General features: G+C 64.9%; 1 protein-coding gene across 1 annotated transcript; it reads left to right on the top strand.

Annotated features, from left to right (window-relative positions):
• Positions 1-1141: 1141 nt before the first annotated feature.
• Positions 1142-55769, top strand: MGAT5B (alpha-1,6-mannosylglycoprotein 6-beta-N-acetylglucosaminyltransferase B). The gene is made up of 18 exons (XM_045836977.1): positions 1142-1285; positions 4627-4739; positions 10536-10683; positions 22376-22491; positions 23036-23109; positions 23956-24126; positions 24820-24984; positions 25680-25849; positions 34434-34565; positions 35845-35978; positions 40546-40676; positions 41145-41150; positions 47708-47863; positions 48878-49024; positions 49188-49304; positions 53270-53344; positions 54198-54454; positions 54873-55769. The coding sequence occupies exons 1-18, from the start codon at positions 1218-1220 to the stop codon at positions 55069-55071; spliced, it is 2379 nt and encodes a 792-aa protein (XP_045692933.1). The 5' UTR covers positions 1142-1217; the 3' UTR covers positions 55072-55769.
• Positions 55770-67951: the final 12182 nt, after the last annotated feature.

The following is a 67951-nucleotide window of genomic DNA, read 5'->3' on the forward strand; positions in this document are numbered from 1 at the left end:
CATCATTGCCTGGGATGGAGGGACCCTCAGGGTCGCCGACGTCATTTCACACTGGCTGGAGGCCGTGGGCTCTTCCCAGCCTGGGGCTTCCGAGTCTCCAGGAATGAGCAAGTGGAGGGGTGGGTGGGAGGAGGGCAGGGGCACACGGAGGGGGCTTTAGGGAGCTCCCGGTCCCTCTCGTTTCTTAGTGAAGAAACCGAGGCGCGAGAGTCCCCAGGACGTGCCCCCTCCTCCCCCGGTTATGGGAGGGTCAGAGACTAGAACTCGGGCCCACACCGTTCGAACTCAGATCAGTAAGCAAAGGGGGGCCGCGGCAGTTTCGGACCAGAGAGAGCCAGAGGACGGAGGAGGGTTGCACAGCGTAATCAGGGGGTGTGTGCCGGGGCCGGTGCAGAAGTCCACAGGGGCGACACCGGCAGAGGTGGGCGGGAAGGCCCTGGCACCGTCCAGAAGGCACCCAATAGCGGGCCGGGTGACCTCGCCCCCTGTTTCCCAGCCGCCCGACCACGGCCGGGAGAGCGCGCTGCTGGGCCTCCGCCACGAGGTGGCGCCGACGCGCCAGGGAAGCGCGACCGAGGCTCCACCGCCTCCTCCGAGGAAACAATGCGGCGCCTCCCCGCGTAGCGCAGCGCAGCGCGGCGCGGGCCGGACGCCGGACACCCGGGCGAACGGGAGGCAGGGCGGGCGCCGGGCGCCCTCGCTGGGAGCCATGGGCGCTGCACGGCGCCGGTGCGGGGAGCGGCGCGGCCCGGGGACGCGGGGGGCCGGGGCGCGAGCCCGGGGCCGCCTCTAGCCGGCACCGAGGGCGCGGGCCCGGGGATGAGGGCGCCCGCGGCGGGGAGCCCGTCTGCGCGCCGCGGCGCCGTCCCGCCCAGCGAGCGAGCCCGAGCAGGCAGACGCGCGGCCGGCGGTCTGGGGGCGCGCCGCCTCCCGGCCCCCAAAATGTGAGGCGAGGAGGGCGGAGACGCAGAGACGGTCAGCCGGGCGCCCTCGCCGCCCTCCGGCAGCCGCGCCGCTTTCCGTCCCCGCCCGGCGAGGCCGCGCCGACCCCGCGAGCCGCGGCCCGAGCAGCGAAGCCGCCGAGGCCCCGCGCTCCCCCGTCTCGCTCCGACTCGGCTTCCGCCCGGGGCCGGTTCGCGGTCCGGACGCGGCGGGACAGGGCCCCGGACGGCGCGTCCGGCCTCGCCCGTGGCTCCTCGCCCAGACAAGTTTGAACAATGATCACAGTGAGCCCCGATGGGAAGATAATGGTCAGAAGATGCCTGGTCACCCTGAGACCCTTTCGGTAAAGTTCTCTCCCGGTTGGCGCGGGGAGGTCGTTTTCCCCGAGGGGGCGCGGGGCAGGGGCGCACGAGCTCCGTCCTGGCGAGGGTGCGTGCCAGGGGGCGGAGCGGACGGGGCGCTTCGTGCTCCCACCGGTGGGGCTGGGGAGAGGCATGGCGCTTGGGGTCGGGTTCGTGGCGGGTGGGGGGCGGTGAGTAATCCTGGGACTTGTCCCGAGTTGGTCTAGTTTGGGGAGGACTCCGAGTGCGAAGGCGGGAACGAGGGCAGGTGGCACCCAGGTCGTGGTCCTGCGCTCGGAAGTCGGCCGGCCGGGGCGCGCCTTCCCTGCTCCCCGGGGTCCCACCCCTCCTCGCCCAGGACCCCACGCTGGCGTCACACTTGGGGCGCCGCACCTCGGGGGCCGGCCCGCCCACCCCGACCTGCTGTGCCGCCCCTTCCCTGCCCCCTTCTTCGAGCGCTCCATTTCTCGCCGCGGGGTGCAGGCTGTCTCCAACAGGGGGATCCCCGAAATTGGGGCAAGGAGCCTCTCTGATGGGGATTCGACCCCCCGCCCTCATCTCGGTGGTGGAGAGGCGGGGGCAGGGGCGGCGCTGCGCTGCGGGGGCGGGGGGGAGCGCGGAGGCAGGATGGAGGTGGAGACCGGTCCCTTCACCCAACCTCGGGCGGCCAAGGCCAGGCAGGGCTGGGGCTGTGCGGCGGGTCAGGCTCAGCGAGCCCCACCCCGGAGGCCTGGGGAGTGGGGGACCGCGAGTGGGGGACGGAGGGCTCAGAGGGAGCGGCCACAGGTGAGGAAGGAGCCCTTGGGGCTCCCGAGGCTCGTGCTGTAGGGGGCGCTGAGTTGGAGCCCCTCCTCCCGAGGCCTCCCAGGGCCCCCCTGATGTCCCGCCCTTCTCCTGACCAGGGGACCTGGGTTCTCGTGGCGCCCGCCTCCCCAGCACGTCCAGCCCCTCCATCGGCCAGGAGCTGGGGAGACAGCCCCCGGGCTGCAGGAGCCGCGCCCCGCCACCCCACCGCTGGCCGGAGGGCGCGGGAGGACCGCAGGGCCGGGCTACCCCGCGGTGGGCCTTGGCCCCGCCCATGGGAAGGACTCGGAGCCCCCGACAGACACGAGGTTCCTGTGCGAGGCAGGCGAGCCTGGAAGGGGCCTTGCTCCTCCGGGAAGTCCTCCGCTCTTTAGCTGACCCACACGGTGGAGACGGTCCTCACCCGTCTCATCTACCCCATGTCGGTCTCGCCGTCAGGCTGCAGAAGCCCAGCCATGCACCGGAGCATTAGCAGGACATTTCCTGGGGCAATCAGCGCGCCAGCGGGGCTCCAGCACCACGGACAGCGCCTGCGCGCCGCGTGCGTCCCTCTGGGGTCCTGCCCTGATTGGCGGGCTCTGGGGTCTCCCTAGGCCAGAGACCCACAGCCTGCAGTGGGGTCTTTGTGTCCCCTTCAGATGTGGGGGGCAGGCGACAGGCCCCCGACCATATCACCCCCGCTTGCCACGCTCCAGGGCAGGCTGGACTGGCAGGACTGGGGCGGGGCAGGGACAGGTGCTGCGGAGACGAGCTGGGAACCCAGGCTCTGGGCTATACAGGCGGAGGCGCCTTGTCACGGCAGGTCTCGGGACGCCGGGGGTTTGCAGCTGCGAGTGCGACCCCAGCGCTGGGGCAGGGAGCGGGGCAAGGGAGGCACGAGTCACTGGAGGGGCCGCCCTCGTCCTCAGGCTGGGAGGACACACAGCCGATGCCCGCAGGACCTTCCTGGGTGTGTGACCACCTCCTCTCACGCCGTCCCTCTGGCTGCTGTCCTGAGACCAGCCTGGCTTCACCTTGGGGACCCTCGGGCCTGGGCCCCACCCTGGGCTGGGTGGGATTCGATGAGGGGTCCCGGGAGAGGAGGGAGCGTTGTCCCCCGGCCCCCAGCCCTCCCCGTCACTTCCTGGAGGGAGCTCCCTGTCCCCTCCCTGCTCTTGCATTCTGCCCCTTCTCCGATTTCATCTCTAACAAGCTTCCTTTAAATACAAATACGGGCAGGGAGTTTTGTTGTACTTTTATTTTCTTCCGCAATTATGTGTTTTCTTTAATGGACCAGAGTTTAATTAAATACTGCTCTGCCAGTTTCAAATAATGAAGATTAAAATGCAGAAGGCAAGTCCTGCAGGGAGAGAGACAGCCTGGGGCTGGAGGCCGGGGTGGCGGTGAGGGGGCCGCAGGTCTCTGGTGTGACGGGGGGCTCCCTGCGAGGTGGGGGTTCCTCTCCCTGACGGGGGTGGGCGAGGCGCCCCCTGCCAGCGCTGCCAGCTCATCAAGGTCTCCCATCGATTTGAAGTCACAAAACAGCTGCCACCTCCGGCCACCCCAAGACTATGCCGGGGAGCTCAGTTGTCCTGTTTGGCGCCCGGGGTCTAGTACAGAAGCAGTGGAGTCTGGGGCTGGGGACTTGAGGGGGGATCCCTACTGCTCCCCACACCCCCCTCCCCCACCGGGGCTGCATGAGTGCCTGGCACCTGGTAGATAATCAGCAGCTACAGACTGAAGCCAGCTCTCCCGACCACGGTGACCCACGGCACCCACCGTGTGACACCCCGCAGGCAGGCGCCGAGGCACTCTGACCGGTGATGGCTCCGGCTGGCAGCCTCCCGCGTGCCTGCCTGGTGAAGACATGGGTCAGGGAGAGTCTGGGCACAGGGGGCGACCACACGGCCCTGTCCTTCTAGATCTTACCATCTGGTAGTGACGGGGTGCACCCCGCCCCCCTGCCCATGCCGAGGAGGTGCCCCAGCACCCCATGACTGGAGGCTACGGCCAAGGGCTGTGCACACAGGTGCCGGCAGACCCGATGACTGACAGGACCGGGGGAGGGGGGCGGTGTCTCGCCCTCTGGTTGGCACTGGGCCGGCACCGGGCCGGTCCTGCTGCTTCCTTCCACGCCGGCGCACCTGGAGAGCTCCTGAAAGCGGCGCTCGCCCTGCCCCCAGAGTGTCCGATTCAGGAGCCCAGGGGTGGGGGCGGGGGCTCCAGAACCGGCACCTCCAGCATTTCCGAGGGGACGCCCGGGCTGCTGCTCGGGGCCCACCCTTGGGGCCCACCCTCGGGGGCCTCTGGTGGCGAGGCTCAGAGGCTCGACCTCACGCCCAGGTGTGTGTCCTTGTCCGTCACGGTCCCGGGCCCGCTGCGCCGCATCCCTGTGGGGGTGGGGGCGGGGCTGTCTTTCTCCTGCTCTGGTGAGAGACGTGCCCTGACCTGTGGTTCTCCCACTCACCGCCCCCCCCCCCCGTCGGTCCCGCAGTCACTGTGCGGGCCCTCCCGGGGCGGGGGTGCGCCTGACCGCCCGCCCCCTTGCCCATCTCCGCAGGCTCTTCGTCCTGGGCATCGGCTTCTTCTCGCTCTGCTTCCTGATGACGTCCCTGGGAGGCCAGCTCTCGGCCCGGCGGCCCGGGGACTCGCCCTTCACCATCCGCACGGAAGGTAGCTATCTCCCCGGGGGCGGCAGCGGCGCCCGGAGCGGGGCAGGCGCGTGTAGGGGAGGGCGGGGGGCCCTCGAGCCTCGTACGGTCACGGCGTCCTGGCCACCTCATCCTGGCCACCTCGTCTCCGGACGTGTGAGTGGACAAGGGCCTTGGCCTGGGCTGCACGACCTCTCGCGGTCTCGGCCGTGGTCATCAGGGCCCCTCCCGCCTGGCCTCCCGGGCGTCAGAGAAGGCTGCCCATGGGGCTGCTCTGATGGGAGGGGCCTGACCGTGACACCGGTCTCTCCAGGATCTGCGTACTCTTTGCCTTTGGTCCGGGCTGTGGTCCCAGCAGGCTGTCCGTGGCCTTATTTCTGGGCCTGTTGGACACCGTCTGGATCCTCACGGCCCTGCCCACGTGGCGCTTGCAAGGCCGTGGAACGGAGTCTCCGAGCAGGGCGGTGGGGACCAGGGGGCCCCGGTTGGTGCCCTGGCTCACTGTCGGGGGGCTGTGCGCCGCTGGCCACGTCACTGCCCTCGCCCACCAGGGAGGAAAGCCACGCCCGTCCTCAGGGGCTGGATCGCCTGAGCTCACCTGGCGGGGCTGAGATGGGGCCACCATCCCGGCGATGACCCTGCGCCCTGCATCCTGGGAGGCCTCTGGCCCGGTGTCACTGGGCCTGGTCTGGTCGACCTCGGGGCAGGGGGGCACGGAAGTGGGGAAACTGAGGCAAGTGGGGTCTGGAACTGTCCAGGGCTGGCTCGGTGGGCTTCCCCTGCCCCTCTGGGAGGTGTCAGCTGACTGGCTCCTCCGTTTCAGGTGACCACCGTGCCCTGCCGTAGAAAGGTGGTCCTCCGCGGGGTGCTTGGGGGGCATCACTGTGCGCCCCCCCGTGTCTCCTCATTAGAATCCTCCGTCTCACACGCACCCCTGTCCACTCGCGAAGGCGAGCTCCCGCAGGAAGTGCACATCTGTTAGCCCGTCAGGCCGGAGTGCGAGCCAACCGAGGCCGCCCCGCCTCGCGGAGGCCGCGCGGTCCCTGAGCCTCCGCGTTCCCCTCCCCTCCCCCAACGGGGATAGCGGCGCCCGCGTCCCCAGCGCTGCCGCGAGGACGCATTCAGAGAGCCTGTGCGCGGGGCCGCCAGCAGCCCCTGGCGACTAGACCGGGCTCCGTAAATCCTTCCTGGAGCGGCTGGGTGTGGGGTGGGGGCCATTGCGGAAAAGGGTGAAGAAGGACTGAGGACCAGCCCGGACTTCCGAGAGGGGACACGTGAGGGTTGGGGCGGAAACGGCAGCTGAGCCCAGTGTGAGGGCGCCTGGAGGGGAATCTGGGGTGGGGGGCACCCTAGGGGTCCTGAGGGGTGGGGTGTAGGGAGTGATGCTCTAGCTCCCTGGGGGCCATCCCTGCGGAGGGGACATGTCTGTCTCTGGGGGCTGCTATACATCAGGGGCTTGAGGAAGCTGGACCTCCGGAAAGGTCAGGGGTGGCGGCCAGGGGCTGGGGGAGGAGGGGTGCACGGCTGGGTGTGTGGTTCTTATGCTCACTTCCCTGAGGGGCTGGGGCCCGCACTAGGCCCAGGGTACGAGGGGCTTGCGGCGCCCCCCACCGAGCCCTGCACTCTGCAGTTTTGCCTGGTAGGTGGGATGGGGTGGGAACCCGAGTCCAGCCTAAGCCTTGCGGATCAGGGGTGGACGGAACCCCAGGGGGAGGAGGACTTGGCCGCGGCCGTGCAACTAGACGCGAGGCATTTGTGTCGTGCCCGTGTGTGCTCGAACTCGCCGCTGGAGGGTAACAGGCGCGCGCCAAACGCCGCGGTGCAGCCGGCAGCCCGGATGGAGAAGCGGGGCGCGCCCCGCCCCCAGAAGGCCCTCGTGACGTCAGGACGCTGCTCTGGTGGCGCCGGGAGCTTTGCCTGTTTGGGGACTCCGAGACCGGAGCCGTGCGTGCGGCGGCGTTCTCTGTGCGTGTGCCCTGCCCTCCGGGTATTCTCCGTCGCCGAGGCTCTCGGTCTCGGGTGGGGTTGGCATCGTTGTCACTGCTGTGCGGCGTTCTGTGGCGAGAACAGGCCACGGCGCGGGGTCGCCGCTCCTGTAGGGGGCGCCCGGGGCGTCCCAGTGGGGCCCCTGGGAGTGGCGCTGGTGTGCACGTTCTGGCGCGGAGTCAGGCGGGCGCGGGTGGACGGACATGTCCTCCGGGTGCCGCGGGAGTGGGGTCTCCGGGGCTCCTGTTGGAAGCGAGGTGCCAGCAACATGGAACCGGCAAGGGCGTGGGGGGGGGGGCCCTCTGAGAACCCCGGAGAACTGACCCTGATTCGCTGCCTACCGCAGTTCTCACCGACTCCCAGTTTCTTTCACGACCTTGGATTAAGCTGATTTGCTTGGAGAGACACAAAGCAGGGACTTACTTGGAAAGAGCCCCAAGTTTATCTTGTGGGTTTGAAGTCTTGGTCTTGCAAGAGACACCCCGTCCCCTGCCTGGGGGGTGGGGGGCAGCTCTGGCCTGAACCTCGGAGCCCAGCAGGGAGAACTGGGGTTGGGAGCAGGGCGGGGGGCGGGGGGGCGGGGCGGGTGTGCAGGGGCCCGGGCGGGGATTCGCAGGGCATGGAGGCCGGGGTTTATTTAACGAGTCTGCGCTCAGCCGCAGGGCAACCTCCGGAGACAGAAACCCACATTTAGGAGATAAATCCTTGCATCGGTCAACAAAACCTTGTGAGCACAGATGGGGAAGCTCGCTCTCCTGCCTGTCGAGGCTGAGGGCGGTGGGGTCCCGCGGGGAGGCGCCCACGGCCGCCAGGACGGGGCCGGGAAGAACAGCGGCATCTGGAAGGAGAGGAGACCCCACCGTGGCCTCTGTGGACCCAGGCCTCCCCGGGCAGGCTCCGGGTTCACCCGTGGGCGGTTTGTATTTCGTGGCAGATGCACTCTGTATTCTGCACGCTCGTCTCAAGACTCGCGGGGAGGAGGAGGAGGCGGCTGCGGGGAGGCGAAGAACTCGGAGGAGGTCTAACCCAGTTCTGTCTCGCAGCAGCAGCAGCGGCGGCCGGCCGGGGCCCCGGGGGTGGATTCGTGCGCGCTCCCTCTCCACCCCCGCCCCTCCCCACCGCTTCTGCCTCCACCACCCTTCCCTGTCCCAGGGGGAGGACTCGCCTCCCCCTGGGACAGGGGATGTGAGACAGGGGGTGTGACGTGTCTGAGGCCCCCTTTCCGCTGCTGCTGTGGCTCCTGGGGCACCTGAGGCTCTCTGTCTTGTCTTTTTTTTTTTTTTTAAGATTTTATTTACTTATTTTTTACAGAGGGAAGAGAGGGAGAAAGAGAGAAACATCAATGTGCAGTTGCTGGGGGCCATGGCCTGCAAGCCAGGCATGTATGTGCCCTGACTGGGAATCAAACCTGCGATGCTTTGGTTCGCAGCCTGAGCTCAATCCACTGAGCTACGCCAGCTGGGGCCTCTCTGTCTTGTCGTGAAGAAGTAGAGGTCCCAGGCTGTGTCTGGGGGAGGGGACACAGGTCCGCAGGCTGCAGGTCCTTGGTTCGGCCGCACGCACTGCCCTGAGTGTCTGCTGGGGCGGACCTCCGGGCCTGGCCTGGCTTGCGCTGAGGCTGCCCCTGGGCCTGAGCCTCGGCAGCAAAGGGCTCTGGGGCACCTGCCCTTGAGGCTGGCAACGGAGGGGCACGCCCGGGCCCGGGGCCTGCCCCTGTGTCCCCCACGGCCTCGGCTGGGTTCCGAGGTGGCCCTGTGCCGACACAAAGGTGCTCACACCTCCAGCTGCACAGACAGCCCCACGTCAGGTGCAGGAGGTTGGTCTGTCTGTCTGCTCAGGTGCGGGCCTTGCACCCTCCAGGACTCAGGGGGAAAGGGCAGGGTGGGGACAAGGGGGGGGGGTGGGAGAGACAGAGAGGCAGGGCACTTGTCTGGGGAGGGCGGGGCCTCCGTGGGCAGGACACACCCCCGTCTGTCAGCGCAAGGAGCCATTAGTGTCCCTGGCGCCCCAGTGTGCTTTGTTTACACGAAACGTGGAGGGAACTCGGGTGAGATCCGAGATGCCTGGGGCCTCACGTTAAGCGCCTTCGGTTTTGCTGACGCCAGGAGCCCAGGAGCGGAGAAGTGACTCTGGGCGAGTCAAGTCAGGAGCGCGCTCTGCCGACAGTCCCTCCGGCGGTGGCACCCAGGGGTGTGTCGCGTGGGGAGGGCGGCGGGACTGGCTGTGTAAAGCCACCTTTCCTCCCGGGGACCCACCCCGGCCTTGTCCTGGGCAGAACATGCAGGGGCTGCCTGCTGAGGTGTCAGAAGCTTCCTGAGCCTTGCGCTCCCTGCCGATGAGGGGAGCGGCCCCTGGGTCCCCGCTGCTGGGGAGGCGGCTGGGGTCTCGGTCCAGGCGGATGGAGGCGGCCTTGCAGATGCATCTGCGGGCGAGGGGCCCTGCCGCCTCAGCCCGCCCGCCCGTCAGCCCCCGCCTTCCGGAGCCGCTCCTTCCGTTGGCGTGTTGAGGACCTGGGTTCCTCCCCCTGGTGCGGGGCGGTCCAGGACCCGGGCACCTCCGAGGGACTCTCAGGGGCTTACGGTCCCCGGCCACCTCTTGCTCTGGTCTGCTTCTGTTGAGTTATCCTGCTCCGCGTCTCCCTTCCTGCCCCCACTGCCCCCAACACTGACCGAGAGGGAAGGGCACGCTCTTCCCCGTAGCGCCCTGGGTGACTTCCCCTGTCCCCAGCTGGGCTTTCCTTTGCTGCCCAAATGAAGGGCCTTTGTTCTGGGCTCTGCTTCTGAGGAGCCCACCCTCAGGCGCCCCCCGCCCCTCCCTGGAAGCCCCGGAAACACTGGGGGGTAGGGGCGGGGTCCATGGACTCGGCTCATTTGTTTTGAGAGGTTCAGCGCCCAGTCCTGGGGGCCTTCGGGGAGCCCAGCCGGGGGCGGTGCCGGAAACCGAGCCCCCAGGCCCGTTTGGAGGGGCTGCAGAGACCCTTCCCGAGACGCCAGTACAGAGGCATGTGCAGCGCGGACGGCGGGGAAGGACTGCAAAGGGAACCTCGGAGCGTCTCCGGCTGGTTAATGGGATCTGGGGCGGAGCACCTCGTTTGCATTTAACTTCATTCTTCACAAGGTCTCCCCTGCCCGTCAGCCCTGGTGCTGGTCTTTGGGAGCCAGAAGACCAGACCGGGAGCCGGGGCAAACTCAGGGCGGTCTGCCACGGGGTGGGGGGGGCCTGCGGCGGGCTGGAGCCTGGTGGGAGAACAGGGCCCCAGGCCCCTCGGTCACGGGCCTGCAGCCTCCTCTGTGCGTGCGAGCCACGTGGGGGTACAAGCAGTGCAGGGTCCGGGGCGCCGCACCCTAGAGGTCCGAACACACAGGTCGAGAGCAGGGCCCGAGAATCTGATTTTAACAGTCCGCCCAGGGGATTTGGGGAGGGGTGCGTGGTTGACGGTTTTAGAGCCCGGTCCAGGAGTTCTGTCTGGAGCTTGGTGGGAGGGGGCTTTGAGGCCCCTGCCCCACGCCTGGGCCCTCTCTGTCACCTCGCAGATCTGAGAGTCCGTCTCAAGCTTGATATTCTAGGCCGCCAAACCGGGGCCCAGAAAGGTTAAAGGGCTGACCCGGGGCGCCCCGCCAGAGGGCGAGGGCCAGCTCCCTGCTCTCTGGATTCCTGTCCCGCAGGTGAGGGCTGGCCAGACTCCCTCTCCTGACCCCTCCCCCTCTCCCCAGGAAGACAGGAGTGGGCTGGGGCCTGAGCCGCCTCGGCCTGGAGACCAGGTGGCCTCCGGCGGCCTCCCTCCGCCGGGCTGCCGGGGCCTCACCTGATCGTGGCCCCGCTCTGCCCGCAGTGACGGGAGGGCTGGAGTCCCGGGGCGTCCTCCGCAAGATGAGCGACCTGCTGGAGCTGATGCTGAAGCGCATGGACGCGCTGGCGCGGCTGGAGAACCGCAGCGAGCTGCACAGGGCCGCCGGCCACGGGCACTCTGCCCCAGACAGGTGAGGGGGCGTGGAGGGGGGAGGGGTGGCATCTGGGGCCCAGTGGGGGGGTGTGGTCATCCAGTCCCTGCTGGTGGAGAAAACGGCAAGAATGCAGAGAGCCGCCCGGTAACTGGAGCTAACCTGCTGTTCTGCCCCCAGGGTCAGAGCTATTAGCATCCTGTCCCTCTTCCTTTTCTTAAAAAAGATTTTATGTATTTATTTTTAGAGAGGGAAGGGAGGGAGGAAGTGAGAGAGAGAGAGAAACATCAATGTGCGGTTGCTGGGGGCCGTGGCCTGCAACCCAGGCATGTGCCCTGACTGGGAATCGAACCTGCGAGCACTTTGGTTCACAGCCCGCGCTCAATCCACTGAGCTACGCCAGCCAGGCCTTGCTCTTCCTTTTTAATGACACATCACGGGTGAAAGCTGAAGGGTCCTTACCTGCCTCCCCCTGGAGACAAGCGCCTTCCCGACACATTTCACCCATTCTGGGCGCTTTCTCACCTGCGTCTTGCGCGCCTATGTGTTGTGAGCGCACAGTGCGTGGTTTCCACACGTCCTCCATGGGTGGTGTTGTGGCAGCCGGGAGCTCTGCCTGTTGCGAGGGGCACGTGTGGACGTCCACGCGGACTGTAGTGGCCACCTGTGCACCCGTGGACTGCGCCAAAAGGGTTTTCGGGTTTATTCGTTCTGAGTACCCCCCGCTGAGGCCAGAGTGAGCGGAGATTCCCCAGGTTGGCGTTGCTGTCCCGTGCGCCTCAGCGGCGCGCCCAGGAGCCCGGTGGTGCACACCTGGCTGGTGTGATCGGTACGTCCGTGGTCTCCGGGCCCCAGAGGACGGAGTAGGGTGTCCCGGCCTCCCCACCCCCCTCGCCCATGCAGCTGTGGGGGAGGGCGCTTGGGCCCCGCCGCCCCTGGGAGACCTTTGGGGTCTCGGGGTGGTCCTTTATGAGGGGGGTTTGCGCAGTGTGTTCTGGCTGCTGAGGAGTTAGTTGGACACCCACACGTTGACACCGTTTGGGAAGAGCTGTCCCTCCGCCAGTGTGATCTGCTGACAGCGTTCTCCTGCTAAATAATATATTTGAAATCCACACTTGGAGACAATTTGCCGAAAGCTCTGTCTCCGCCAGGCCGATGGGGGCGACATGAAAGCCAGGCCCCAGACGCTTCCGGAGGAAGAGGCCGCCACTCCCCCCCGAGGGGAAGGCGGCCGGCTGGAGGGGCGGGCGAGGGGGCTTCCTGGGGAGGCTCGTCCTGGGCGGGGGCGACGCGCGTGGATCTCCCCCGCCCGCCGGAATCTTGGGCGGTCTTGGGGGGCCTTCACGGGCGTCAGTCACGGGCACCATCCAGATGGTCTCGGCGAGACCGTGTTCTCCCATGGCTGCGCCCCGCAGGCAGCCCCCCAGTGTGGGATCGGCAGTCAGGGCGTGCCTTCCAGGGGCAGGGGGTGGGGGTGGAGAGAGGCCGGGGCCAGCTCTCAGGCTGGACATGGCCTTGTCCTCGATGACCTCCTCCAACGAGGGGGAGACCGAGGCTCAGAGGAGTGCGGGCGGCCGCTCCCAGGTGCAGCGGGCTGTGAAGGGGCTGGGCCTGGCTGGGCCCCGGCCAGCTGGCCCCGGAGGCCACCTGTCCAACCACGTGCTCAGCAAGTGTGCGGCTCAGCTGGGCTCGTTCCTCCCCCTCTGGCAAGACTTTCTTTATCAGTTTGTGCACAACCCGTGAAGGAAGCCCTTTGTTCCACTTTGCTCTGTTTTTTTTTTGTTTGTTTGGAAAATGTAGCCACTAAAATGACAGCCAGCCGCCCGGGGTCCGACGTGCAACAAGGGTGGAAGGCCCAGCACAGTGCTGGCTCCTGCTGGGGGCTCAGTGCCCGCGGGGAACGGGGCCCCTGGTGGGCTCCACGGGGCCCTGTGCTGGGTCCCCGCTCGACGCTGCCCCACCCGCCAGGCCCGGGCATCTGGCCGAGCGAACTAAAGAGGCCCCCATACACACTGGACCTACTAAGCGCAGGGCGCTGCTGCTACCGGTGCTGGGGACCAGTGAGGTGAAGTCAGACCCTGACCCCCGCTCTGAAGGATTGGGGGGGGTGCCTAGGAAAGGGCTGTTCAAACAGGGGGTCTGGGAAGGCCCTTCTGAGTTGGGGATATTGGAGCTTGATGCGGAAGGAAGGGGGGAAGGAGGCAGCCCCGGGAGCAGGATGTTGAGGGAGAGCAGCGAGCGCAGGCGCCCTGGGGTGGGCCCCCGGTTGGCACGCTGGAGGCAAAGGACCAGCGTCGGGGCCTGCACGGCAGACGGGGGGTGGGGCGGGCGGGAGAGGCCGGCAGGCAGGTGGCTCAGGTGGTGGCAGCCCTGCTTGGCCGAGTTGGGACACTATTTTCAGAGCTGCGGGAGGCTGCAGGACGGCTCGAAGCCAGGCACTGAGGGGATCTGCCTGCTTTGTTTTAAAAGACCCCGGCTGCTACCTGAGGAACGGCTCGAGGACTCGGGGAGGCAGGCGGAGGGGCCAGTGGCGGCGACGGGAGACAGCAGCGGAGGCCTTGGGTTCCCCTGGAATTTCCTCCTCTGGGGGCACGAGGCCACTTTCTTCTCCGTGTCCACGGGTCGATTTGCTCTGATGCCGGCGCTGTCCCCTGAGACCCAGCCTCTCGCCCCCTCTCCCGTCCCTCCCGCTCCCCTGTCTGCGTCCAGCTGTGTGGTCACCTCTCCGGGCTGCTGACCCAGCCCTGCCCACCGATCTGTTCCCCGGGGCGAGGGCAGAGGACCCAGCTGGCTCCCTGCTTTGGGCAGAGAGCGAGGGTCAGGCATCCCTGGGCTCCAGGCACTGTTGCCGGCACATTGCATGCGTCACTGATTTCTCCCCGTTCCGGTCTGTCCCTGTCCCACCCTCCCTGCCCTTCCTCTCCTCCAGGGGCAGCACACGCCACCTCCCAGCCCGACCAGCGGGGCCCGCCGAGCCCCCCCACAGGCAGAGCTGTGCTGCCGCTCCGGCCTCAGAGACAGAAGCGGAGGGTGTGTCCAGGCCCGTGGGTGCTGCCTGCTCGCCCCTCCCCACGGGGTTGCCCTGTGCCGCCTCTGGGGCTCTGGGCACCCTGGGCGCCGGCTGCCATGGGTGCTGCATCGTGAACACGAACACGGTCACCCCCATGACCTGGTCATCGAGCCCTGGGGACCCGCCTCAGGGGAAGAACCTTAGCTCCAGACACGGCTCTCTGACGCCGTGGTCGCTGTGGCCTCTGTAGTGGTGGGAGCAAGTTCGAGCGGCAGTTTCCGGGCCGGCCGGCGAGGAAGCGCTGAGACTCGGCGCCTCCGCGCACGGGGCTCAGGCCGCCGTCGGGAAGTGGGTGGGCGGGGGGACACGGGGATTTTCACGGTCGGGGGAGAATGCGGGAAAAAAGCAGGTATTTGATTATACATAGAGTTGGACTGCACAGCATGTAAAACTCAGTAAAAATAAAATACTGCAGCAAAGACGGCGGGACAGAGAGACACCGAAATTCTCGTCTGTGGGTAATGAGAGGAGGGGCTTCCCCTCCCCATAAAAAAATTCGTTTTAAAAAGCATTTTTGTTTAAAAGCGCAGAAAGGCTTCCAGACACCCCAGCCTTGGGGGCCGCGGGGCCTGGGAGTGCAGTGTCCCTGGGGTGCGGGTGTGCGTCGGCGCTGGCAGCAGGGCAGGGGACCCTCTGTCTGCTCAGACGACTTCGGGCTCAGTTTTAAAGGACACACCGCATTTCCCCCAGCCCCGGGGCCGGCCCAGCCCCGGGGGTGCCCCTCAATGCGACAGCCTCGTGCTGAGCTGCTGAGCCGTCGTCGGGGCGCTCGTCCGCCTCCAGGGCCGGAGAGAGGCCAGGCTGCCGCCGCTGCAAGGGTGGGCGGCTGGGCGAGGTCGGCCCATCCTCCAGGGTGGACGCCCGTCACATGTGACAGTGACCAAGATCGGGTCAAACGTCCCCGACAAAGACACGGGTCCGCCGCCTGTTGGGAAGACGGGCCCCAAACCAAACGACACAGAAACCGACGGCGAAAGCAGAGGAAGGCGAGTCTGGGACACACGGGTGCGGGGAGGGCGGGCGGCGGCGGTGTGGCCGTCGGGCCAGAGGAATTGGAGGCCGAGGGACGTTGAACGGGACAGAGGACGTGGGAACAGCGTCAACCTCGCCGAGACCAAGAATTCCACTTTCAAGAAAGCAGTCGGACTGCTCCAGTTGGCACGCACGTGTTAATCGACAACTTTGGTCGCTGCAAGGGCAGCCAAGGAGACCCGCCTGTGCGCACGCCGCTGGGAAGACGGCGGCCGGGAAGGGTCAGTGCAGAGTGGACGCCCACGACACGATGCAGCGTAACCCCTGAAAACCGCATTAGAAACAGTTCATGAGCTGCCCCGGCTGGTGTGGCTCAGCTGGTCGGAGCGTCGTCCCGTAACCGAAAGGTTGAGGGTTCGATTCCCGCTCGGGGCACGTGCCTGCGTTGTGGCTTCCGTCCTCCATCCCCGACCCTGGTGCAGGCGTGCGCAGGAGGCAACCGGTCCATGCTTTTCTCTCGCTTTGTTGTTTCTCTCTCTCCTTCCTCTCCCTCTGAAAGCAGTGAAAGAAACATCCTCGGGTGAGGATAAAAAAATTTGTTAAAAGAGGCAAGATACAAGGCATATTCAGTGAGATCTCAGTAAATAAAATGCCCATAGGATGCATTAAAAACATCCTCCAGGAGAAGGCCGGGCCCTGAGGTGGGGGTGGGTGGGGGTGGGCATTCTGTCCCCCGGCCCGGTTTCAGCACATTCACGGGCACCCACCCCTTCCCCACGCAGTGAAATCCCACCCAGGGCGCCGCCAGCCCCGCTCCTGTCAGCGGAGGGAAGGCGCCTGTTGTCTGCCGTCTGTCCATCATCAATATTCACACAGGCACGTTTGCTGGCGCTCTGGCCTGGGGAGGGGCTGGCAGGTCCGCTGCCACCTGCTCAGAGTCCCCCCCGCCCCCAGCGTCAGCAGCGCTGGACGGCGGGGGAGGGGGGCTGAGAACGGAGAGTGCAGGGCAGGCCGGCCATGAGGGTGGGGGCTCCCCGTGTCCCCTGTGCTGTGTGCGAGGGAAGACAGACAGACACACGGACCGGCGAGAACATGCATCCCACCTGCGGTGCTCCGTGTCTGGCTGTGCCCGCTCGTGTCTCCCGGTCCGTGTGTCTGTCTGCAGGCACCCGTGTGCGGGAGACTCTGTGTTTTTAAAGCAGAGCGCCCAGCGTCCTAATAAAATAGCAGCTCCCAGCAAGCGCGCTGGCCAGCTGTGCGGAAATCGATGCCCCGTTAATTGAATGCAGCCCTCATAAATCATGGGAGGAACTCGACATCCAGCCTCCTTCCCCGGGCATCCTGGACCGCTCTGCCCTGGCCAGGGCCATGGGGGCCAGGATTGCTGATTGCCCCGAGGGGCCGGCAGGGCAGGCCGGAGCCTCGGGGGCGTCTTGGAGCCGGTCCTGGGAGGGGAAGCGGCCACCGGCCACGGGCAGGAGCCAGAGTTCCCTGCTCAGCCCCGGCCCCTGGCCCTGAGTGGGGAGCAGAGCGTCCTGTGGCTGGAGGGGGCCTGTGGTGTTGGCGGCCCCTAGGGGCTGGCTAATCCAGGTCAGCCTTGGGGCCAGCCGGCTGCGGGGGGGCACTTGCAGTCTGTGGGGTGCTCAGGCAAGGGGTCTTTGAGTACCAGGGATACTGAGACCACGCCCAGGCTGGCCCTGGGTGGGAGTGGGTGCCCCAGAGCCTGGCCTGGCTTTCTTTTACTTAGTTAAGCAGTGATGGTTGTGGTGGAATTTCTGGTGCTTAGTAGGTGTGCAGAAAATACCCATGCCCGGGGCTCACACGCCGGGTACGTCTGACTACTCTGCGGAGGTGGAGGGACCGGGCAGGGGCTGGCTGGGGGGCGGGGCCAGCAGGCGTGTGAGGCCCTGTCTAGCTCAGGGGTCCCGGGCTTTGGGCGTGCTCGCCCCCGAACCGGGCCGGTTCTGCAGGCCCCAGCGCCCCCAAGGAGGGCAGTGTGAAGGGTGCAGCACACCGAGGGGTGGCTCTGCCAGCAGGGCAGGAAAGAGCCCCCCACGGGGGCACCTGTCAGCCCCCTTTTCATGGGGCAGGGGCTGCAGTGGCCTCCTCAGGAGGCCCCGGGGGAGCCCAGCCCATCCCTCCCCTCTGCCCCGCCCCCTGCCCCCTGCCCAGGGCTGTCGGCAGATCCTCGTGTCCCAGTCTGTCCCACGTGGGCCACTGTGGACGCCCCCCGCCCTCTGACCGCCTCTGGGGCTTCCTTCCCGCAGCCCCGCCAGGAGCCCCCAGTTCACACTCTTCTGCGCCGACCACCTTCTGCTTTCCTAACGCACCCCCCAAAGATAAAAAAGGGAAGAAATGACAATAAGCGACGAGCCGGGAGATCGAAGGGCCCTCCGTCGTCTGCGCCGGGCGAAGGGCAGACGGCGCCCTCCCGTGTCCCCCCCCCCCACCGGGGCAGACAGAGCTCCAGGTTTGCGCCCCGCTGACAGGCTCTGCGCGGCGAGGGCGGGTGTTGCCAGGGAAACTCCTTCTGCCGGAACTTTTTCCGCCCGAACCATCTGCCGCTGGCTGCGCTCCCAGTGGGACCCGTGCGGAGGGTCCCACCCCATGACGTCACTTCACGGGGGGCGGGGCCTGCGGCCTTTTGCTCGGTCTCGGCTTCGGTCCCGCTGTCCTGTCGCTGGGCGCCCCTGCAGGCACAGACGCCTTCCAGGGGCACTGCCACACCCCGCCCGCTACGGGCACCGCCCGCCGGGGACGGGCAGCCGGTTGACCTGGGACGACCCCGCTGCGCCCCAGGGCAGCCTGCCCTGACTGCTGGAGCCCAGGGGCGCCAGGCTGCTCCCCGGGCAGAGGTCACGGGGCCTGGACCCTTGTAGGGGCTGTGACCTCTGCACGTGTGTCCAGGTGTTTGTCTGGGAGGCCGAGCCCCTGTCCCCCCGCCACACCTGTGGCTCGGCCTCCCCCCCCCCCCCGGAGCGGCTTCTCCCACCCACGCCTCCGCAGCAGGTGGCCCTCTCAGCAGGAACCCCCGCCCTGCTGGAACCCGGTTTCCCACGTCATAGCTGTGTGACCCTGAGCGGGTAACTCGACCTTGCTGTGCCTTGGTTTCTGCGCCTGCGCAGTGGGGCCGTGAAAAGGGGTCTTGAATTGGGGGATGAACTGGGACGGGCACGTGAGGAGCTTGGCGAGGGAGCGGCCCTGTGGCCGTGTTGGTGTCGGCGTGCGGTGTCCCCCCCTCCCCCACCCTCCCCAGACAAGCCCCGCCTCCCTGGGCCACCGCAGGACTTCAGGGAGCTTCCCCTGGGGAAAACGTCAGACGTGGTCTGAGTCTCCTAGGGCTGCTGTGACAAAGCGCCCCGCCCTGGGCCTGGCCCCGCAGTTCCCGAGGCCGGGAGGCCGAGGTCGGGGGTCCGAGGGGCGTCCCCGGGGCCACGCTGTCTTCGAAGGCGTCGGGGAAGGCTCTGCTTCAGGCTCCTCCCCTGGCTCAGGGCAGCGTAAGGCCAGTCTCCACCCCCCCGCCCCGCCCCCGCCCTGCTCCCCGTGTGCGTCCAGGTCCTTGTCACGAGGAACCCGGGCGCATGGGAACCGGGGCTTGCCCTGCTCCAGTGTGACCTCGTGTTCACGTCCCTGATTCTCTCAGAAATGGTCCTATTTTCAAATAAGCTTGCTTAAAAATGAAAAAAAAAATAGTTACTGATTTTAGAGAGAGGAAAGGAGAGAGGGACAAAGACATCGATGTGAGAGAGAAACATGGATCGGTTGCCTCTCACATGCGCCCGGACTGGGGCTCAAACCCACAACCCAGGCCTGTGCCCTGACCGGGGATCGAACCCTCAACCTTTCAGTGTACAGGATGATGCTCCAACCCACTGAGTCGCCCAGCTGGGGCCAAACAAGGCTACCTTTTGAAGTGTCGGGGGTTAGGACATATAAATTAGGAGGGCACAGTTGAGCCAATAGCAAAATTACAGTTTATGACTATGTTGCTAGAAAGACAAATATATTATTAACGTTACATTTAAAGCATGTCTTTGACCTTCACCTTTCCCCCTGACTTTTAAAGCGATGGAAACACTTCCACGGACCCTGAAAGCATTGTGGGTCCTGGTACCGCACCTCCTGGGCCTGCTGGAGAAGTCAGCTCAGCTGCCCCCCTGACCCCACGGTGACCCCACCACGGCCCTGGTCTCCCGTGGGCCCCAGTGGCGGGAGGTGGCTGCCGGCTGCTGCCCCAGTCCACGCCCCGTTCTTCTCCTCCCAGGTCACGGATGTGCCGTGGTTTGAGGTCTCACGGCGTCTCCTTTTATCATCTTTTTTTTTTTTTTTTTTTTTTTTACAAAAAAAAAGCTCCTCATGCCCTGGCTGGCATAGCTCAGTGGCTTGAGCTTGGGCTTCGAACCAAAGCATCACAGGTTCGATTCCCAGTCAGGGCACATGCCTGGGTTGCAGGCCTGACCCCCAGCAACCACACATTGATGTTTCTCTCTCTCTCTCTCTCTCTTTCTCCCTCCCTTCCCTCTCTAAAAAATAAATAAATAAAATCTTAAAAAAATAACAATAAAATTATTTTTAAAAAGCTCCTCAGAGAGAGAGGCCTAGTCGTGTGTTATTTGCAGATAGAAAGCACATACCCGTGCTAGGTCCGGTGTGATAACCGGACGCCGAGATTCACTTCCGGACGCGTTGAACCGGCTCAGCCGGACAGATGCCGCCTGCACTATTCAAAGCCGGAGCTCTCTGTTTGGTGCAAAAACGCTCGTCGTGTGAAAATTGCTGAATCCCCCCAAGTAAAGTTCCTGGCTCTGTGATTAGACTGACGACCCTTCCTCTCGGGGATGAGGCAGCAGCTGTCAGGCAGTGGCAGCGCCTCCGGCATTTATGGCAGTGCCTACTACGCGCCGAGCATTGTGCCTTCAGCCTGGGGCCTAATCCTTACGGCCGCTCTGTGAGGCGCTTGAGATGCTTCAGATTTTGGTGGGAGCCGACCCCCGAGTTCAGAGAGGTCAGGGAACTCGCCCGAGGTCCTGGCTATCCAGGGGAATCGGGATTCCAGTCCGGGGCCTCTGACTCCGAGGCCCCCGTTCTTCCCAAGACGTCGCCGAGTGACGTGGGGCCACTGACCAAGGCTGGAGAAGGGCAGGCCCCCCGCACCCTGCCGGTTCTTCATCTCCGGCGAGGGGAGGACAGGTCGGAGGGAAGTTCGGGGGCGGGTAGGGGAGGAGGTGGGGGGACCTGGGCTCCATTTCCGTGACTGATTAAAAACCATCCCCTTTCACTTCTGCGGATGGTGACTGGGAGGGTGTCCTGGGGCCCAGCAAGGACACGCTCCGAGGTTCCGGGTGGCTGTGGATTTCGGGGGCCTCTATTCAACCCAGCACAGAGATGGAGCCTTGGGCGCGAGGCCCGTGCCGGGCAGTGTCCAGCTCCCCTTATGAAAGGTCGTTCCCGTCCTTGAGGACTCGGGGTCCCCTGGAAGTTTAAGCCAGTTGCTCACACTCACACCCCGAGGTGCAGGGGCTCCAAGAAGGGGCCGACTCCTGCAGGGTGGGTGGACCGGAGCCTCGGGGTGGGGGAAAGGCACCTTCAGGAAGCAGGGTGCAACCTTCCAGTGTCTCTGGGTCCCTGGCAGAAGCTCGGGCTGGTCCCTGGCTCCGGTTGGAAGTCAGGAAGGGCACCTGGCCCTTCCCCGCCCCAACCCTGACCCAGCAGCTGTCTGGCCCTCTGCCCTGGGGCCGCCTCCTTCGGTCACCTAAGTAATCCTTCCTGCCAGAGCAGTGCCCATCCCTCTCCCTCGGAGGGTGGGGACACAGCCCCACCGCCCTCGGGTGTCAGGGTCGGCCCGCACCTTCGCCGGCCTGACCCAGGTGGTGTCGGAGGGCGCGGATCAGCCCCAAGTGGGCAATCGTTGGTTCTCGGGGGGCAGGACTCTCGTGCATATGACAGTGGCCCGAGGTTCTCTGTGGGCCTGGCGTGTGAACAGATAAGCAGAATAACCATGGGGTTGATGTTCCAAGGGTCGGGGGGCCAGTGAGTGGGGGGAAAACACGTCTAAAAAGGCTCCCTAGGGTGGTGACAATGCAGACAGGCTGGGAATGCCCGGTCAACTGAAATTCCTTTCCAGCCGCAGCCGCCACCAGCCAGTGCGGGCGAGCACATTTAGGGCTCGCTTCACGGGGCGCTGCGGGACAGGGCTGTTCTCGGCTCTGTTTCAAAAGAGGGGAACGCCGCGGCCCAGAGAGGGTGGGCGACTTGCCCAGGGTCACACAGCCCGCGAGAGGCAGGCCTCCAGCTCTCCTCCTGGGGCGTGGCTGTGCGGCCGAAGTCGCCCCGACTGCGCTCTCCCTGTCTGAAGACACACCCGCGCTTCTTCCTGCCTGGGGGCCGTCTGAGCAGAAGCAGCATTTGTCTTTCAAGTCTCCTCGTCTGGAATCTCGTGGGAGACCGTTGTGGGTTCAGTTGTCTTCCAGAGAGAGATGTGGAAGCCCTAACCACCCCCCCTCCAACCCCCCCGTGCCTGTGAGCAGTGTCTTGTTTGGGAACAGGGTATTTGCAGGTGCGACCCAGTTACGAGGAGGCAGTGCCGGGTGTGGGCGGACACCACTGTCGGGTGTCCGTGTAGGAAGACGGGGTTCGGGCACAGGGAGGCCCAGGGAAGACGGAGGCGGAGGGGAGTGACCTGGCCACAGCCAGGGAGCCCCAAGGACTGCGGCCCCACCAGGAGCGGGAGCGAGGCCTGGAACAGACCCTTCCCGGAGCCTGCAGGAGGGACCGGCCCTGCCCGACCTTGACCTCAGACTCCTGGCCTTCCTTGGTGGGCAAGGTCACCCACCCAGAACAGGAGGGGAGGCGGTTTTCCAGCACCAAGAGCTGGAGTCGGAAAGATCCTCCGCGTAATTCCAGGTCTGTGTGGCCAGGAAGACCCAGTTCTTGTAAAGGGATAAACGGAGATTAAACCGGGCCTCGAAGCCAGAGGACGACGTGAGAATCAAGGAAACGGAATTAATGTGCTCGGAACACCACAGCAGGCGGCCTCCCAGGGAAAGGCCCCGGGGCCTTCCGGGCGCCGAGCCCCCGGGCGGGCAGAGAGCCAGCCGCCTCTCCGGGGGTGTTTGCGCGGAGATGAACGCCGCAGGCGATGCCTCCTAAACCTCCGAGTCCAGGGCCAGTCCGTCCACACAAGGAAATCAATCCTCCCCAAACGCAGGCCGCACGAGTGCAGGGGCCGGGGGAGGCCCTTGGTGTTCGTGGCAGAAAATACAGTTCAGATCCTGGGGGGAATCCCTTCTCGGAACCCAATGGCCATTGACTGGAGGATTAACAGCCGGCGGGTCCCCAGGCTGCTTTGGGCGGCATTTATGTCGGCGTGATGTCGTCCTTCCAGGGCAGCTGGCCATGCCGGACGAGGGCCTCTGTCACTCGGAGGCCCCTGGAATTTCCCAGCTGCCTCAGCCTCGGGCTCTGCCCCTGGGCGCAGGCGCTCCGTCCGTGCACCGTGGGTGGTGGCCCCTGCAGCCGGCGGGGGTGGCCAGAGGGCTCCGCTTCCAGCCGGGCTGTATCCGTTGCTGTTGCTGCTCAGTGCTGGGGCGGGGGGATCCCTGCAGTCCCCACGTTCTCCTCGCTGGCCGGGACCCTCCTGGGAAGGTCCCCGGGGAGGCCCGGCCTCTCAGCCCCGGTTTCTCCCAGCAGGTTGCCTCCCGGGGCCGGCCTCATGGAGCGGATCCAGGCCATCGCCCAGAACGTGTCGGACATCGCCGTGAAGGTGGACCAGATCCTGCGCCACAGCCTGCTCCTGCACAGCAAGGGTGGGGGCCCGGGCCCCCTGCACGCCCGGGGGCTGGGGCGCTGGGTGGGACGTCGGGGAAGGGGCCCCGGCTGCTCCCGACGTAGCTCCCCAGGCTCTCAGCGGGGGCCGACTCTGGGTTTGCTCACCCTGACTCGGCATGAGGGGCTGAGGACCGCGGAGGCCCCTGAGGACTCAGGCGGCCCCCTCCACTCCCCATGATGTGGGAGCGGCAGTCTGGGCTGCAGCCCGGCCTCGGACCCCTGAAAAGGCGGGGATACGTTTGGGTGGGGGCGTGAGGTCTTCCCACCCAGGCCGCTGGTCCACAGTCATTCAAGCCAGCTCCTCACTGGGTCCGAGCCCCCTGAGGAGGGTGGGGTGGTGGTGGGGGGGCAGCCCCGGCTTGGGGACACCCTGGCGGGTGCCCTTTCAAGTGAGAAAACTCCAGCCACAGGCTGTGCCAGCCCCTGCCCACCCCTCCCACCCCAGCCAGCCGCTCCTCCGTCTTCCGGGCTCTGTCCCTGCCCCAGACCCAGGAGCTCAGCAAGGTGACCTTCTCCCCCCAGTGTCCGAAGGCCGGCGGGACCAGTGCGAGGCGCCCAGTGACCCCAAGTTCCCTGACTGCTCCGGGAAGGTGGAGGTGAGGCCTGGGGCAGTGGGGGGGGTGGGTAGCGGTGACCAGGAAAGGGGCTCCTCCGTGGGGGCTGTACCCCAGATGAGCTCAGGGGTTCCACTGCCGGTCGGGCTGCCCGCCAGCTAGGGCCTCTCAGCCCAGGCCGCTGACCCTGACCTTGACCCCCGCGCCAGCGGGTGGAGGCCAGCCTCAGGGAAACTGCTCCCCTGCCTGGCCCACCAACCATTCTCAGGACGTTTTTATAGCAAACGGGCTATCACATATGTGCCGCCAGCAGCCTGATTCCCAACAAACTCGGACACAGGGTGGACTTAGTCACTCTCCTCGTCCCTCGTGGTCTGAGCAGCTGGACCGAGAGCCGCTCGGGCCCCACCTCCCTGGCCCCACGGCCACCTGCAGCCTGTCCACCAGGGGCCAGCGTGTGGCAGTGAAAGCCAGCTCCTCACTGGTTCTTTAACCCCCGGAAGGGTGGGGCGGCGGCGCTGCAGACAGCTTACTCTGTGACCACCAAGGGTTGCTGTGGGTGGGGCCTGCACCGGCCCCAGCCCTGGCCTCCTCGGAGGCTGCGCCTGACCTTGCTGCAGGCGAATCCAGCTGACCCTGCGCCTCCCCTGGTGTCCTGCCCTGGCCTTGTTTCCCCGGGGCCTCCTCCTCCTTCTGGGCCTGGAGGCTGGTGGTCCAGCCGGCCTGCCCTGAGGTTCTCGGTGGCCAGGGCAGGGGGGTGCCTCCAGGGTGGGCCCCAGAGGCCCCGTCCTGGGGGACGGCGGGAGCCCCGGGGTCCCGCGGGCAGGGGAAACGCCGAGGGCACGGGTGGCCGCACGGGCTCCCTGGCACGGGCTGGTGTCTCTACAGTGGATGCGCGCACGCTGGACCTCGGACCCCTGCTACGCCTTCTTCGGGGTGGACGGCACCGAGTGCTCCTTCCTCATCTACCTCAGCGAGGTCGAGTGGTTCTGCCCCCCGCTGCCCTGGAGGAACCAGACGGCCACCCAGATGGTCCCCAAGGCCCTCCCCAAAGTCCAGGTAGGCCTGGGAGGTGGGGGGTCAGTGAGGGGTTGGTGGACGGCTCCGGGTGGACATCCCCTCACCCCTGGTACAGTGAGGTGGCCAGCTCTGCCTGGTGGGTGGGCCGGTCCCAGCCCGCCCTGCAGACTGCCCGCCCACCTCCTGCGGACGCTGCAAAGCCGGGCCTGCTTGAGGGACGGCAGGGGCCCCCATTACAGACCAGAACACCAGCAGTAAGGGCTGGCACTTCTCGAAGACTCCTTGTGCCTGACACTTTGTCTGTCCCTGAGCCTCCCCACTGTCCTCACGAGACTGTGTTCAACGGGATCTCGAGAGCTGAGCTGGTTCGAGGCGTAGTTGCTCCGGCTCCCCTGGAAGGTGGCCCAGCCTCCCTGGCTTTCGAGCCGCTGCCCTGACCACTAGCCTCTCCCAGCCTGCTGGGAGCCCCTGGGATCGCTGGGCACTGGCGCTGCTGGGCGCCTCCCGGAGGTCTGGGGCCGGGCCGGCTGGGCTGCAGGGGGAGAGCAGGGCTCCCTATTGTGTGTTTTGGGCCGGGGGGGGCAGCGGGCCTCCTGCAAAGGGCAAGGAGGCTGCAGCGGGCCCCGGCCTCACGCGGAGGGCGCCAGCCCCTGTCCCCGGGGCCGCAGGTGCCGGCAGTGGCACAGCTGCAGGTCTCCGAGTTTGAGAGCCGGGGCCTGGCCCTCCCTCCAGGCAGTGTTCCGGAGCAACCTGTCCCACCTCCTGGAGCTGATGGGCAGCGGGAAGGAGTCTCTGATTTTCATGAAGAAGCGGACCAGGCAGCTCACGGCCCAGTGGGCGATGGCTGCCCAGCGCCTGGCGCGGAAGCTGGCCGGCGTCCACCGGGACCAGAAGCAGGTACTGGGCCCTCTCTGTGCGTCCAGGGAGTGGAGCGCAGAGGGCTGAGGGGATGAGCCCAGAGCCCCGGGGTGTCCAGTGGACACCGGCCTGCCCTCGGAAGAGTTTTAGAGAATTGGTCTGAATTTGGGCCAGAAGGGGGAGGGGAGGCAAAGGCCCGCTAGAGGCAGGTGGTGGCCCTGGGCCCTTTCGGATTTGGGAAGGAAAGACAAGCCCCGCCCCCTCCGTAAAGGTCCCGCCTCCTGCAGACGTCTGGTTCCCATTGGGCGGAAAGGTCATGGTGTTTGTCTGGGGGGCTGGGGATGCCCTAGCCTGTTTCGGGAGGGCTCGTTGGTCCGTCCGTCCGTCCATCCACCCATCCAACAAGTACTTACCTGACTCTCACATCGCCCTGTCTGTTTCTTTCAGAGCCCCTCTCATTTCATGAAATTCTCTCTTGTCTGTGTTCACTGTTGTCTCCTCTTCCATCCGGAACGTAAGCGCCACGAGGGCAGGACGTGACCGCCCTGCCCACCTGCGCCCGGCGCCGGCGCGGTCACTCCGCCTCTCGGTCCCCGCGCTGTGGCCAGGACGCGCCCGCCCCGGCCCAGCCGGGAGACAGTGTCCGCCGCAGGCCGGGTCCCCCCCCCCGCCCCAGGGTGGCAGGGCCACCAGCGGTCGCTCCTCTGTGCTGACGCCCGCCCGCGTCCCCGCAGATCCTCGTCCACATCGGCTTCCTGACGGAGGAGTCCGGGGACGTGTTCAGCCCGCGGGTGCTGAAGGGCGGGCCCCTGGGGGAGATGGTGCAGTGGGCGGACATCCTGGCCGCGCTGTACGTGCTGGGCCACGGCCTGCGCATCACGGTGTCCCTGAAGGAGCTGCAGAGGTGAGTGCCGGGGGCCGGGGAACCTCCCACCCCCGCCCCTCCCCCGCGGGGACTCCGGGTCGCAGCTGGGATGCACCGAGGGAGCGCGTTTTCATGGAGCTGCTCACGCCGTCTAAGTCTCTCCATCTCCGGGCTGACGGGTGCCCCGGAGTTTGGGCGCGGGGGCTGACAAACATTGGCTCGTGGAGCTGAGCCACGTCGTAGGGGTGGGGTCCCCTCAGCCTGCCGTCCTGGTAGTCTTGGAGCAGTCTCAGGTGCTCTGCTGGGACTGGGGTCCTGCCTGGGCCTGTCTGGGAGCCGGAGGCCAGTGAGCCCAGGAGGGGGGGGCGGGTGGCGATGCCTGTGCCCCTCTCTCCAGGGCCCCTCTGAGGCCGCTGGAGGCGGGAGACCGACCGGTGACTGGAGGGTGGGGCTGCATGTGCGTGTACGTGCATTACTGCGATTGGGTTTATTTCCAACTTCTAGATCTGTGAGGTGTAGAAATACGCACGATTTTTCTTCTTTTATTTACTAATGTTCATTCTTTGCTGCCTCCAAAAATACATGTAACGTGTGAAGCACAAGGATAGAGAGGGCATCCTTGGCTCCGCCACCCACCGTGGGGAAGAGTGTCACCAGGGCTGCGGGTGGCCCGGGGTCACCCGCTCTCGCCCACCCCTCTGCCTCCCGGGAGGGAACCTGCAACTTGGATTTTGTGTTTGTTTTCCCTTTGCTTTTTAGAAAAAAGTTGGGTTGTTTTTAACACACTCGTGTATCCGTAAATAACACGTGGTTCGGCTGTATTCTGGTGTGGTCTGGGGCTTGGTCAAGGTGGCGGCCACCGCAGGTCGTCTCCGAGACGTGCCTTCCTCGCCCAGTGCTGCGTCCCGTGGTGCATCCGCGTTGTCGCAGGGAGCTCCCGGGCGCTCACGTCACTGCTGCGCGGAGCCCGTGGTGCGCTGTCCGCCCTGCCTGGCTGCGGAGGGTTTGTCCTGGTTTCACACGTCGTCCTTGTGGACGACGCTGTGGGGGACAGGCACTCCGGGACGCACTGCCTGGGGCGCCTGAGTCAGTGTTGCTCTTGGACGTGCACTCAGGTGAATGTCTGTGGCGAGGCAGGCTGTGGGAAAACTCGGCTTTTCCCCCGGGCCATCGCGCTAATTCGGTCCCTCCCGGGTGGCTCCCACCCAGTGGGCCGCCCCCGGCCCACACTCAGTGTCACGAGGCTCCCTGACGGAGGGCCCCGGCCACAGAGGGGACCGGGCACCCGCCGTCTGTGTGTCCGTGTTCCTTCCTCTTGAAGAGATGCCCGCGGGCGCCCCTCAGCCACGCCCCCGCTGTGTTGCCGTTTCCTTACGGAGCCGCAGGAGTTCTTCATGCGTTCTGGGTTTAAGCCCTGTGTGAGCGACGTGTGTGGAAAAAACTCTTCTCATCTGTGCATTGTCTCGGCGATTTCTTTATTTTATCTTGTTATCCTCATCCAAGGACATGCCCATTGGTTGTAGGGAGAAGGGAGAGAGGAGGGGGGAGAGGGAGAGAAACATCGATGTGAGAGAAAAACAGCGGTTGGTTGCCCCTCGTATGTCCCCCGACTGGGGACTGAACCTGCAGCCCAGGCGTGTGCCCCGACTGGGAATCAAACCGGCGACCTTTCCCATTTACCAGATGACACTCCCACCAACTAAGGCACAGCGGCCAGGGCAAGGCCTTCATTTTTTTTTTTTAAGATTTTATTTATTTATTTTTAGAGAGGGAAGGGAAGGAGAAAGGGAGAAAGAGAGAAACATCAATGTGCGGTTGCTGGGGGCCGTGGCCTGCAACCCAGGCATGTGCCCTGACTGGGAATCGAACCTGCAACACTTTGGTTTGCAGCCCGCGCTCAATCCACTGAGCTACGCCAGCCAGGGCAAGGCCTTCATTTTAATATCACCAGAATTGTCTGTCTTCTCCTTTATGGCTGAGGGATTTGTGTTTGGTGGATTTCTGTTCCTCTTTTATCGGCACGTGGTGAGGAGCGGCGCACCCTTGCCCAGGGCACGCCGAAGGCTGTGGGCGCTGTTGGCCTGGGGGTTGCATTTTCATCAGGCCACCAAGCTCCTCGTGGGTGGTCTTCAAGTGAAATGGGATTCCTTCCCAGAGCCTGCCCCCTCCTGACGGTCTGTTGGTTCTCGGTGCTTCCCTGTCTCTGGTCAGCGTTTCTTCGCGGCTGCACAGCCGACGCTCAGCAGCACAGGGTGTTGGGGAGGGGAGGCTGCTGCTCTGGGGACACAGCCATCAACAGTCTCTGGGCAGGAGTCTGCCAGTCCTCGGGTGGCCTGCTCCTGACCTCAGTCGGTGGGGGGGCGGGGCACCGGGACTAGCCCTGTCCAGCAGGGGCTGGAGGCCGAGACCGGGCTGTGCCATGAGAGGCCACGGAAGGACCTGGTGGTTTGAAGGTTTTCACGCCCGTGGCTTGAATTCACACCGTGGGAGTCATCCTTCTAGGCTGATGCGTGTGAGGTGGGTGACAGGGACTGATGAGGGGCTGCACGGTCGTGGCAGCCTTGGGAAGCACAGTTCCGGGTTCCGGGAGACGCGGTGCCACCTTGAGATGACACCCGGGGCTCCCCATCGGGCTGACGGCCGCCTGGGCTGGAGGGAGCCGGGCAGGGAGCTGTCCGCCGGTGCTGGTGCTGAACCGCAGACCCGCAGACCAGCCGCCCCGGGGTTGGGAGAGGGAACCCGCGCCGCGTGGCTCACGCCAGCTCTCACCCCGCCGGCGTTCTGTTGTCAGACCAAGCTGTTCACCTCCTGCGGGCCATTTCGGAGCCGCGCGCCCACGCGCCGCCCGCCCGCGCACTGTGCTGCTCTGCTGCGGTGCCTACCCCCGGCTCCCCCTGAACAGAGAGCGTCAGTGGCTGCCTGTGGAGCAGAGCCCTGCAGGGCCAGTGAACCGTAGCCTCTCTCTGTGGCCTCGGAGCGCCCCCCCCCCGGGAAGTGAGACGGGGTGAGCATGAGGAGGAGGGGCGAGAACAGGGACCCGGTGTGTGAGAAGGGTGCAGGGGCCCTGTCCCCTGGGTCACCAGAGACCCCACGATGCAGTGGGAAGAGCCCTGGGGTGGGGCGGTCCAGAGCCGTCATCCCAGGCCCTGCCGCGCACGGAGTCCCCAGGCAGGTGCGGAGCGTCCTTCGGTCCGCGGCACCGACACCTCGCTCCGCGTCAAGGTTAGCTGAGCTCACCCTGACCAAACAGCGTTCAGCTTGGCCCCTCCCTTCCAGCCACGCATGTTCCGGGGCCAGAGAGGGGAGAGCTTCGCTCCTTTCCTGCTCCCTTGGGGAGCGGGAGGGCTTGTCCCAGGCTGTGGCAGTTCAACCCCAGCCTCCCTAAGAGGCAGGAATTTAACTCAGTTGTTGCACTCCCCAGCCCACGCTGGGGTGTCTCCTCCCTCAAGCTGCACCCTGAGTCGTTGCCTGCTCAGAGTGCTCCCTGCCCGTCCAGCCACCCCCGGGGTCGGTGAGGAGCTGCGGTCGGCGAGGCTGTCATTGCCGCTCCCAGGGCCAGCGCAGGGAGGGGGGGGTCGCTGCACTCGGGAGCCCTGAAAGCGAGGCCCTGGCGGAAGTGCCAGGAGCCGAATACCCTCTGCTGCCGCTTCTGTCAGCACCCACACGCACCCACACGCGTGCACATGGGCACGTGCATGCATGCCACTGCGCAGAACCACCTGCGCACGCCCGTGCTTGTGTTCATGTGTGTGCATGTATGTGCTGTGCATACCCCACGTGTGACACACACAAGCACTCCCTGCACACCTCTACACACACATGCAGACACACGCCCTGTGCGTGTCACACACCCCACTGCACATGTGTGTGCATGCACAGGCACACATCCCACACGCACACACACACTCGTGCACACTCCACAGAGAACGCACACACACACTCGTGCATCTGCCTCCCAACACATCGCTTCTGGCCAGGCTCACGTGGATCGGACACGCCCGGAAGCGGGAGCCCCAGGGAGAGGTCATCCCGTCTCCCGTGTGCAGCGCGGGAAGCGGCCAGGCGCCGGCTGTGCCCAGGCAGCTCTGCCCTCGGCCCCCTGTGGGGGGGGGCGGGCACAGGAGGGCGCTCTTGCGCAGCCAGGGCAGAACTGCGCGAACAGCCCTGCTCCCTCTGGGGACAGCCTCAGGAAGGTGCTTTTGGAATCTGCTATCAGGTATGATTTTAAAACAACTACAACTGTAAAAAGAAAAAAAAAGAGAAAACCACCTTTCCCAGAGGACATCGGGGAGCATCAAGCTACAGAAGCTCCCGAGGTACGCTCAGGAGCAGGGAGGGTTGAGGCGGGAAGAGCGTGGGGGCGTGGCTTCTCTAAGCCCCTCCCCCCTCATGTGCAGTCCTGTGGGGCGCCAGCTCTGGTGTTGGGACGTTCATTGCAGAACGTGTGAACCAGCCTACACGGCTTGTTCAAAGGCGTGTCCTCTGTGTCCCCAGTGCAGGTCTGAGGGACAGGATGGGGACCTGGAGCAGGGGTTCAGGGTCCCAGAAGATTTGTGGAAAGTGTGCAAGTTGCTCCCTAGCCTGCATTTGCACACCTGAGAGCATCCAGGACACCCGGGGCTGCAGGGGTGGGGCCAGGCAAAGGGGGCGGGCCGAGGGGGACACGGACTTTGTGCCGCGCCCTCTGCCCTCTTTCCCTGAAACGGGTGTAGCCCGGGGCTCGGAGCTCCTCCAGCTCCTGGTACCGCCGGGACCGCTGTCACGACGCTCACAGGCAGCCCATTCCTCCCCGCGGAGATCCCGGCCCTGACCCGCATTAGTTTGCAGGTGTTGCTATAGCGGTGCACCGCCGGCCGGGTGGCTTAGACAACAGAAACTTGCTCTCTCTGTGAGGAGGTGACGTTGGAGACCCAGGGGTCGGCGGGGCGGGGGCGGCGCCTTCCGAGGCCGCGAGGAGGGCTCCCCCGCTGCTGGCGGTGTGTCGGTGCTCTTCCTCGCTCACTGGCTTGTAGATGCACCACCGCGATCTCTACCCTCGTCTTACACGGCCTTCTCTCCCTGTGCCATCTGTGTCCAGGTTTCTCTTATTTTTTTATCATTTAAAAAGAGATTTTATGTATTGGTTTTTAGAAAGTGGGGAAAGGAGGGAGAGAGGAAGAGAAACATCACTGTGTGGTTGCCTCTCGCACGCCCCCTACTGGGGACCTGGCCCACAACCCAGGCATGTGCCCTGACTGGGAATTGAACCGGTGACCCTTTGGTTCGCAGGCCAGTGCTCCATCCACTGCGCCACACCAGCCAGGGCCCAATTTCTCTTCTCGAGGACACCTGTCACGTGGGGTGAGGGCCCACCCTAGAGACCTCACGTCAACTTGCTTGCCTCTGCAAAGACCTCTCTCCAAATGTGTCCCATTCTGGGGTCCTGGAGGTCAGGGTGCTAACCCATGGATTTGGGGCGGGGGTACCATGCCGCCCACAGCACGATGGGGGCCGTTGGAACCAGAGGGGGCTTGTGGGCAGAGGGACCACGGGACGCACACCTTTGTCGCCGTGGCTCTGCAGGAGGAGGCAGAGTGCCGGCAGCCTTGCCTCCCAGCCTCGGGGAGCCGTTCCGGGCGAGCGGCGCCAGGTTAATTTGAAAATAGGTCAACGGGACGTGAAGGTAATCTGAATTCCGAGAGTCGCAGCTTGGCTCCTGCCACAGAAACGTCTCCCCGGGCTGGCGAAATGACCCGTGTGGGGGAGGCCGCAGGACACAGGCGCTGCCTCTACATTTGTTGCGGTTTATTCACAGATGTTCACAGCAGATGTCTTGGCCGCTGACAAAGCGGCGGAGCCGGACGGAGGAGCCGCTTTGCTCTGCTCCTCGCATCTCGGTGTTTTAATTAACTGGCTCGCCGGAGTGGTGTCGGGGGCGATGGGCAGCGCCCGCCGCTGGCTCTGCTGGTGCGTGAGGTCGCCAGGGTCAGAGAGGGGATGTCGGACAGCACCCCCCGGCCCGTGACCACCCGCTCACGGCGGTGAGGAGGGACGAGGCCAGGGCCCTTGGCAGCGGCAGCACCCCGCGTCGTCCTTGTGAGCGCCCCGATCCATAGCGGGATTTTAAAATTGAGCCCTCCCTTTCCTGCCGGCTCAGAATTGGCTGTGCCCATCAATTTCATTTGCATAATTTCAGGCATCATTAATAGTACATGGCACCAGGAAAAATTGCTGCGCTCTTCCTCCATCCATGAGTGAAATTGGGTTTAGTAGAAAATTAGTTGACTTAACTGGCAAATGATGGAAGCTGGCGAGGAGAGCGGTTCAGGGAGGGGGCCTCGGGGGCGGAAACTCCCGGCCGTCACCCCTGCAGCCCCTGTGGGCACCTGCGTCCTGCCCTTTCTGTTTGTCCGGCGTTCGCTCAAGGGGGACACCGCTGAGGGTCCCCAGAGAAGGGGGCAGGCGGGGACCACACGCCACGCAGCCCGGTGTGCCCCAGCTGCTGCCGGCTGAGCCCTCTGCAGAGCCGGCCCACGCCAGCTGCCGGGTGTGCGCCCCCTGGGGTAGGGCTGTGACACGGGCCAGAACCAGGCTGCAGTGGCGAGCTCCAAGCAGCCACTGGGTGGATGGCGCGGCCATTCTCTGAGGAAGGAAGAAGAGAAAAGCGTTGGGTTTGGGGGGCTCCAGGGAAGACCTCGAAGCAGGGTTCAGGCGTGTTGAATTAGGGGTGCCCACGCGGAGGCAGCTGGGCGAGGGGCCCCAGGCTCAGAATGGATAGGGCGTCTCGGCAGCCGGTGGCAGCTGCACTCAAGTGCCAGTAAAATTGCCAAGTGATGGGGAAAATGGCCCAAGAGCCAAATCTGCAGAAACCGCAACATTCACGGGCCTGTTGGTGATCCGACCCCATTCCTAAAGCGGCTCATTAGCTGCCCACTCGAGTCCCCGGCCACCTTTATGTCCCCTCGTGCCGCTGGGAAGAGGCAGTGGCTGCTCCAGTAACGGGCCGTGGTGGGGACAGAGGCAGGGCGGGGCCTCTGTGCTCAGGGGACCGGCACGGGCTGGGTCGCAGGCACAGCAGTTCCTGCCCTGAGACAGGTGAAGGGAGGCAGAGGCCCCCTGGGTGCACAGCGGCACCTGGAGCCGGCGATCTTGGAGGCCTTTGCAGGAATTCTCTTTAATGAGGCCCTTCCCACGCAGAGGAGGGAGGGAGGGAGGCAGCCGTTTGTTCTAGAATGTGAGCACTACCTGGAGAGGTTGTTTCTAGCCTCAGACCAAAGGCACAGGAAAAGATAAAACCAGAGGATGTGTAGCCGGGAAGGGACGGTGGAGACCTGCCCAACCGTCGCCGGGGGGGAGTGGGGGTGACACAGGGCGATTCGGTGCCTTGTGCAAAGCCACCCACCTGCCCACACTGGAGCCCGAGCTCCCCTCCCGCTGGGGGCTGCTCGCTGCGTGGTCCCTGGGGGGGCCTCTCCGTGGGGGGAGGGTGTCTCGTGGACATCTTCCACCCAGTGGGCATCTGGACCACAAAACCCAGGGCGATGGGACTGGGGGAGGTGGGCGGCTGCCGTGGGACCCCCAGAGAAAGGGAGGCTTCCACAGGGGCCCACACCACTCCCCACCTGGCTCAGGGGCTCCGTACAGACTTTTTTTTAAAAAAAGATTTTATTTATTTATTTTTAGAGAGGGAAGGGAGGGAGAGAGAGAGAGAGAGAGAGAGAGAGAGAAACATCAATGTGCGGTTGCTGGGGGCCGTGGCCTGCAACCCAGGCATGTGCCCTGACTGGGAATCAAACCTGTGACACTTTGGTTCACAGCCCGCACCCAATCCACTGACCTACGCCAGCCGGGGCTGTACAGACTTTTCACGACAGTGACCTAAAAGCCCGACCATCCCCTGCAGCGGGTGGGGGTGTCAGCAGGCTACTGGAGCGGGGGCACCCTGCAGGGTGGGCGGGGGTCCGGGGCAGGGACGTGTACTGGCGGCCGTGGGCATGTCCTCCGGGCTCCGGTCAGACGTCCAGTGGCTGTGGCCCTGAGGCAGCTGTGCCGCAGGTGAAATTCTCCTGTGAGTGGTCTGGCGGCCCGGGGCCTCCGTGGGGGTGGGGGGGGCCGGGCGACTCGGCCACGGGCCGGTCAGCAGCACAGAAGAACACGGCTGAGGCGGACGGGGTCTGGGCCACCTCGGCTGCAAACGCCGCCACTGCACTGAGACCCCAGGGGCTCCGTGGCCCCTCGGGAACTCAAGGCGGACACAGCCCTGCAGGGGGCGCGGTTGTAGGAATTAGCAAAAGGCGTCGCTTCCCCCGGCCGGTGGTCCGGGCCAGGGGCTCGGCGTGGTGGGTGAGCCCACGCGGGATCTCCGCCCCACTGGCCCCTCGTTGGAGCCCCTCGTGCGGCGAGGAACCCGCCCACTGTACACAGCCGCCCTGCTCCCTCCCTTCGCAGGAGTCGGCCCGTGTGGAGTGCCAGCCTCGTCTCCTGCAGGCCCCCCATGACCATCCTGGGCTGTAGGGACCGGGGCGTAGGGTGGAGAGGGGGGCTGTGGTTCCAGGTCCTCCCGACACGGGCTGGGTGGGAAGGTGGGCTCCTGCAGCCCGTGGGGCCCCCTGGGGGCTCAGACTCCGAGGGACTCTTCTCTCAGTAACTTAGGGGTGCCGCCAGGCCGGGGGAACTGCCCGCTCACCGTGCCCCTGCCCTTCGACCTCATCTACACCGACTACCACGGCCTGCAGCAGATGAAGCAGCACATGGGGCTGTCCTTCCGGAAGTACAGGTGAGCGCCAGGGCCGCGGGAGGGCGGGGCCACTCACCGCAGCCCCGCCCACCCCGCCCCCACGTCTGGCCGCGAGAGGGCGGGGACGCTCACCGCAGCCCCGCCCCACCCCTGCCCCGCCCCGCCACATCCCTTCCCTAAGGAGCCCGCCTCCCAGCCCACTCTGACCACGAGTCACGGGGAGTGGCCCCAGGGCTGCCTGGCGGGCTGAGGGGCAGGGGTCAGAGAGGAACCGTGAGGAGGGGGAAAGGGGAAGGGGACAGTGGGCGGCTGCTGCGGCCTCTGCTGTGGGGGGGCCGCTTCCCCCGCCCCCGAGGAAGGCCAGTGCGGTGTCCCTGGTCTCAGTGTCCCTGGTCTCCGCAGCCGGCAGGACTCGGCGAGAAGGCAGCACCGAGAGCCCTGCTATTCATTACGTTTGCTCCTGTCTCACTGGCTCTCCCACATGATTCTATTAGGGAGAAAAGTGACAGGCGGCGTTATTGCTTTTATTATTAATGCATGTTCTCCACGCGTGGCGCCTCCCCGCTCCCTCCCCCGGCCCTTCTCCGGGGGCACAGTGCCGACCTCAGCAGTCTGCAGACAGCGCTGGGCCCCTGGGAAGGAGGCGGGGTGGGGGAGCTCCTTCTGGGGGCGCCTGACTGTCAGGCGCCCTCTCCTGGGGCTGGGACGGGTGGAGGGGCCGCGGCCATTGGGACAGAGCCTCTGCCCAGCTGGGAGGGCCACCTGAAATGGCCAGACTTGCAGAGGGACTTGGAGGCGCTGCTTGCTCAGACATGTGCCGGTGACAGCGGCTGCCACCCACGCCCCACCCTGAAGCCCTGCCCTGCTGCATCTCCGCTGGCATCATTGGCCAGGCCCGTGCTGGGGGTGGCAGGCTCCTGGGCAGGGGGGCTGTGGACTGGCTGCTCCCGGGACAGTGCAAATTGTACAGGCGACCCCTGGGGCAGTGTGGAGGGACCCCACTCTAGGCAGTGCCTCCCCTCTGAGGCTCCCTGGGCACCGTAATCGCACACAGCTTCTGAGTTAGGGGTTCACGGCCCAGGTGTCTCCATGCAGCCCCGAGGTAGCCGGCTGCCGCTCTCCCCGCTGGGCGGGTGGGGAAGCTGACCCAGAGAGGGTACGGTGCCTGCCTGCGGCCACACAGCCAGGTGGCATCTGAGCCTGAGCTCCGGCCTCACAGTGCACCACTCTGACCAGCCGCCAGCACCCACTCAGGGGTGACCCCAGCCCAGGGACACACTGCAGGTCGCTGACTCTGGCTCCCGGTGCCCTGGGGCAGGTGCCGAATCCGGGTCATCGACACCTTCGGGACAGAACCCGCGTACAACCACGAGGAGTACGCCACGCTGCACGGCTACCGGACCAACTGGGGCTACTGGAACCTCAACCCCAAGCAGTTCATGACCATGTTCCGTGAGTGTCCCCCCTGCGGGGCCTGGGAGGCGGGGCAAGGCGGGAGCAGGGCTGGGCTTCCAGGTGGCAATGCAGAAAGGCTCCTGCCTGACCGTCCAGCACCAGCAGGACCTGGCCTTTGCCCTCCAGGACTGGAGGGTTCTGTGGCCTTCCAGAAGGAGGGGCCGGAAGTGGACTGGGTGGCGGAGGGGCAGGACCGGCAGGCTTTCCTAAGTGGAGGGAACGGATGTAGTGCAATGGATGTAGAAAGCAGTGGAGGGTTCTGGAAATGCAAGCGCTCCAGCATTGGGGATAATGGGACAGGAGGCCGCGGTGGAAGCTGGGCCCCTCTGCATGGAAACTGCCGGGTGCTGGGCTTCAGGCCCCCGATGGGATCAGAGCCGAGTCCCGCTCTCTCCAGTGAGACTCAGAAACACATGCACACACTGACGTAGCCTCTTTTTTTTTTTAGATTTTATTTATTTATTTTTAGAGAGGGAAGGAAGGGAGAAAGAGAGAGAGAGAAACATCAATGTGCGGTTGCTGGGGGTCATGGCCTGCAACCCAGGCATGTACCCTGACTGGGAATCGAACCTGCGACACTTTGGTTCGCAGCCCGCGCTCAATCCACTGAGCTACGCCAGCCGGGGCTTGACTTAGCCTCTTACATGCAGCGTGCTGAGAATACGTCAGCCTCCTCCTGACAACCCAAGGTCAACGCTCTGTCTCCCTGGCGCGGGGGCCTGCCCTCAGGGGACAGCCGAGGTGTGGGAGCCAGGTCCCCTGGCTAAGTGGTCCCTCTCTCCCGTCGCTGTTGGAAGTGGCGCTTTTCCCTCCTTGTTGGGAGACAGGGCTGTCACTTCTCGTTGTCGTCAGCCTGTCTGCCTCCAGCAGCACCGCTCGCGTCTAATTTGCAGCTCTCTGAAGGCTCGGGTCAGAGAGCCCGGTGAGCACCCTCGCCAGGACCGGGTCCAAGTGGAGAGCAGGCCTGGTTCTGAGCAGGGTCCTCGGGAACCTGCTCCAAGAAAAGTAGCTGATCTTTCTTTTAAGATTGTATTTACTTATTTATTTTTAGGGAGAGGGGAAGGGAGGGAGAAAGAGGGGGAGAGAAACATGGACGTGAGAGATACATCGACCGTTTGGCTCTTGTGCGCCCCCTACTGGGGACCTGGCCTGCAACCCAGGCTTGTGCCCTGACCGGGAATTGAACTGGCGACCCTTTGGTTTGCAGACTGGTACTCAGTCCACTGAGCCACAGCAGCCAGGGAAAAAGCATCTGATCTTTATTTGGACTGTCCAGTGAACACATCTCTCCTGGGTGCAGGTCTTGCTTGGTTGGACCTGCTCTCCAGGTGTAGGCTGTTGGAGGCAGAAAGGGTTTCTGGGAGCATAAGTAATGGCTTGACTGGATCCCAGATGGTTGGGAAGGCGGGGACGTTCCTTGGGGCCCAGATGAGGAAACTGAGGCTCAGAGAGGCCGAGTGTCCCAGCTGAGGTCACACAGCCTGTGGGGACCAGACTTGCAGGGCTGCACGAAGCTCCTCTGAGAGAAGAGTGACTGTCCTAACAGGTCATGCGGCGACACTGTGCTCCCAGGAGAATGGCTGGCATGGGGCGGGTCCCCGGAAGGAAAGGAAGCGGGGGCAGGGGGCCAGGGGTGTTGGGCCAGAGGCAGAAACAGCATCAGTGACAGCAGAGAGGGACCGCGGAGGCGAGAGCCCCGGGTCGCCTCCCTCCTTGGAAGGAAAGCAGTGAGCTAGGAGGCTGGTGAGAGGGGCTTGGAGGCCCGGGGAACGGGGGTGGGGGTCCTGTTAGCGAAGGATCCCGAGTGGACATGGGATACTGCAGTTCAAGGTTCACTGCAGGTTCCTGAGCTCGGGGAAGGCACGCAGAAAAGGTTTCAGAGACACAGCGTTCTGGCCGGCTGCCGGTGGCCGCGCGGGCCGTGGCGGAGAAGGGCAAGTCCGAGACGGGTTGCGGGGCTTCTGCCATAATCTCCACTGAGCACTTGAGGGCTCGTCCTGGGGGCAGCCCTCTGGACGTGGAGGCCCATGCCTGGCGAACTCCTACTCATCCTCCAAAACCCCAAGTCCCATGTCTCCTCCGTGCCGTCGCTCTCACTGCCCCCCCCCCATCTCCTATCCAGCAGAATGTTTTCTATAACTCTTGAGTACGGCCAATTCTGTGAAAGCATGTATCGAGGTATACGAGAGCTGTTTGCTCGTGCATTTATTTCCGCTGATAGGTTGTGAACCACTGAAAAAGGAACCACTGACGGATTTATCTTTATCTCCCCAGAGCCTGTGGAGGTCCTCAGAAAATGTTAATTGGTTGAATAAATTAAAGGAAGAAAAACCAAAACCCAGAGAGCCGTGCCGGTTCTAGTGATAGGCCCAGTGCGGGAAGACTCTCGCAAGCGGAGGTCCTTCCCCGCCTAGCCTGACGGTTTCCCCAGGGAGAGCCGGCCGTGGGCGGACGGTGCTGGCTGCCTCTCCCAGCCTGACCCCTGCCCTGGGCCCTGAAGCTCTGCCTAACACAGGGCCCTGCCACTTCAGTTGGTTGTAGTACTTCCCGGGCCACGCCCACTAGTTACTTAGCTTGTTGTGTCCTAGACCTGCCCCTTCTGGTGGGGCTGGTGGCATGGGGGTTCTTCAGCTCTGAAACAGGCAGGAAATGGCTACTGGGGGGAGTGGTCGGGGCGGCAGCCCCCATGGGAGCCAGAGGGGAGGGAGAGAAGATGGGGGCGGGCAGGCACCTGGCGTCACGGAGGGTCTGGTCCACCTCCTGGGCCCTTTCCCTGCCTGGGCTGAGCCTCCTGAGACAGGGGAGCTGCCAGTGCTCCGACCATCGCAGAAATAGCTCCCGGCCCCTGCGAATGCCTCTGAGGCTCTCGAGAAGAGGTCTGTTGTCCTGTGAGCAGCAAACACCCCACCACTCCGTGGGTGGCCGGGTTTTCGTCCCAGGAACCCAGGGGCTTTCTGGGCACTTTGACCCGAGACTGTCGCCTCTTCTCAGAGGGGCCAGGTATTGGGTGTGGCTCTTTGTGGGTGTCGGGGTATCGGAAATGCTACACGTTAAATCTACACGTTTGATTCGAGCATACGTCCCAGCTGTGGAAATGCCAGAATGTGCAAACCGTGCGTCTGAAGTGGAGAAATGGGGCGTTTGGAGAAATCAGGGCCCTTCTGGGGAGGCGGCACGGCTGCTGGCAACCTCCTCGCCGCCGCCCCTCCCACTTGGAAGGCAGAAGAGACCGAATGGGCTCCCATAAACATTCTGTTCACAGTCCTCTGTGCCGAGGGAGGGGCCTTGTGCCTTGCAAATGACCGCACTTGTCCTACGTGGCCGTGCCCGCCACGTGGGGCGGGCGCTGGTCAGTGACTGGGCTCCCTGTGGCTGAGTGGCTGGAGCTGGAGCTCAGACTCGGGGTGCCCCGGGTGCGCTGGGTTCCGGCACCAGGACGTCAGAGTGCGCCCTGCGTTCTAGCAGACATCTGCCCACCGGGGGGCGGGGCCAGCCGCGGAGGGAGGACCCAGCCAGGGCTTCCAGGAGAGGGGAGGGGCCTGGCGTGTGAGTGGGGCCCTGAAGGCCGAGTAGGATGGTCTCCCCCAGGAGGGGGAGGAGCGGGCGGAGAGCACCCCGGGCAGAGGGACAGCGGGGGCAGGTGATGGCAGGTGTGAAGGGGGAGGGGCGTGGCAGTCGGGAACCAGCGGCCTCGGTTCTCCGGGTGCCCAGGACCCAGACGCGAGCAGGACAGAGCTCCCCGAGCTTGTGGGGCCCGGAGTCTGGCCGTAATGGTGAGCAAGTCAGCGTGTAACACAACGTGGGGGCAGTGAGCACCGTGGCAGGAAAGGGGAAGGGGACAGAGTGACGGGGCCAGCAGAGACCCCTCAGCAGGGCCGAGTGGGCAGAGACCTGGGGGAGGGGGAACCCGAGGCGGGGTCTGGGTGGGGGGTGGGGGGTGGGGGACGGGGGCGGGGGCGGGCCGATGCTGTCCAGGGGGCAGGGGGCAGGGGGCAGATGCCACGGAAGGCTGTGGAGACTTTGGCCCGCAGGGCGGGCTGCTGCACGGCTTTGTGCTGAGGACCGACCTGATCGCATCTCCACGTGAAAGGCTCACGCTGGAGAAAAGATGACGCCGGAGAGAACCCCAGAAATGGGGGGCAGCGGCCACAGCAGCCGGCCAGGGCGGCATGAGGGAGGTGCTGGGTGGGTGGGCGGAGCGAGAGAAAGGGGAGGAGCCTAAGCTTCCGGCCGCGGCAAACTAGGGAAGGCAGACTCCGCTGAGCGCAGGGGCCTGGCTGGGTCGCGCTGGCCCTCGGCCGCACCTCAGTGTCCTCGTCTGAGAACCAGCAGGAGACTCAGGCTCCCTTCTGTCCCCGAGGCTTTGTCACCGTCTCTGGGAGAGGGAGACACCCAGGGCCAGGGCTCGCACGGATAACCTACCCCTCTCCCCACGACACCCTTCACCCCCCAACCCCCTTCCCATCCCTGCCAACGGGGACCGTCCCGTGGGGCCGGCCCCGGGAGACCTGGCCTGTGACCCCTGGTGATCGGGGACCCCTTGTGACCTGTGGTCTGGCTGCAGCGCACACCCCGGACAACTCCTTCATGGGCTTCGTGTCCGAGGAGCTCAGCGAGGCGGAGAAGCAGCTCATCAAAGGCGGCAAGGCCAACAACATGGCCGTGGTGTACGGCAAGGAGACGAGTATCTGGAAGGTGAGCCGACCCCGGGCGCCCGCCGCCCTGCCTGGCCCCCAGCGCCTGCCCCCTCCAGGGTTCGGCCCCCACCTAGCACCCCGCACTGCATGGTGGGAAACGCCCCCCAGTGATGGGTCAGAAAAAGAGGTCCCCAACTGCCATTGGAAACAGCAGCCTGGGGGCTGGTAATTTGTCCCCCTCCCCGTCCCTACTCTGCCACCAACACAAATGTCCTTTGTCGAACTGTGACTCAACCCTCTGCCTCCCTAGGACGGGTCAGCAAACACCGTCGGCCCGGCCAAGGGGGTTCAGGCCAGGCTTGGGGATGCTGTGGGGTGGGGGCCGCCGTGGAGAGGGCAGGGGAGGAGCAGGGCCTGGACCCCACTTCCGGGGGGGGTCCCCGAGAAGCGCTGCCCGTGGGGAAGGTGGCCTGCTCACTGACCTGTTCTCTCTCCTCTTTTCCCTGCGCCCGTGGCAACGAGGCAGCTGCAGGTATGTGACCGGTTTGCCGCGTGTTCCTCCTCTTCCTGCCCCCCCACTCGTACCGCCTCCCTGGGGGTGCTCCTGAGGGGGCTTGCTGGGGTTCATGACTTCTGTGGAGGGACCGAGGTCGGGGGGGTGGTGACGGGGTCAGTTTGGCATGGCGCGGGGCAGCTCCTGGGGCAGGGGGTTGACCTTAGGCTGCACGTGAGGTGAAGGTCAGTGGTGGCCGTGGTGACCGTGGGAAGCGTGGATTGAGCGGCACCGGCACCCTATGTCAGCCCCGCCTGTCCCGTCGTCTTCTTACTTAATGGCCCTCCCGTGGCGCTGGTGGGGGTCAGGCTCAGCGAGCCGTGACTTAGGCAAGATGGGTGTCTGGGTTCCTGCCCGTTCACAAACCCCGGAGGCGTCGGGCTGGGCCGTGAGGACCTCCGTGGCTCTTCTCGCCCGGCTGACCCACCCTGCTAGTGCCCGCCCCTGGTCCTGCCTCGTGGCTCAAGCGGGCCACACACGCGTCAGTCACTCCACGTGCCCCCCAGCCAGCGAGGGGGAGGAGGGGCGGAGAAGGGCCAGGTTTGGGACCTCCCGTGCCTCTCTTCCCCACGCCGCTCTCGGGCTGGGTCCAGCCCTGTGGCCCCGCCCCGTTTCGGGTGGCGCCGGAGCTCAGCTCCGGTTCTGTGTGACTGAGGAAGGGGGAGGAAGGAGAGATTACGGGGACACCTCGTGGTCGGTGCCACAGCAACCTTGCGGGAATAGCGGTAGCTAGTGTTTGCCCGCCCAGAGCCCACTAGTGCTCCCTTACCTGCCGCACGTGTGCTGGTGCCCCTTTACAAATGAGGCCACCAGGCACGGGAAGTTAGGGGGACAAGCTAGTAACAGGTGGGACTGGGGTTTGAACCCTCATCTAGCTCCAGAGCCCAGACATGTAACCCCAACTCCACACAGCCCTGCCCCGCCCCAGTCGGGAAGCCTTGGGCGCTGGCAGGGTGAAGCTCCAGAGGCAGGACGAAGGGGCCCAGACCTGGGCTGCGACGTGGGCGCCCACCGTGGGGTGCGGGGCGCGGGACCCGAGGTCCTCCTCTAGGGTGGCTGGCGAGCTGGCTGCCACGGACGCCCGGGCGCTGGGGAAGAGGAGGGCACGGACTGTCTGCTGGCACCAGAAAGCGCCGTTAGAAACTTCCCCCGGAGGAGAGCCCTGCAGTTGGGGGAGAGAAGGTTTTCTCTGCAGGGAGCTCCGAGGCTTTCCGAGAGCCAGGAGAGCGCCGGCCAGCAGGAGGCCTTGAGGAAGCTGGTCGGCGCTTGGCTCTGGCCTCCGTGACCCCAAGCACGTCCGAGGCGGCCTGGTGGGGGACGGAAAGCAGCATCCGGGGCCCGTGCCGTCCAGAGTTCAGGGACCAGGCAGCGGCCGGAGGGTGGAGGGGCAGAGGGAGGAGCCAGGAGTTGATCGCGTCCTTATGGGAGCAGCCGGAGGGTTGGGTAGCGAGGGTTTTGGCGGCTGCTGTGCGAGGAGGCCTGTCCTACCCTGCACCCTGGGATGCAGTGCCGGCTGGCGGCTCAGGCCGGCTGGCGGCCCAGGCTCGGGTGATGCTGTTTTATTGGAGCGTGAGGTCCCTGGGAACAGGAAGGAGGGACTGGACAGAGGCCGCTGGTCGGCACAGGGTGGGCCCTGCTCTCTGCCGGAGGAAAGGCCCAGGCCTCAGGGAGCCGTCTGCCCGAGCCAGACGGTTTCCAAGCTGCAGGTCGCCGCCCAGGGATGGGTCCTGATGTCCGCCTGGAGCCCTGGGCTTCTGCTGCTCCGCTTCACCGAGGAGTGACGGGAAAAGGAAAATCGTGCGCACCGACGGTGCACAGCATGGTGGCTTGATACACGCGCGTGCTGCGAAATGAGGGTGCAATGGAGCTGCTCGGGGCACCCAGCAGCTCCCGTAATCACCTTGTGTCTGGGTGTGGGGAGGCCACTCCAGAACCGCCCCCCCCAGCGAACTCCAAGTGCGCGGTACCGTGTGATTAACCGCGGCCACCGCTCACGCTGACCCCCAGCCGTGACTGTCTCACAGCCAGAGTGTGTGCCCTCCACCGGGCCTCTCCGTCTCCCCCGCCCCTCGCCGCCGCCCCTGTCCTCTCTGTTTCTATGAGTTCAACTTTTTTTTAATAATTTTTTTTAGATTTTTTTTTAGATTATTTTATTTATTTATTTTTAGAGAGGGAAGGGAGAGAGAAAGAGAGAGAGAAACATCAATGTGTGGTTGCTTCTCATGTGGCCCCCACTGGGGACCTGGCCTGCAACCCAGGCATGTGCCCTGACTGGGAATTGAACCTGCGATGCTTTGGTTCACAGCCTGCGCTCAATCCACTGAGCCACGCCAGCCAGGGCTTGAGTTCAACTTTTTTAATTCCACGGATAAGTGAGATGATACAATATGTGTCTTTTTTTCTCAACTCAGAGTCTTAACTAGCCTTTTACATGAAATCGAATAACAGGAACGATAGAATTAGAGACTATGAGAGGACTTTGTATGTATCAAGAGTCAGTACGATTTTGTGAAGCTTAACATTTACGTGTGTGTCATCAGGTGGGAAAAGTTGCTGATCAGCACCGCCCCATGTGGGTGTCTTTGGACACACTGCGCATGGCGTCCGTCGCTCTTTTGGAGTCTGTGGTTTGATCTTTCGCTACTTTTGGAAAACTCTCAGCTCTTCTCTCTCAATGTTGCCCCTGGCCCACTCTCGCGCCTGTACTTCTCCAACGGCGTCCACGCGCCCGTCAGAGCCCATGCGCTTCCCTATCGCTTCCTACTCCCCCTTCACTTTCTCTGCGCTCCGTGGTGGGTGGTTCCTTCTCTTCTTTCCCTGGGCGAGTTCTCCTCAGCTGTGTGTAGTCCGCGGCTAAATCCATCCAGTGACTCCTTCCTTCCAGTCGTCGTAGTTTTAACTTCTGGCATTTCCATCCGGTTTCAAGTCCTGGCTTCTATTTCCTTGAGTGGACCCAGCCAATTGTCTTCAAGTCTGTATCCGGTGACGAACGCCAGCTTCCAGATCTCCTCCGGACCTGTCCTTACTCTCTGCCTCTCTCGGTTTTTGGCCGTCTAGTCTCGTCTCCTCGTGTATTCGATTCTTTAAAACCAAGGCATTTTTTTATTTATTTATAGATTTAAAAAAATATTTTATTTATTTATTTTTAGAGAGGGAAGGGAGGGAGGGGGAGAGAGAGAGAGAGAGAAACATCAATGTGCGGTTGCTGGGGGTCATGGCCTGCAACCCAGGCATGTGCCCTGACTGGGAATCGAACCTGCGATGCTTTGGTTCGCAGCCCGCGCCCAATCCACTGAGCCACGCCAGCCAGGGCTTAAAATCAAGGCATTTAAATTTTTTAATTAAAAAATTCTGTTTTTATCAGCTTTCTTGGGGCATCATCGATAGCCAGCACACTAAACGTGTTTAAGTGTGTTTAAGTGTGAGGCTCTAACCTGCGTTCGCGCACACCCGTGAAACCACGACAGAGCCACGGCAGGGACTGGCGCCGCCTCCCCGGAATTTTTCTTCTCCCTGTCGTCGCCTCTTCTTCCCGTCTCTCCTCCTCCTCGTCTCCCACCAGCCAGGGGCCTGCGCTCTGTCACTTACAGGTCATTTTCACTTCCTGTCATTTTACATAAGGAAGTCATAGGGCATGCACGCATTTTCGTGTGGATTTTCTCCCCGAGGACGGTTACTTTGCGGTTCGTCCGTGTTGTTGCTTGTTTCAACGCTTCATTCCTTTTCACCGCTGAATACTATTCCCTGGTGTGGATACACCACGCTGTGCTGATCCGCTCACCCGAGAGTGGACATTTGGGTTCTTTCTGGGATTCGGCTGTTACCAAGGAAGCTAGCTGCCTGAACACTGGCGTGCGTGTCCCTGAGTGGACGTACGCGTGCGTTCCTCTTGGTCAAGCACCCAGGGGCAGGGTGGCTGGGTGACCTTGCAGAGCTATGGAACTGTTGGACTTCTTAGGGAAAGTGGCCACGTGCTTTTGCAACCCTACTGGCGAGGCGGAGGGTTCCCGTGCCCTCACCCGTCCCCGGTGCGTGGCGCGGTCCATCTCTGCAGCTCTAGCTGTCCTGACGGGTGTGCGGCAGTGTCTTCTGCTCCGCGACTCCCCGATGACCAGCGACGATGAGGACGCTTCTCTGTGCTCATCTGTCCTCCACCATCTTTTCTGGTGAAGTGTCCTTTCAAAAATTTTGCCCATTGGAAAAACTGGTTTATTTTCCTGTTATTGAGTTGTTAGTGTTCTTTACGTTCTGGATAGGTCCTTTACCAAGTGTATGCTTTGCAAATATTTTCTCAGAATTGTGGCTTGTGTTTCTCTCAACGGCATCTTTGAGAGAGCAGAAGTTCTCCACGTTAATGAAGCCCGAAGCTTCCTTCCACGGATTGTGCTTTTGGTGTCGTCTCCACGAAATCTTGGTCTAACCCAAGGTCACGACCATTTTTCTCCTATTTCTACTTCTGTAAGTTTTATAGTTTTAGGTTTTACAGTGAAGTCTATGATCCATTTTGAATTCACTTTTATACATGATAGGAAGGAAGAAGTTATTTTTCCTTTTATGTATTTTTTTTTGCATATGGTTATCCAGTGTTTCGTGACCATTTTTTGAAAAGACTTTCTTTTTCTACTGACACGCCTTTGCACCGTTGTCAAAAATGAATCGATCGTTCACACGTGGGGCTGTGTCGGGGCGCGCTGTTCGGTGCCGCTGACCCGTCTGTCTCCATGCCAGTCCCTCGCCGTCGTGATTACTGAGCTTTGTAATTAGCCCCGACGTCAGGTAATGTGCCTGCTCCCTTCTTCTTCTTCTTCTAAGCTGTTCTGTGTAATCACGGTCCTTTGCATGTTAACCTGGATTTTAGAATCAGCTTGTCCATTTCCATAAAAAAGCCTGCCAGGGTTTTTTGACCGGGGTTTCATCGGTGACTTTTTCTAATGTCTCGGAGTTCTGGGACATGAGTGTGAAAAATTGTGGAGGTCATCAGAGGTCTTTTCTTTCAGAGAGGGGTCACATTTACTCTGGGCTTGTGGCCTCGCTGTCCCAGGTCACCTTGGCCAATGGTGGTGGTTGGGTAGATTTCCAAAGGGTTCAGCCCCCGCAGGGGCCACCCCGGCCCTGCTGCACCCCGTCTTCCAGGTGCAATTCCTCAGAGCTCCGATGGAGTGCGGGGTCCCTCTCTTTGCCAGGCCTTGAACTCTGCCTTTTGCGCTCTGCCCCAAGCTCTGCTCCCTTGTGTAGGGGCTACCCCTGGAATTAGCAGGTGCCCCCAAGGCGGGCAGGCTGACCCCGCACTGGCCTCAACAACCTCCTTCCCTTCTCCAGATCTTGGCCTCGGAACGGTCACTCTTGTTAGGGTCTCAGGACCCTCACTGATGTGTTCCCACGGCCCCACCTCTCCTGGCTGTGCCCAGAGGCTGGGCCGATCCCCATTCAGCAGAGTGGGGCCTCCTGGTGAAAAACGTATCGTTTTTTAGTTTCATCATGAGAATTATTAATTGTTTTGATGTCCGTTGAAAACATGTCTCAGAGCTGTGGTTTACCGACCAGACCCGGCAGGTGCTCCTTGCTGTCTGAGCTCACGGCCGGCCAGCAGGCCGGGGGAACCCTGGGGTCCTTTCCTCTGAGCGGCCCCCCGCCCCACCCTCCCCCGTGACCTGAAGGTCCTCTCAGCTTCTGCCTCCCCCCGCCCTTCGAGCCTCAGCCTCCCACTCCCAGCCCAGACCCAGACCCCAGCAGCAGCCTCGCGCTTCTCCCTGGCGAGGTCCTCCACGGACCGTGGCTCCGTGCCCAGGGCCCTGGACGTGAGGTCGGCGGGGGGCTCGGGCGCTGAGCTGTCTGTCACCTCTTCACCTGTGCTCCGCCTCCCTCCCCCCCACCCCTGCAGGCAGGTCTGGCTCCAGATTCGGGGCTCTCAGGTCTGGAGAGGCTGGGCCTTTGCTAGTCTGAGGGTCTCCACTCCAGGTGCCCTCCGAGAGGCCAGGTGCTCCGTCCCATCCCTGCTGCGCTCCCAGCACTGAGCTCGGCGCCAGTGCACAGCGCGTGCTCAGTCACGTGCTGCTGGGAGGGAGGGGTGGGGGAGGGAGGGTCGGAGGCAGGGATGAGTGGGTGGGGGGTGGATTCGTAGATACTGGGTGGACAGAGGGAAGAGTGAAGGGATGGGTGGAGGAGGGACGGACGGATTGGGTCACCTGGGCCCCGGAGAGCCCCACCCCTCCGCAGAAGTCCTGGGAGGCCGCCGGGGGTTCAACGGAGGCCAAGCGGCTCCACCTGGATGCATTTAAATGCTGGTCCCCATGGGTTCCTTGGGAAGAAAGCAGTTCCACAGCTAAAAATAGCCCTGCAGCCTCTGGGCTGGCCGCGCCTCCGCAACTCACAGGGGCAGAGAGGAGAGGGGTCTCACCTGGGGCACACGGCGGGCTAGTGGCTGACCTGGGACTGGCCGCACCTTTTCCAACTGCCAGACCAGGGTGATGGCCCCCTGCGGGCTCTGCCACCGGGGCTGGGGCGGGGCTCAGCTCCATCCCCTCCTCCTCCTCCAGGGCAAGGAGAAGGTGTTGGGCATCCTGAGCAGGTACATGGAGGTCCACGGCACCGTGTACTACGAGAGCCAGCGGCCCCCCGAGGTGCCCGCCTTTGTGAAGAACCACGGCCTCCTGCCGCAGCCCGAGTTCCAGCAGCTGCTGCGCAAGGCCAAGGTGAGCCCGCCCCTCACCGGCTCGCCCAGCCCGGCGTGGACACCGAGGAGGCGGCCCCACCTGCCTGCCGTCCCCGCTCATGGCTCTGTCCACGTGCGGACAGGCCCAGCTCACTCTGCCGTCCTGGGCTTCGTGTCCGGGCCCCCCGGGGGCTGGGCAGAGCTGGGGGCGCCCGCCATGCAGGAGAGGCCGCACAGGGACAGGCTCAGTGACAGGGAGGAGGACTTGGGCCGCCCACCTGTCCCCTGTTGGTACCACCCGGCCCAGCGGACCCCTGAGCAGGCCTGGCTCCGGGCTGGGGCAGGCCAGGGGTGGGGGCTCCTGGCTGGAGAACTTCAGGCCCTGAGTTCCCACCCACTGCTGTGAAGTCCAGGAGCTGCATCTGGGGAGCAGCAGCTGGTGTGGGGGTGGTGGGGGGCGGGGCAGGAGCCTGCTGGTGGGCCCTGAAGCGCGGCTGAGGCTGGAGAGCCCCCAGCCGGCTGCCAGGCCCTCTGCGGGTCTCACCACAGCTTCGGCCCCTGGAGTCTTGGACCTTCCGTGTGTGGGCGTGTGTGGGGTGGGGGCGGGGAAGGGCGCCTGTGTGCTGCGGGCGCTGGAGCAGCCCAGGCGGCTCCGGAGCCCTGTACTGAGCCCCTTCTGGGGGCACCCAGTGGGGCGCTGAGCTCTTGAGTGTGGGATGACTGAGTCAGGGGTCCCGGGGTTCAGCTGCAGGGGTGGGTCCTCCCCCGCCTTCCAAGCCTCAGACCCTGGCTCTTCCCCCTCCACTCCGGCACCGGAACCCCTTAGGGCAGGAGGAGGCCGTCCACCCTCCCTGATCTGACGACTCCCTCGTTTCACCAGCGGGGCCGCGGCCTCGCGAGGGCAGTGTGTGCCACCGTGTCCAGCCAGTTGGGCTGTCTTTCCGGCCCCCCGCTGCCCCCACGAAGGGCTGTCCCCACCCGACCCTGCCCCCGGGGGGGGGGCTGCTGCGAGGTGCCCCCCTGCCCCGGCTGACGTGCCGCCCCGCCTCTTCAGCTCTTCGTGGGCTTCGGCTTCCCCTACGAGGGCCCCGCGCCGCTGGAGGCCATCGCCAACGGCTGCGTCTTCCTGCAGTCCCGCTTCAGCCCGCCCCACAGCTCGCTCAACCACGAGTTCTTCCGCGGCAAGCCCACCTCCCGGGAGGTGAGCGGGTGGGCGGGGCCCGGGCGGGGGCGGGGCCGGCGGAGGTCGCGACCCCGGGTTCCTGGAAGAGGGGGCGGGGCGCGGAGGGGACGGGGGTGGGGGGTGGGGGGTGGGGGGCGGGGCGCCTCCCCGAACCCGGCCCGGCCCGCGTGTGCGCCCGCAGGTGTTCTCCCAGCACCCCTACGCGGAGAGCTTCATCGGCAAGCCCCACGTGTGGACGGTGGACTACAACAACTCGGAGGAGTTCGAGGCGGCCATCAAGGCCATCATGAGAAGCCAGGTGCGCCTCGGGGCCGGTCCGGCCGCGGGCCGTGCGGCGGGTCTCCGGGACAGCGAGAAAGGTGCCCCCCACCACCGAGGGGAACTCGGACGCACAGGCCTGGGTGGGCAGATCTGACCGTGAATCCCCCCTCGCCAGTGTGTGTGCCTGCACACACGTGTGTGTCTGCGTGTGCACACGAGTGTGTGTGATAGGAGTGGGGGTGCCTTTGTGCTCAGCCAGCAGCCTGCACACCCTCACATCCGCCCTGGGTCCGCAGTCCCTGCCGAGTGCCTCTGGGTGCTGCTGGGGACCCTGGGAAACAGGTCAGGTGCTGCGCGGGGGTTCGCAGCTGGGACTCTGCCTGCCGTGGGTCCCATCCCTCCGTGCGGCCCTGGGCTCCCAGCAGCCCCTCTGCAAGGACACTGGGCTCTAGACCCCCGGGCACCTTGTTCAAGCGCCGGTCCAGGCTCCTCAAGTCCGGGGTGGGGCTGAAATGGAGTCTCCCAGGAGCCACTCTCCGGGTATTGGGGGTGGAGTATTCCGGGCTTCCACCAGCGGGCGTGTGTTGGTGTGTGTAGGTGTGTGTGTGTGTTTGCACATGTGTGGGTGGGGGTCTCACGCTCTGCTCACCAGGAGCCCTCTGGACCCGCTTCTTGCTGTAGCTCAGACCCCAGGTTGAGCGAAATGACCACCCCTCCTGCCGCGTCCCCTCCCCTGCCCACGCCAGGTTCGCTGCGTGCCCCCGCCCTGGGTGGGGGTGATGCCGGGGGTGAACTCGTGGGCTGGAGGCAGAACTGGAGAGACTGGACTCGCTGGGACAGGGGCCTTCACAAGCCAGTGACCGGATAGGTTCCTCCTACAGGGGAGAGCCCTGCCCGGGGGACTCACAGCCGGCCGGGGCTCCGGGACAGAGGGCGCAGGGACTGGTCCCCGCTGGGGCGGGAGGGGCTGTGCCCGGGCCCAGAGGCCTGGCCCCGCCCGGTTGTCCTGCCCCTGATGCAGAGCTGCACTTTCTCAGCACCCGCACTGCGTGTATCACCCCTCCCACTGGGGAGCCCCAGCCGTAGGCCACGCCCTCAGCCAGTGTCCCCCCAAATTCCCGACCTGCCCCACGCCCGCCCTCGTCCTTCCCGCCTTCTGTCTGGGGGTGGGGAGCGTTTCTCTAGAGAAAGCACCAGGAAGGACGTTGCTGTGTCCCAGCCCCCGCCCACCTTCCGCTGGGACAGATGCAGCCAGGCAGACCCGCGAGGCGGCCGGAGCCTGGGCCCTCGGTCAGCGGTGGGGAGAGCCCTCTGGGGCCCTCTGCACCCTCTGCTTCAGCGGACCTCTGCTACTAGTGCCTCCGGGTCAGGGAGTGTCTCAGACCGGGCTCCAGGAGAGACCCGAGGGCAGGACTTCAGCCCGAGGTAAGCTGGAGGACAGCCCCGGAGTGACAGGGCGAGACAAGGGCGTGTCACCGAGCAGGCCACCCTCGGGCACACGCAGGCGGTGTCCTCTGACAGGTGGGGTCCGTCGTGTTCCCGACCATCCTACCCGAGGGGCAGGAAACCTGGAAATCACCCCCCAACCTGCATCTGCGGCTGGATGGGGGCAGCCTGCGGGGGTGCCACCGGCTTTCAGCACCAGCAGCTGCCCTCAGGTGGGGGCTCCCAGGGGCGTCCGTGCAGGAGGGCGGAGGTCACGGCAGGAGACTGCCCAGCCTGCCCGGCCGTGGGCCCAGCACACTGCATCCGGAGTCCAGAAGGCCCCCCCACAAGGCAGATGGTGTGGGGGGAGGGGGCCGTGGGAGGGGGACACCCACCCCACACTCTCCTGCCACGCCCTCTCCTCCCTTTGCAAAAACAACCCTCCAAGTCTCCTGTCCCCAGGGCAGGGGCAGGGGCAGGGGTGGGAGGGGACCGGGCAGGCCTGGCTGGACTCCAGGAGAGGGTGTTTACGGGGAAGGTGTTTGCGACGTAGCTTCCTGCACCCACCCCGGGGTGGCCTTGGAGTATGCATTTTAACTCGGACCCTGGGTGACTCCAGGAATCCCATGTTGGAGAAGGGATTTGGGGCAGCGGGCAGCAGCTGAGAGAGGGAGGGGGGGCCACCTTCGAGGCCGCAGCTCGTTCTGCAAGTCCGGGGGCAGGGAGAGCAGCAAGGAGGGGGTGGCAGGTGAGGAGGACAGGCGAGAGAGACCTAAGGCGCCCATCCAGGCTATCCCCAGGTGGGTCCAGGCTGGGTGTGCTTTCCACCGCCTCTCGGCCTCCGTGGCTTTCCAGCGGGTACCGGTCTGTCCAGAGCGAGGTCGTGCGAGGTGAGGGGGAGGAGGCCACGCCCCCCCCTCCCCGGCTGCCTCGCCACTCTCGTTCTGCAGCTGGCATTTCCCGGCAGGGCCGGCACCTGCCATTCTGTCGAGACTGGTCACCGTGTGCCCCTGTAATTAGACCCAATGGGGGCAATTTCTAGACAGGCAGCCTCCTCTGGCGGGGGGGGCTCATGGCAGATGGGACACGGCTGGCTAAGTGCCCCCCACTCGGGGGCCTGTGGATCACCACGTGACTCGGACTTGCCGTGGGGTGGGCAGAGTGACATTGGGAGGACGGATCTCTTCTCCGGGGGCTTTGTTTTGTTTTATAACCGGGGCTTGAAGCCTGGTGGCGTCTCCCAGGGGTGCGCTGGAGCGGCCGGGCCGTCCTGGGGCCCTCGGCGAGCAGGTTGGAGCCTGGCTGTGCAGGGCTTAGGGCCAGAGGCTGCCCCGCTGATGGGCTGTGACAGTAGTGGCTGGATTTGGGACCCAGGGGTCGTCGGGGAGTGCGGAACTGCCCCGGTCTCAGTGCAGGTGAAGTCAGAACTGGGGACGAGGTGGGGTGGCTGGGGTCCCGTCCCGAGAAGCAGTCTGGTGGCCAGGTTCAACATCAAGAGTGGTGGTGGCTCCGCCGGGACCCTCCTCCGAGTGAGTGTCGGGGATGTCCCGCCGGCCGGAGGGCCCAGGACAGGCCGCCGGCCCTTGGAGGCGGGGCCATCTGACACCACCCACCTCTGGCAAGGAGGAAGAGGGGCGACACCCTCCTGTGGACACACGTGTTGGGGGCCGAGGGGGTCAAAGGCTAAAACAGACCCTCCCCTGAGCTCAGGATGGGCCACCCTGTGTCCTCGTCCCTCGGACGGTTTCCTCCGAGGTGGCTGTGTGCTGGCCCGCGAGGGGCGACGTGAGCGGAAGGGGCTGCTCAGGTAGGACGTGCAGAGGAGGTGGGGGGCCCCCTTCATCCTCTCTTCCTGCCATTCCCCTTGCTCCTCGGCCCCCCGCTACTCCCCGCACCTGCCCCCAGAGCGGGCTGCTTGCACACCCAGACCTCCTGACGGTCTGTGGCTCCGTCCGGGGTGTGCCCCGTGGGCCTGCCTGGGCGGGGCAGGAAGCTTCGCAGAAGCCGTCTCGCTCCGTCGGCGGGGAGGTGCCCCGGGCCCCTGTGCACGCACGTTCCAGGTCTCGGGCAGGACACAGGCAGAGCCGGGGCCTGAGCGCCTGCTGTATACCAGGCGCCGTGTGTGCCAGACAGTCCGGGCTCTCAAGGGGCTGGTGGCCTGGGACACGTGAAGGGATGGTGACGCAGGTGCCGGGGGAAGCCTGGTGTGTCCGAAAGGAAAGTGGGCCCGTGACAGGTGGGGGCGGCTCAGGGGCTGCGTCCTGGAGGTGGCGCCCCCTACGGGGGAAGACAGGTCCGGCCGGGTGGGCTGTGGGAAGAGAGGCTTCGGAGCCCAGGACCGGGTGCAGGGCTGCACTTACTGCGAGGGGCGGAGCTCGGGGAGACTGGGGCCGGCAGGGGGCCGTGGGGGGAGTGGGGGGCATCTGGGCAGAGGGGCTGATGGATGGGGTGGCTGGCCCCTGCTTGTGGGGTGGGGGGGGCAAGAGCTGCCAGATCTCCATCCCAATGCTGGACGGGGCTGGGCCCCTGGCAGCCAGGTCTCCTCCCGCCCCAAGCGTCTGCCTGCCCCTCCCACAGGTGGACCCCTACCTGCCCTATGAGTACACCTGTGAGGGGATGCTGGAGCGGATCCACGCCTACATCCAGCACCAGGTGCGTGGGCCCTCTGCCCCAGGGGGCGTGGCTCCACCCAAGCCCCACCCAAGCCCCACCCACCCCTGTCCGGGCCTGCCTTTTCCTCCTTCCCACCGCAGCGAGTGGGGGTAGGCGGCCAGGTGGGACTCAGGGGGTCAGTATGTGCTGCTCTGTCAGAGGCCTGGCCCGAGGGCCCCCCACCCTGGGTCCCCAGGTTGGAGCCCCAACCCCACAGCACAGCGCGGCGACACAAGTTCTTTTCATATTTCTGTAAGGGAGTTGTTTAAAAGATTTGCAGCTGATTAAGTGGATGGAAGTATGGAAGACCCCCCACCCCGCCACACACACACACCCAGGTCATATGGGTGGGGCTGGCCTGGCGGAGGGAGACTGCTGTCCTGAGAACCAGGGAAGGGCCCGTGCCTCGAAAGCAGAGGTCCTGCCCCCCCCCCAGGGGACCGGAACCTCCACCAGGGCCCGTGGGTGGCCCAGGCGGAGCGTGGGTCCGGAAACCAGCTGCAGTGCCTGGCCAGGTGGCTTATAAGTGCTAGATGCTGAGACAGGTGGTGTGTGGCCCCGTTGCTTCCCAGAGGGTGCTGAGGCCCCCAGCAGGGAGGGCTGGGTGGGGTCGGGCCGGGGCCGGGGCCTGGGGCTCGGCTGGGAGGTCGTCAGGAGCTCATGGAATGGCAGCTGCTGGGCTTCGCCGGCCCCTGGACGTGGCCCCTGCCGGGAGGGCTCCTCGGGCCGGCCCTGTCCACCCTGGGTGCCACCGTGAAACCCTGACTGTAGCCCACGAGTGACCGGCCAGCCCCGGGGAAGCCGGCGGCCCCAGGGTCCCCTGGACCCCTCTCACGCTGCTCCTCCCTGGCAGGACTTCTGCGCAGCCCCGGGCCCCGCCCCGCCGGGGGCCCAAGCCCCGCAGAGCCCCTTCGTGCTGGCCCCCAACGCCACCCACCTGGAGTGGGCGCGGAACTCCAGCCTGGCCCCCGGGGCCTGGCCGCCGGCGCGCTCGCTCCGGGCCTGGCTGGCCGCCGCCGGGAGGGCCTGCGCCGACGCCTGCCTGGACCGCGGGCTGGTCTGCGAGCCCTCCTTCTTCCCCCTCCTCAACAGCCAGGACGCCTTCCAGAAGTGAGTGAGCCCCGCCCGGCTCCCCCTCCTCCGCTGGCCTCCTCTCCCCCACAGCCACGGGGCCCCCACCCTGCCATCCGTGGGGGGTGGCAGGGGGCTTTCTTCCGAGTCAGGAGGGATGAGAAGGGACCTTCCGGGCAGGTGTGCGTGTCCGGGCCGCTCCACTCCTGGCCACGCCCTGGCCCCAAACCACCGAGGGGGGAAGCTCCCTGCGTCCCCGCCCACCTCCGTGCCTCCCTCACCACCTTCCCCAGGTTCTTCCTGAAGGGTCAGCCCCAGCCACGCCCCCCCACACTCTCCTGGCCCCCTCTCTCAGCAGGTGGGAGAAGGGGCTGCTGGCGGGTGGGGGGTGGGGCTGGCCCCGGGCAGCCTGCACCCCGCCCCTGGCTGAGCGGTGGCCGCCCGCGGTGCCGCCCAGGCTGCAGGTGCCCTGTGACAGCGCCGAGTCGGGCATGAACCACCTGTACCCGGCGCTCGCCCTGCCCGGCCGCGAGTGCTTCCTGCAGAAGGAGCCCCTGCTCTTCAGCTGCGCCGGCGCCAGCGCCAAGCACCGCCGCCTCTGCCCCTGCCGAGACTTCCGCAAGGGCCAGGTGGCTCTGTGCCAGGACTGCCTGTGAGGGTGCCCCTGCCGGCCGGCCGGCCAGCCGGCCCTCCCTCCTGCTGCCGGAGAAAGCACCAGCAGATTCCAAGCTCCAGCCGCCGCCCCACTCCAACACCGACACCGCGGGCTGGAGCTGCCTCTCTCGGCTGGGACGTGGGCAGAGTGGGCACGGGTCGAGGGGGGAGGCAGCTCGCCCCAGCTGGTGCGGGCTCTTCCTCCTCATCCCGGGGGCTCGAGGCAGACAGGGCCAAGCAGCTGTGGGGCGTCAGAGGGTCCCGGTGGCCCAGGCGCGGGTGGTCCGAGGCCCCTAGCTCTTTGCAAGGCCAGACCTGGCCCGGGTGGAGAGCCTTCCGGGGCCCAGGACGGGGCCTCTCGCTGCACGGGACGGGGAGCAGGCGCGATGCCCGCCCGCCCCAGGGCCCGCTGAAGGGGCCGGGCCTGAGGGGTCGGCCTTGATCCTCTGGAGCCGTTTGGGGTGGGGCCAGAAGGGGCAGGAGACTGGAGGAAGGCCAGGCTGCGGGACCCTGTTCACGCCTCCCCCCCATTAGCTGGACCCCTCTCTGCTGCGCTGGGAGCCGCCCTGGGAGATGCGGGGGGACCCCCCGGACCTGGGGCTGGACTGTTTCCCTCTTCTCCTTGTTCCGACCCTTCACCTCGGACGCCTCCTGGACCCCATCCCGGCGGGACTGCGATTCCAGACCTCTGATTTGTTCCCCAAACCTTAGCTTCCCCGCCCCGCCCCGCCCCGCCCCGCCCCGCCCCCAGCCTCTGAGAACAGGCCCTCAGACCCCTTCCCGGCATCCCTTGTGGGCAAAGGCTGGGGGCGGAGTGTCCGCCCCATCACACCCCTGGCCTAGTGCCTGGCCGCCCAGGCCCGCTGGCCCCTAGGTCGCCCCCACCCTGTCTGTGCATCGTCTGCGTCCCTCCAGCCTCACGCCACCTCCGGATCCACGTGTCCACCCGTGTGCGCATGCCTGCCCCCGCGCCCGGAGCCCTGCCTGACCGAGCCGGCCGGGCCCTCAGACACACTGCCACCCGCCCTGCTCCACAATCCCACTCCCTCCTGGGGCGCCCCCAGCCCGCCCTCCGGGGGGCCGCCCCAGGGCCCTGGGAGTCTGGTGGGCGGCCCCGCTCTGGGCTGAGGGCAGGACGCCTGCCCCGGGAGAGCCCTCTCCCAGCCCCGGCTGCCGGCCCTGTGGCCGCAGGAACACGGTCGTCACCGAGAACCTGACCCTCGGGGGAAAGCAATAGAGACTCTTTTCTCTCTTTTTTAAAGATTTATTTCTTGAAATAATAAATATTTTATTGGGATGTGTGGTGCAGAGGAGGAGCTGCTCCATTTCTCATCTTTGCCTGGAGCGCCCGGGGTTGCGGAGGCGGGGGTGCCTGGGGCTGCAGGGGCGTGGGGATGTGAGCGGCGGGGGTGGGGGGGCTGTGCACCAGGCTGCCCCGAGGAGGGCCCTGCAGGGGCTGGAGACCCACCACCCCTCCTGCTGCCCTGGGCTGTGGCTGCAGGGCCCCCGCTTGGCCAGCAGCGGTCCTGGGTCCCGTTCACGGCCAGCCGGCTTCTCTGGCCCTGGCAGGGAGAGGTCAGAACCCCCGGGCACTTGGAGGAGGTCTACCTGACACTCACTGGACATCGGACTGGGCTTTGGGCCCCGGGGCTGGGAATGTGTCATTTCATGTACTCAGCTGTCCTGTTGGCTGGGTGCCATCATTATCCACTGTTGACAGAAAACTGAGGCACAGAGAGGTTAAGCGACATGCCGGCAGTCACACAGCTGGTAAGCAGTGAGGCAGGCTTGGCTATACATTGGGGATCATTTAGAAGTTGCTGTGCAGACCAGAGCAAATGACCCACCAGGGTGACAGCCCAGCCCAGCCCAGCCCAGCCCCCGGGCCACAGGAGGCGCTGGCGTTTCTACATGACCCTGTGCTTGAGACACTGCGTACTCAGGGGCTTCCTTCCGGTGGGGGCAGCCGAGCGCCCTGGGGGACGGGTGGCACTGCCTGGAGGTAGTATGGACTGGCGGGGGGGGCGGGGGGAGGCGAGGAAGTGGACCGCTGCTGGTGTCCCGCGAGAAGAGGCCGGGGATGCCGGGCAGCACCTCACAGCGCACCAGTGTGAGCAGCCCGGCCCAGCACCAGCCGCGTGAAGGGCAGAGACCCAGCTACCCCCCCACCCCCGCCCGGGCTGTAGCTTGGCAGGTCCGGCCGGGGCAGGGCCTGGGAGTCGGGTCTCACGAGGATGCTGCTGCGTCAGGCCCAGGGGCCCCTGGCTAGACCGTGGGCCGGGGGGGGGTGTTGCAACTGGCTTCAGTTGGTTCTCAATTCACAATTCCCTGGTGATGTGGGGTGTGGGACGTCTCGTGTGTTTCCTCGCCATCTGCCTGTCTTCTCTGTGAGATGTCTGTCCGGGTCTTTGTCCATTTTTTAAATTGGGTTGTTTTTTGGGGGGTTTTAAGAGTTCTTTGTGGAGGAGCTTGCTTTTGAATCCTGTCTTAAACTCTTAGCGAGGGAGGGTGTGGAGAGGGTGGAGGGGCAGGCTGGTAGCTGGAGAGGGAGAAGGCTGACCCGCCGGCCGGATACAAGGGCGGGTGGTGATGGGAGGACCCCTCCACCCACCCCTTCCTCCCTAAACCAAAGCTGGCCATCCCACTTCTGCACCCCCCTCCACCCCAAACCTAGAACATCACTTACAGGTGGGCAAACAGGTCTGATGAAGCCCCGCCCGCCTTTGGAAACGCCTGGGGAGCCTCAGCCACCCCCCCCCCCCCCCCCCCCACCCCCACCCCCAGGCTGCCCCCGGACCGGCTCCCCCCACGTTTCTGAGCAGGGCCCGGACGGCCGGACGGAGGGTTGTAGAAAGCCCTGCACCCGCGGCTCCAGTGAGCAGCTAGCCTGCAGCACTGGCCTTCCTCTGGGTCCCCTCCCGGAGGGGTGGGGTCAGGCTGAGGACCCGCCGCAGGGGCCTGGTGGAAGCTTGCCCCTCCCACTCCCAAGGCCCAGCCTGGCGGGAAGCAGCCGCCCCCACAGCCCAGGGCCAAGAGGCTGCAGCTGCTAATTACACTGGGCCTGGGGCGAAGAACCCAGCTCTGCCGGAGTTCAAGGGCAGGAGACCGTGCTGGAGGCGGGAGGGCCCCAGAGGGGCCGGGTCTCCTCTGGGCTTGGGGATGTCTGGGAGCCTGCCAGCTCTGGCTCTTCTCTTCGCTGGACTCCCTCCGGGCCTGGAAGCTTCGCCCTCCCTGCGTCCTGGGACCTCAGCTGCCCCCTTCGAAGTCCCCTCAAGCCCTGGCTGCTGTGGCTAGGTGGACTCAAGGCTCGTGGGTTGGAATCCCAGTCGGGGCACAGGCCTGGGATGCAGCCCGGGGCCCAGTGGGGGGCACGTGAGAGGCAACCACACACTGATGTTTCCCTCTCGCCCTTCCTTCTCTCTAAAAGGAAACAATGCTTCAGTAGACACAGGAGTGTGTATATCATTCACAAGAGGCTCCTCAGAACTCCAACCTGTTGCCCTGGGACCCCACCTGATTTTGTATTTTATTCCTCCTGTGCAAAAGAAAGGTCACCCCAGGACACGTTGGGGTGGGGGATGGGTTGAAGTCCCGCAGATGCCAGTCGGGGTGTGCAGTGCGAGATGACCCGAGTACTGAGTGACTGGGAGCAGTGGGCCGGGACCTCAGGGCTGCCTCCCCGTGCCTCCCTGTACTTCCAGGTGCCTCCCTGTGCCGCCACGTGTCTCTGTGTCCCTCCAGGTGCCCCCCTGTGCCTCCAGGTGCCTCCACGAGCCTCCCCGTGCCTCCAGGTGCCTCCCGGTGCCTCCCCGAGCCTCCCCGTGCCTCCTGGTGCCTCCCCGAGCCTCCCCGTGCCTCCTGGTGCCTCCAGGTGCCTCCCCAAGCCTCCACGAGCCTCCCCGTGCCTCCCTGTGCCTCCAGGTGCCTCTAGGTGCCTCCACATGCCTCCCCAAGCCTCCCCGTGCCTCCCCATGCCTCCACGAGCCTCCCCGTGCCTCTCTGTACCTCCAGGAGCCTCCCCATGCCTCCCCGAGCCTCCAGGTGCCTCTCCGTGCCTCCAGGTGCCTCCCCGAGCCTCCCCGTGCCTCCCCGAGCCTCCCCATGACTCCCAGTGCCTCCCAGTACCTCCCCGAGCCTCCCCGTGCCTCCAGGTGCCTCCCCGTGCCTCTAAGTACCCCCCAGTTGCTCCAGGTGCCCCTCACCGTGCCCCCACGGTAGCTCCAGGTGTGAGGAGTTCCTCACTCCTTCTGGGCAGGTCAGGACGGTGAGGCTCCAGGGAGAGTGGCTCCCAGCCTGCCGCTGCCCAGACTGGACACCGGATACTCTGACCCCAAAGCTGCCTTCTCCCGGCCACAGCTGCTGGTGGCAGGGTTCTCCTTGCGTACACCGAGCTGGGAGGTGTTATGGCTTGAACTGTGTCCCTAAGAAGACATGTGGAGGTCCTAACCCCGGTACTTGCCTGTGAATTTGACCTTACGTGGAAAGCGCTGTCGCGGATGTAACTAAGATGAGGTTGTGCGGGACTCTGGCGGGCCCCAACTGCAGCGGCTGGCGTCACCAGACGAGCGGAACTTGGACACGGACACACACCCAGAAGAGGGCCGCGTGGAGACAGCAGAGATTGCAGGGGTGTGTGCAGAAACCGAGGACGGCCAAGGACACCGGCCGCCCCAGGAGGGACCCTCCCCCACCCAGACGGGGGACCACAGCCCTGCCCCGCCCCTGCCCAGTCTCAGACATCTGGCCCCCAGAGCTGTGAGAGATTCAATTTCTGTAATTTTAAGCGGTCTGATTTGTAAAAATGTGCCGCAGGAATGAGTTAGGACGGGTCAGATGCCCACTGCCCTTAAAGACAGCCAGAGGGTGAGCTTGCGGGGCCACGAGCTCCTGAGCCCCGCGGCCCCCGGGCCAGGCACCTCAGTCCATCCTTTCTCAGGAAAACGGGAAAACGGGAGCTTGCTCAGTACACCCCCAAAGGAGGGAGAACGCCACCCCCACCCTCCCTCCATAAACACCCCAATGCAGCCCTCCGGGTGCCCGGGAGCAGCAGGCGGGCAGTGGCGGAAGAAGGGGGGATAGTCCCTTAAGGCGCCTTTGTGCGCCTCCTGGGTTGAGCCTTCCGGCACCTCCCGCTGATGCGGCTAAAAATAGCCCAGCCCCGACTGCTGCACATGTTTGTGTGTTGGGCTCCAGAGACTTGGGGTTCTGGGGAGACAGCAGCTGACTCCCCCACATTGTGTGTGAAGCCAGCAGCGCAGCGAGCACTTGTCCACCTCTTAAGAGCCTTTGGGGGGGTGTCCTCCAGTGGTGGGGGGGGTCCCAGGGCTGGCATTGGTCATCTGGGGTCTGGACGGCTGGGGGCTGGCACCAGACTCTGCCGATGCTCCGTACCCGGTCCTAAACCCACCTTGGTCCCGCAGAACCCCTCCCCTGGGCCGGCTCCATTCTGGGGTCCTCGGAGGGCGGGGGGAGGGGTGGGTAGAGATGGCACATTCCCAACCCTGTCTAAAGCTGCATCTAGGCACCCTCACTTCCCATCGTGTTCCCTCCCATCACTCATTCATTCAACAAACACAGCACAGGGGCGTGGTGCAGGGCTGGGCGCAAGGCACGGGGTCCACCTCGTTCCCCGTGTGCTGGGCACCAGTGTCCAGGGCCTGGGCCCACCGGGACGCCCCGGGCTTCCCGAGCCCGCTGACGCTGGCTTTTCGTCAGTTCTGGAAGCCGCCCAGCCAGCGCCTCCTCTTCCGCCGAAGCAGACCAGCCACCCGGTCTCTGTGCCCCCAGGGCGTCTCCCGCTCTGCGCCTCCCCCAGCCCGTGGTCCATATGAGGCCCGGCTTGGTGCAGGGGTCCGGGTGGCCCACCTCAGTCCCCGGGGCGTGGTGGTTGGGTTTCCTGGAGTTTTTAACCAGCCAGGGGTTCCCTGGGGGCATCTTGAAATCAGTGGGGGCCGGGGGAGTCTGCGCCCCAGAAATTGGCACGTGTGACAAATCGGGGCTTTGGTTGTCTCCTCTGCGCTCTGTTTTCCGGAGACCAGGTTTATCCCGCAGGTGAGGAGGCACCTTGCGTGGCTCAGTGTGTGGTGATCCTCTTCCCCCTTTGCTGAAGAAAAAGTCTTGCCTCACCCCACCTGATGGCGGGCCTCCCTGCAGGTGACAGCTCGCCCACGTGAAGGGGCTTTGTGACGGCGTGGCCCTTGCCCCGACCCTCTGCCCTCCTCCCCCGCCACCCTGGACCTCCACCCCCAGGCCCTCAGAGCCTCGCTCGTCCCGAGTTTGACAGCTGGCAGTCCACTGCGGGCCGTGTGGGGCCCTGCCTCCCCAGCCACTGCGCAAGGACATAATTAATAATCATTAATGAATAAACCATGTTTATCGAGAGCCATTTACCACAGAAAGCCTCAGGGCACATCACACTCGAACGTAATTAAAAGTGGCACCTTCTAGACCCGGAGCGGAAAGCTGCCACCCACTGCAGCGGCCCGGCACCTCCCTCTGCTCCGCCTCGGCCGCCGGGCCTGGGCAGGCGCGAGGGGCCTCGCGGGGGGTGAGGGTGCAGCCGGAGAGTGTGGGCGGGGCCCTGGGGAGTGGGTGCCCGAAGACCGAGGTGTGGGCCTCCAGGTCCGAGAGGCTGGTTGCAGCTGTGGCCACCAGCAGGGAGGTGGCCCAGAAGCAGGCAGCCACCGTGGTGAAGGGGCAGGACACGGCCCCTGTGTGCCAGCCGAGTTCAAAGGGGGGTTTATCGCTTCTTAGGCCCTGTACCCTGTGCTATTTCCCTAGCCTGGGACAGTCATTCATTCATTCATTCATTCATTCATTCAGCAAGTGTTTACTGAGAACCGACGATGTGCCGAGCACAGCCGAGACCCAGTTGTGCAGCAAATAAGCTCTCATCGAGCTTGTATAGCAGCTGGTGGGAGAGAGACGATAAATATTTAATGTCTGCTGTGGAGAAGATTATAGCTCGGAGGAGAGGGAGTGTGGGCGGTGGGACGGTGGTTACTGGTGGTTACAGACAGACTCTCGTGGAGATGACATCTGGGCCGGAAGCTGGAGGCAGGGAGCCACACGGAGGAGCAACCTGGGCCAAGGGAGCGGCCGTGCAAAGGCCCTGGGGCAGGTGCTACAGGGAGGGAAGAGGCTCGTGTGGGCGGAGCAGAGCCGGGGAGGGGAGTCGTGGTCAGACTCCATTCTCTCTACAGAGTCCTGGCTCTAGCCCAGCAAGAACACGGGCCATCCGCAGCCGCCTGCTGGCTTGCTCTGTATGGTGCTCTAAAATCAGGAGGCGTTATCCCTCCACACCCCGAATCAGGCTGATGAGAGCTGCGCTGGGCTGCCACTGGGGACCCCAGCCCCTGCCAGGAGCAGGAAGTGGAGTAAAAGGGAGAGGAGGGCGTCTGTCTGCTGGAGGGGCCCCCGCAGACCAGACCTCCCCACCCTGCCCCCCGCCCCCACCGGCAGGCGTGCTCCGGGCCCGGGACCAGGCTCTGCTGTGTTAAGAGTCCAGCCCCCGGGGCGGAGGCTGAAAGCAGGGCTGCCGCAGCTGGACGCGAGGTGGCCTGGCGCTGGACAGGACACAGAGGGAAGGCAACCCTTTTCAGCCAGGAGCTTGGCCTCTTGGTGTTCCACGATTTCCGTTTCATTTTACCGGAAGAAACAAAGTTGGTTCTAGCCCGAAAAACAATAGGAGTGAACCCTAATTTTGGAAGATTCCAAAAAGCCTGGCTTGATCTTTGGGGTCCTTGTTTCCATCTCTCCACCCCCTTCCATCCCCACATCCATCACCCACTTATCCACCCATTTACCCCCCACCCATCAATTAAACAGCAGTGGCAGAGTGTGCGGGCTGGGCTAAGCACGGGTTTCCAGCCCTCTGTCCCCTCTGTCCCCGGAGAAGGGCGCACTGCAATGTCTAACGCTGCGGTGGAATTACAGTGATGAAAAATGCACACATTGCAACTCAGGCTTAGGTTGAAAGTATTAATTTCCTGGTTTTAATTATTCAATAGGAATTCATGGGAATGTGAAAGGAAGCTCACAGGAGCCTCTCGAAGCAGCAGGGGTGGGGCGGGCAGCGGACAGTTGCGTAACACGGAGTCTCAGAAAGTGTGGTGAATGGAAAAGCCAAGGCCAAGGCCCCGGCCCAGGCCCCGGCCCCCAACGCAGCCAGACTCTGAGCTTCCCATGGGTAGGGAGCCTCCTGCGCCAGCCTAAGACCTGGAGTTTCCTTGCTCACCTGGTGGGGGGGCTGTGCTGCACCCCTAGGTGCTGTGCCAGATGCTAAGGAGATGAGTACGACCCAGCCCTGACCTCGGGAGCTCACGGCACGGCGGTGCCTCTCCCGTTCCGCTGCTGCAGGACAGAGCTGTGGCCCCGGTGTCCCGGCTCAGCCGGGACTGGGAGGCAGCAGAGAGAGACCTGAGCTCGGCAGGGGCGCCTCTGCGGGCTGTGCAGGGCGGCGGTGGCATTGTAGCTGTGCCGAGTGTGATGGGACCCCGGGTTCACCTCGCACCAAGGCAAAGGGTCACGGGGTTTCGGGGAGAACTTGGGCTCCATGGACAGCAGACCCTGTGTTTGGGTCACAGCGGCACCCCAGATGACCCACCTTCTGTGTGTCTCAGCATCCCCAGCTGGACATGTGGACATTTCTGTGGCCTCCGTGGCTGTTGAGTGGACGCTGGTATTTTTCTGGTGACTCAGCACCCCAGCTTTTCTTGGGAACTCACCTCTCTCACTGGGTTTTCTTGGTGGCACGTGACCCAACTTACATCTTACAGAATGCACCCCGTCCCCAGGGCCCTGTCTCCAAGAGTGACAGGGGACAGAAGCAGGTTTAGTTAGGTCTGGGGCTGAGCCCCGCCCCCCCCCAAGTTCCTGTCCTTGTCCCCAGCCTCCCCCCACGAGCTCCCAGTGGGGTAAGTTCCTGATTCCGCTCCAGCCGGTCTGACGTGGTCACTGGGCGTCACCCATGACTATCAGTTGGTACAATGGCCACTGATGGAAGGTTCCCGTGTGTCAGGCGCCGCGGTAATTGAAAGACAGGACATACAAACGGGCCACGGCCACCTTCTGCTGGTGAGAAGGTGCGGGCTCTGCGAGCACGGGTTCTGGCCCCTCTTCTGGCTGCGGGCAGACCTCCTCCTGCGAACTCTCCTTCGAGCTGGTGGTAACTGACCACTTGCTGGTTCCCCGAAGAATTACTGAGGGCACGAACATCTTTGATGCGTGTTCATTTTATATTTGATCGTGCCTTTATGGAAAGCTTCCTTCAGCGATGCCTCGGAGCCCTTGCGGCGGGCACAGCGATGATCCCTCTTGGGACGGAGGACGGGCAGGAGGGGCCCGGAGGTGGGGGGAGAGTTTGCTGAAGCCACACACATAGCGGGGTGGGGGGGGCAGGACTTGGACACGGGGCTCTGACTCCAGTGTGTGTGGCCTCTGGGAGTACTTGAGCTCTGCCACCTACGATGCGACCCACAAAATCGGGACGGCATTTAGGGAAGAGGACAGGGAGGCCCAGGGAGGGCGAGGACCTCACCCAGCGCCGCGGCCGGTCAGCGGCTGACTGTACAACAGGACCGCACGGTGGTGGGGTGGCAGGGGCGTGGCGCTGGCGCGGGGGGGCGTGGCGCTGGTGCGGGGGGCGTGGCGCTGGCGCGGGGGGCGTGGCGCTGGTGCAGGCAGAACTACAACACAGATCGTGCTGACTCTTACAGAGTGCTCCATAGGTGCCGGCTACACCCAGGCCCCCTCCCTGGCTCCTCGCGGCGGCCCTGCAGGCGGGGACACGTGGAGGCACCCGCCTGCAGGGCCGCCTCTTGGTTTGCATCTCTTGGTTTGTTCGGGTCGAGCGCTGCAAGCTGACGCGTCTCCACCCAGGGCCCCACCGGGGTCTTCCTAGAGGTCTGGTGTGTGTGCCCCCCGGACCTCCCCCCCTGCACCTCCGGGACTTCCCACCTTCACCCCGAAGGCCCCACCCACCCATTGACTTCTGGGAGTCTGGAGCCGGGCACAGCCTGACCCCCACAGTGGATCTCTCCCCCTGGGCTGGGCTCGGGGCCCTAAAAATCTGCTGATTACCTTGGGCCTCCGCGAGGTGGGATAGGAGCGGCCCGCTGCTGGCTTTCTGTTTACCAGGGACGGGGTGAGCTCATTGAAATGTGCCAGACAGCTGCCCTGGGCCGGGCGGACAGCAGAGCAGCGGGCTCCGGCCCACCGCTGAGCTGATGAGGTTTTAGGCCTCATCTGCAAGGGAAATGGCTTGCACTCTCTGGCGGGGGGGCTTGATTAGCTGCGAGGAAAAGGTCCCTCCTGTTATACATGCATGAGGAATGGAGCAGCGGGTTGCAGGGACGGAGGGGGACGGGGGGGGAGGGGGACCCCAGCGGCCAGCAGACCTACTCCCTCCCCCCTTTCCCTTCTTCCCAGGCCAGGCCCGAGGCACCTCTGGTGGTAAGAATGGAGATTTCCCACGGTGAGGCTCCCCTCCTGGGCTGTAAAGTGTGGACTGCAGGACCTGGGGGGTGGGGTGGGGGTGGAGGGATTTAGTGAGCTCAGCGAGCAGGTGCCTGGCATGGGCAGGAGCTCCTCTCCACTTCCATCTGCCCTGCCTGGGGGCTCCGTGCCAGCCCTGTGGCACCCAGAACCCCGCTGCACCCCCAGGCCCCCTCCTCAGCTCTGCTGTTTCCTCTGAACGGGGACCCCCACTTTGGGGGTGCGTGGCTCACACCTCTGCTGGGAAGGTGGGGCGCACTGAGCTGTACTCCCTTCGAAAGTCGGTTTGGGGGGCAATCCCCCTTTTAAAAACTAAATGTTACTTCCAATTCATTTCCTGCCTTCCCCCTGCCCTGGGTATTTTCCGCCTCCAGCTCTGCCGATGTGATTGGTTGCTGAGTTAAGCTCAGCTCTCTGTGAGGCCTGGGGGGGCAGCAGTGCGGGGCCCTTGGGGCCAGGTGGGGGGGGCAGTGAGGGGGCACATGTCCACAGTGTTGACCGCCAGCAATGGGGCTGTTTCTGACAGGGAGTGGGGTGCCCGTGGTTCACCCTGCACGATTCCTGAGAGTCACCACCCAGGGGCCTTGGCACGCCCAGGCTGGGGCCTTGAGCTCGGGCTTTGGGGCCCAGCTGCCCCTCAGGGCCGTGCCCCGCTGTGGCTGCGGCAGAGGTGGGGCCCTGCCACTGCGTGGAGGATGTTGCCGTGAGCACCTTTCCGACCCAGGGCGAAGGCCAGACGCTGGGCTGGGACAGATTTCTTCACCCGAGCCTCGGTGTCCCCCATAAGAGAGGGGGTGGTCGTCCCTGAAGGGTCCTCGGAGACGACAGTCCTGGCATGCAGGACCTGGCAGGTCTCTAACACTCTTCTCTGGGACCGATCGGGGGTGTCACCTGCAGACCAGGTGGGCCACGAGGGGAACAGCTCTGCCCTGGGCTCAGGTCGCCCCCCCACCCCCTGCCACCAGGAAGAGAGCTCATCCCCTTCCCCCTCCAGCCGCTGTCAGAGCAGGGGTCCCGGGCAGGCATCCCTGGGGTCTGTTAATAAACTTGGAAGAGACAGAGGGCCTGCCCCAGGGTTGGTCAGGGGGCTCCAGGGGCCCCTCTCGGGGGGCAGCCAGGGCCCTGGAGGAAGCCTCCTTGAGTTTGCGATTTTCCTCGAACACAGACGTGGGTGGGGGTTGAGGGCACAGGGGCCCCAGGCGTGGGCACAGCTCTCCTGCTGCTTGGCGCGGGCCCGGCTGACTTCCGGAGGCTGGGGCTGTGTTGCCCCGTGAATGATGGTCCTTCAGGGCCGCAGGGAGGCCACGGGGCCACTGGCGTCTGGACCCTGGAGTCAGACAGGGTCGGGGTTCTGCTCCACCTCTTCCAGGCACAGGGGTCGAAGCAAGGTGCTTAGTTTCTCTCTGTCTCGGTTCCAAGCGGCGCGGTGGAGACGGTGATAACCACGGGAAACCCGTGAGATCGTGGGTGCAGAACACTGTGCCTGGCACGCTGTGAGCATCCAGAAACGTCTGGGTTTGAGAGCCCGGGAGAGAGGTTGCCGGGGGAGGGGTGTCCATGGAGCTCACAGCGTGATGGGGACGTGATGGAAGTCGAACTAGGGGAAAGGCAGGCTGGACGTGGCCGCAGCTCCGAGACGGATGACGGGCGTTAAGAACTTTGACAACGTCAGGATTACAGCGGGGCGGCTGGTCGGGGGGGCCGGAAGCAGGCGGGTGAGGCCATGTCCTTGTTACAGCGTGGGCGTCGGGAGAAGCTGTCAGAAGTGGATGTCGCGTGAAATAGAGGTCACCGGGTCGCGGCCGAGAGGCGCTCAGCAGAAGGAAAACAATAACGGCAACAGCTCTCCAGCTCGGAGGCCGAGAGGGGCTGTGAAGGGCGGGCGCCCAGCCCTCGGGCCCCCTCAACAGTCACGATGCAGACCCGGAGGAAGGGCTTGCGAGGCGCTGAGACGGGACTTGTGTCCGGAATCTAGACGGAGAACTCGTACCTCAGAGAGGAAATAATCGGGCGATTGAAACTGGGCGAAGCTCTCGGACACTCCCCCCGGAGAAGACGGGCCGATGAGCAGGAGGAAGGGTACCCGACACCTGACGTGATCACAGAAATCCACATTCAAACAGCCACGAGGTAACGCTGCACACCCACTAGAACGGTCAGCCTTAAACAAACAAGCAAACACACGAAAACCACCGGAGGACCAGCCGGGCGAGGACTCGGAGCGGCGGGACCCGTGTTCTCAGCCGGTGCCCGTGCCGATGCCGGAAGGTGCGGCCGGGGGTTCTGACCCGGTGAAGCATCCGGTTCCAGTATTCGTCTCACACACGATGATGCCTAAATGCTTCTGTGTGTAGATGTGCTAGGTGCCCAAGCCTAATCTTCGAAAAG

This window comes from Phyllostomus hastatus, unplaced genomic scaffold (genome assembly GCF_019186645.2).
Source record: "Phyllostomus hastatus isolate PE091 unplaced genomic scaffold, TTU_PhHast_1.1 phas_contig_210, whole genome shotgun sequence".
Classification (NCBI taxonomy): Eukaryota; Metazoa; Chordata; class Mammalia; order Chiroptera; family Phyllostomidae; genus Phyllostomus; species Phyllostomus hastatus.

Bases quoted from the DNA above. Each gene is read 5' to 3' on its own strand.
- MGAT5B (XM_045836977.1), top strand. From the start codon at position 1,218: ATGATCACAGTGAGCCCCGATGGGAAGATAATGGTCAGAAGATGCCTG. The intron at 24,127-24,819 runs GTAGGCCTGGGA...CCCTCCCTCCAG, and splicing joins AGGCCCTCCCCAAAGTCCAG to GCAGTGTTCCGGAGCAACCT. The intron at 49,025-49,187 runs GTGAGCGGGTGG...GTGCGCCCGCAG, and splicing joins GCAAGCCCACCTCCCGGGAG to GTGTTCTCCCAGCACCCCTA.